This window comes from Sprattus sprattus, assembly GCF_963457725.1.
Source record: "Sprattus sprattus genome assembly, chromosome: 1".
Lineage (NCBI taxonomy): Eukaryota > Metazoa > Chordata > Actinopteri > Clupeiformes > Clupeidae > Sprattus > Sprattus sprattus.
Genome location: NC_137920.1, coordinates 31,674,091 through 31,746,179, shown reverse-complemented (window position 1 = coordinate 31,746,179; position 72,089 = coordinate 31,674,091). Strand labels below are relative to the sequence as shown.

General features: G+C 43.5%; 3 protein-coding genes across 4 annotated transcripts in view; all 3 read left to right on the top strand.

Annotated features, from left to right (window-relative positions):
• The window catches only part of scrn2 (secernin 2), a 10,566-nt gene extending 8,665 nt beyond the window's left edge, over positions 1 to 1,901 (top strand). The window contains exons 8-9 of one of the 2 annotated variants that reach the window (XM_080839886.1): positions 378 to 540; positions 1,486 to 1,901. In XM_080839886.1, coding sequence (XP_080696012.1) covers positions 378 to 530 — 153 coding nt within the window. In that variant the 3' untranslated portion in view covers positions 531 to 540; positions 1,486 to 1,901. Of the gene's footprint in view, positions 1 to 377; positions 541 to 1,457 lie in introns of both variants that reach the window. The other variant, XM_080839887.1, reaches the window with a different exon arrangement.
• A 24,702-nt stretch (positions 1,902 to 26,603) lies between these two features.
• Positions 26,604 to 33,838, top strand: LOC308369139 (cytochrome P450 4V2-like; the record flags this gene model as incomplete). The annotated part of the gene is made up of 11 exons (XM_080843484.1): positions 26,604 to 26,679; positions 26,846 to 26,958; positions 27,237 to 27,322; positions 28,370 to 28,560; positions 29,296 to 29,365; positions 29,602 to 29,728; positions 29,819 to 29,992; positions 30,330 to 30,432; positions 30,572 to 30,706; positions 31,220 to 31,399; positions 33,675 to 33,838. The coding sequence occupies 11 exons, from the start codon at positions 26,604 to 26,606 to the stop codon at positions 33,836 to 33,838; spliced, it is 1,419 nt and encodes a 472-aa protein (XP_080699610.1).
• A 32,801-nt stretch (positions 33,839 to 66,639) lies between these two features.
• On the top strand, positions 66,640 to 69,288 carry LOC308369131 (uncharacterized protein; the record flags this gene model as incomplete). The annotated part of the gene is made up of 4 exons (XM_080843474.1): positions 66,640 to 66,706; positions 68,131 to 68,319; positions 68,405 to 68,966; positions 69,245 to 69,288. Exons 2-4 carry the CDS (start codon positions 68,158 to 68,160, stop codon positions 69,286 to 69,288), a joined length of 768 nt encoding a protein of 255 aa, XP_080699600.1. The 5' UTR covers positions 66,640 to 66,706; positions 68,131 to 68,157.
• Positions 69,289 to 72,089: the final 2,801 nt, after the last annotated feature.

The window sequence follows — 72,089 nt, the reverse complement described above, 5'->3', positions numbered from 1 at the left end:
ACACACACACACACACACACACACACACACACTAATTTAGTCTAGTTTTAATCACAAAGTGAGATTACACATGGCCACTTCAAAAGAACCTTAGAGCGGTCGAGGGTCAACAATTTAAGCAGAGGTTAAAGGCTAAATGTTAAACTGCCATAAAAATTCACCCTGTTTTCCTCAGTTTTTGTTCTAGTTTTACTTCCATTGCACACACTGCCTTGGCACATGATTGACATGCTGAACTGTATTTTCTTTGTGAGGACATTTTTTGTGAACCAAGTTGACGTTTGTTTCTATACATACAGTAAAATCTGGGTCAGATAATGAATGCCTCTTTTGTCTGTGACCTCTGTGACTGACTCTGGTCTTCTGTGTTCTTCCAGCAAGCCGCAGAGAGTCTCCAGGAGACCCTTCGCTACTTGGAGTCTCAGTGTCTGATTGACATAGGCGCCATGCTCAAAGGAGAGATTCCTGGCGAAGAGCTGGGAGACCTCTTCTTCGACTGCGTGGACACAGAGCTAAAGTTTTACCAGTGAGAGAGGAGAGGTAAAAGACACCGCCTTATGTTAGGATATTATAACTACAAAAACACCTTCCTACATGGGACGGGACAGGTGAAATATACCTCAGTGTGACCCAAGAGGTAAAAGACACGCCTTATGTTAGGATATTATAACTACAAAAACACCTCCCTACAGGTGACAGGTGAAATATACCTCAGTGTGACCCAAGAGGTAAAAGACACCGCCTTATGTTAGGATATAACAACTACAAAAACACAGGACAGGTAAAATATACCTCAGTGTGATCCGAGAGGTAAACTATAAATCCTCACTTCAGGTTATGTGCAATAAGACACGTAAGAGATAACTCTTTCTGTGAGACAGCAAAGATGAAAGACACTTTGATTTGTGAGATCGGACAGGTAAAAGACACTTTGATTCGTTGGACAAAACAGGTAAAAGACTCTTTGATTCGTGAGACAGGACAGTTAAAAGACACTTTGATTCTGTGAAAGCACAGGTGAGAGACACTTTCATTTGTCAAACAGGACCGGTAAAATACAGAACATTTGGTAAGAGGAGTCAAGATACAGTTGGCAGAGAGGAACAATACATTTCAGGAGGGGTCTTATGGGCACAACATGTATGTCACACACACACACACACACACGTCGGGGGGGTCTTATGGTCATGACATGTTTGTCACACACACACACACATGTCAGGAGGGGTCTTTTAGTCATGACATGTTTGTCACACACACACACACACACAGACACACACACACACACACACACACACACACACACACACACGTCAGGAGGGGTCTTTTGGTCATAACATGTAAGACACTAATTTGTTGTCATGCCAATAGCTTAGTTGCCCTGTTACTCTGTGTGGTGCCTGTTTAAACTCCATTTCCCCATCCTCTGTAACCTGGGTTACTGTTTTGATTACCAGCTACCTGATGATGTCCCTCTTTCTCCAGCTCCATGAAGACGAGGACAAGGGAGCTTGCTGGTCGGATGAGCCCTAAGGTCCTGTGACCCCTGAGCGTGCATTCCTGTCTTCTTCACTTTCCTATCTTAATAGTCTTGCGATGCCACGCATTCATCAATGCTGACTGTCCGTAGTAATTTCAATGGGAGCACCTTGTCTGTCTGTATGATTACAATGCAAAGGGCTTAGGGGTGGTGTTTGGGGGCGGGGGGGAATACCAGTACATCAGTGCACTACATTAGTGAGTATGTGTTTGTCCTAGTCCGCCAGAGGTGTGAATGTAGATATGTGTGATGCCATTTCTAAATGACGCTGCTTGTTGTCGCTGCAAGAGAGGAGGAAGGCTCCAAGTCCCTTTTGTGAGTCCTGTTGATATGAATAATAAAGTTTTAAGTTCTAACGACAGATTGTGTTTGTGTATTTTGATTGTTTTTCCAGTGAGGGTGGCTGTACCAGGAATTTTACATGCTGACATTTTGAGTAATCCAAATGTACAGAATTATCATAGAGATGCAATGATAGGGATATTGATTTGTCTAACTGGTTACCATGTAACAATAAGTAAATTATCTAGCTGATCAATTGATAGACGGATTTTTATTTTCACAGCACTGCATCTTTCACAACATAAACAGACTGATAATATGGATAAGTTAACAAAATAACAACCTTAAACGTGGTACTGTAAACATACACTTATTTGATACCGCCCGCCCAGGTGCTCCTGCTCCGGACATGTGGATGTAGGCACCAGTACCCGCTATCTGCCGCTACTTCTCTTGTGAACAGTTCTTCCTCCATCCACTAGATGACAGTGGCAGTAAATTGGATTAACAAATTCTGCAACTTGCTCGCAATCGCAGAGACAGGATCATAACAAGATGTGGGTTAAATATTAGCCATTTCGAGCAATTGCGTGGTTGCTATATTAAACTATATTAGATCGTCATGTGGGATTGACTTTTGGTGCTGTATAATGCAACGTAGACTCCAGTAGCCTCGTCTGTTGGGATAGGGGAAAAAATGTAGCAACGCAAGGTAAACCATTCGAATGTACCTATGATACATCGATGTGCTAAGCTTTACCTAGACAGCTAGGGATAAAGCCAATGTGTATAAAGACACGCCTCACTCCATATTAATTTCAAGTCACAGGTATCACCGTTACAAGTCAGGTCTACCGTAACATTTCCTTGCCCAATGGAATCAGTGAAATATGGTTGGACTCCTGAACGAGAGCATTTATGTGAGGACAAGAAAGCAGTTCCTCACCAGCAATCCAGCAGCTCTACGCCAGCTGTTATGGCTTGGAACACTTCGTATTACAACGATGAAGAAGACGAAGAGCTTGCGAGAAAAAGGAGAGAATTGCAGTTAATTGAGGAACAAATAGCTCTCAAGAAGGCTTCCATTGCTTTAAAAAAGAATGACCTGCAACGAACGCCCCAGTACTGCGAAAATGATGATGAAAAAGAGGAGGAAGGTGAAGAATGGGACAGTGAAATCGAGGTGGAATCGGAATATGAACAATCTCCACTATTCACAAGCAATAACTTTCCACAGGGATCACCCCATCAGGAGGTTGTATGTCTCACAGAAAGACAAATGAGTATTCTGAATGAGTTGACACAGCCATTTGTACAAGTAAGTAGGCCAGTTTTGCCATCACATTATCAGATCCACACGACCTCATCTTCTGTTTGACCCTATTGTGAATGAACATTTTACGCAAATTCCGTAAACCTGGTGATGCATTCCAACCTCATACTTCAGTGTCATTGAGGTGGATGTAGCATCACACACAGTCTGTCCTCCTAATCTGTCATCCTGGTTGTTCCCATCTCACAGTCACATTCAGTCCCCTTTAAAGGTCTTCAAAATGACTCTGGTCATTAGCCTGCTCATCTTAATCTTCTCCCCTCCATAGTCACTACAGATTTACGGCTGAATGGTGAAAATTATGGTTTACTTTCAGTGCCTTCAGTCACAGTCATTATATTATAGTTAATTGTTGAATTGTTGAATTTCTTAGGCTCTTAGACTTTACATGTCATTACACATAGTCTAAGTTAAGTGCAACAAGACAGTACAATAATACAATGTTTAGATATTCTAAAGAATTCAAAAACAAATAAGTTAAAATTACTCCTTGACCATGCAATTTTTTTTTTTTTTTTTTTTACATTTACACTGATGGACCACTGCACATCAGGAGCATTTAGGGATTCAGTGTTTTGCTCAAGGACACTTTCACAGGGAATTGAACTAGCAACCTCCTGATTGCTAAATGACTGGTCACCTCTTTTTCCAAGGCTCTTGTCCCCTGATTGCTCAGTTTTGGCTGGATGGTCAGTTCTGGTTAGAGTCCTTGTTGTTCCAAACCTCTTCCATTTAAGAATTACGAAGGTCACTGTGCTCTTGGGAAAGAATCTGACTCTGAATATATATATATATATATATATATACTGTATATTATATTTATACTAAAGCAGACCTGGATAAAGTGTGGCCCCAGGGCCATTTGCGGCCCCTTGGCTGTCCCTGACCGGCCCGCGGAGGTCAATGGTAAATTAGGAATCAAACGTTAAACGATAAAAAATGATATTACTATTAATTTGTATACCTTATACTATTGAATTGCAAGCTTGCTCTTGTGTGTGTGTGTGTGTGTGTTTGTGTGTGCCATGTGTATTGGTCGTCTGTGCACACCTTTAATACTGCAAAAACATGCTCATTTGAGTTCAGCCTTTTGGTCCGGCCCTCCACAACAGTCCCACTATCTCATGTGACCCCTTGGGGAAATTAATTTCCCACCCCTTTGCTAAAGTATACATTTGAAAAGAGCTTCAACTCAATCACTAAATACCTAGGACTGGGTGACTGTGTGATCAAACTCCTTTTAGGTAGAACATATTAATAATTGACTGTGTTTTATTTCTGTCTTTAGCCCTCCAATCCTGACCCACCTTCATTTATGAAAAGTTTTCTGGAGAAAAGAAATGCAGAAATCCTTCAAAGAGATTTGGAGCAGAAACGTGAGGCCCAATCATACCTCAATGCAACCTTGACCCCAGAACACAAAGATGAAGCGTTGAGATCTCACCACCACCCAGGGCATGCACTGCCATCTCCAGTTTCCGAGGTTGGTCTGGTTGAATTGTTGAATAGGCTCATCACACATATCAGTGTTAAAGACTTTATTTTCACTAACACTAAGACTTCCTCAGAAGAGTGCAGCTGAACAGGCTGATCCATTCAGTCTGAAATCCTCCCAGGAAACCCTGAACAGAGTTGAAGCGTTGAGACCTCACCACCACTCAGAGCATGCTCTGCCAACTCCAGTTTCCAAGGTTGGTCTTGCAAACTTTGTGTTGTTAAATAGGCTCATCAAACATAAAGACTGTTAAAGACTGTATTTTCTCTAACACTAATAATACTTAATACTTCCTCAGCAGAGTCCAGCTGAACAGGCTGATCCCTTCAGTCTGAAATCCTCCCAGGGAACACTGAACAGAGTTGAAGCGTTGAGACCTCACCACCACTCAGAGCATGCTCTGCCAACTCCAGTTTCCAAGGTTGGTCTTGCAAACTTTGTGTTGTTAAATAGGCTCGTCAAACATAAAGACTGTTAAACTGTTAAAGACTGTATCTTCACTAACACTAATAATACTTAACACTTACTCAGCAGAGTCCAGCTAAACAGGCTGATCCCTTCAGTCTGAAATGCTCCCAGGAAACCCTGAACAGTGGTCCACCTTTGAAGGGCTTTGATCGTTTCCTCAGCGTCCTTAACCAAGGGGTGGATGTACAGAGGCTGTCTGACATCGTGAATGAGACTCAGGCTGAAGTTGTGAATAACAAGCCAGCTGCTCCTATTCGAGGTGAGACATGGAGGAGTGTCGATTTAGATGATAAAAATTCAAGTGACAAGTACAAAGAACCGAGAGACAACGAAAAGGGGTCCAAAAGAGAAAAGAGAAAGGACTCCAGAGATGGGAAAAATCCCTCAAGAGACAAGGACAGACAGTCGAGAGAAGAGAAGGACATGGCTTCAAGAGGCAGGAGAAGCGACTCTAGAGACCCACACAGGCATTCAGATGGCAGGAAAAGCAGAAGGGACTCAAGAGAGAGAGACAGGGAAAGAGACTCAAAAGAGAGAGACAGGGGAAGAGACTCAAGAGAGAGAGACAGGGGAAGAGACTCAAGAGAGAGAGACAGGGGAAGAGACTCAAGAGAGAGAGACAGGGGAAGAGACTCAAGAGAGAGAGACAGGGGAAGAGACTCAAGAGAGAGAGACAGGCGAAGAGACTCAAAAGAAAGAGACAGGGGAAGAGACTCAAGAGAGAGAGACAGGCGAAGAGACTCAAAAGAAAGAGACAGGCGAAGAGACTCAAGAGAGAGAGATAGGGGAAGAGACTCAAAAGAAAAAGACAGGCGAAGAGACTCAAAAGAAAGAGACAGGGGAAGAGACTCGAGAGAAAAAGACAGGCGAAGAGACTCAAAAGAAAGAGACAGGGGAAGAGACTCAAGAGAGAGAGACAGGGGAAGAGACTCAAGAGAGAGAGACAGGGGAAGAGACTCAAGAGAGAGAGACAGGGGAAGAGACTCAAGAGAGAGAGACAGGGGAAGAGACTCAAGAGAGAGAGACAGGGGAAGAGACTCAAGAGAGAGAGACAGGGGAAGAGACTCAAGAGAGAGAGACAGGGGAAGAGACTCAAAAGAAAGAGACTCAAAAGAAAGAGAAAGGGGCTGGAACCCAAGAAAGGGAGACACGACTTCAAGACACAAGAAGTTGAAGTCGAGAGACGACTGCAGAGATTCAGAAGACCACAGGCAGGATTCCCTGAGCCAGGGGAGGAGACACTCAAAAGGCAGTAGCAGCAGGAAGAGCAGGAGCAGGTCATCGACCTCAGAGGACGAGAGGAAGATGGAGGAAGAGCAACATCGCTTGAGAATCCAGACCCTCCTCCAGACAGTGGGGCTGGACTTGGGGATTGAGGAGCTGGACCGACTGAGTAGAAGGACCCAAGACAAGCTCTATGGGACGAAGACTCCAAGGGGCGGGGGGGATGGCAGGCAGCGACGACGGCACAGGGACTCCTCACGGTCAGACAGCTCGGATGATCAATCCCCAGATTCTCACCACAGGCGACATGACTCCCAGAAGCGCAGAGATTCCCATGACACTAAACGCCCTCGGAGGGTTTCTGAAGCAGACCTCACTCCATCAGTACAGGAAGTTACTGGAAGCTACCCTGTCTGCCCTGCTCCCATGATTATGCCCGTGTCCACATTCTCACAGCCTCCACCAGCAAACTATTCAAGCTATACAGCGATGTATCATACATCCTATGATGGCCAGGACCGCAGTGCCTCTGTCCAGAGCTGGACTGCTTTTGGCTGGAGTGGAGTGCCACCTCCTGGCCTTCCCTGTTCGTATGGCCCACCTCCTGGCAACATATTACCAGGGACCCCTCAGTTCCCCCCTCCGCCTTTGATGGTAGCAGGCTCCCACAATCCACCCTACCACAATCCACCACCTCAGTATCCTCTACACTTGGGACCTCCACCACCATCACCACAACCCCCATGTCATCTGCCTCCACCGCCCCACCTCCCTCCACCCCCCCACCTCCCTCCAACCCCGCATCCACCACTCCTACACCCTCCCTTTCCACCCTCACCTTCACCGATTCTCCCATCATTCCCCCCCGGGCCAACCAACCAGGTGATGGCAGAGACCAACCTCAGGGTGCTAGAAATGCAGGCGACGTGGAAGAACGATAAAATACGCGTTCTGTCGGACTTAAAAAAAGTGACTCTTCCAACACCGAGACCCATGTTGAAAAGCAGGGCGATATGGCCAGCTTCTTTTCTTTCAAAGAAAGAAAAGAAGCAAGAAATCAAGAAGCAAGAATTAAAGAAGCAAGAACTAAAGGAGCAAGAAATAAAGAGGCTAGCAATGCCGAAGTTGTCAAAGGGACAGAAAACACGAAGGGCAAGGGCTGCAAGGAAGGCTATGGAAAGAGCTAAATGGGAGACTTCTAAAGCGGCAGCTGCCGAAGCCGCAGCTGCTGCAGCTGCTAACCCTGCTGCTGCGGCTGCAGCTGCAAACCCTGCTGCTGCTGCTGCGGCTGCTAACCCTGCTGCTGCTGCTGCAGCTTCTAACCCTGCTGCTGCGGCTGAAACTGTGTTTGAAACCAAAAGACAAAAGAAAAGAAAAAAGAAAAAGATGAAGGGTCAGAATGCTGCTTCTATGACCGTGACGACAACAGCTGCTGCAACTATAATTCCTGCTGCACCTATGGGTGCTGCAACTGAAACTGCTGAGGAGGCTGATATTACTGTTGCTGCGCCCATTAAAGCTAGAGCAGCTAAACCATTGATATTACTACACCTAAAGACCAAAGTAGTGGGAGCCAAGGCACAGACACCACACACAGACTCAGACATGATTGAATGAACTCAGTAAAGACATGCTTTGAAATTAGAGAAAAACATTGACCTTGATTGGCTGACAAAGAAACTGAGGAGACATTGCAGTGCCCTATCGCTGACTTCTACCCACATGACTGGACATGTTTTCCATTCTTTTTCCGTTCTGCCATAATCTGTTGTAGTGTCTTGTTCTTTGATCTGTTTCCAGACATGACTTATGATCATAAATGTTCATAGCAGTAGCATATTAATTTAGGTGGACCGGTAGGGTATAATATGGGCAAAAAGTTTATTCAGAGTATTTGCCTACCATCAGTTTGATAGATTGTAATGATGGCAGGCTACTGGCTTTGGTTACTGTTGCCTAGCAATATGCATAGTTGCAAGAAAGGTGGCTGAAGTGAGCTGCAACATTATTTCTTAATCTGTAATGATTTCCCCACTAACATTAAAACACAACTGTTGCATAACAGCAGTGTCAAACCTGGAGTTGTGGCAACTACAGTGGTCTGCTCACTGAACATATGCAGCATTGAACATGCAACTACATCACATCAGATTTTCTATTAGCAAGGGTAACCACACAACCATAAGGCGGCCACAAACACAAACGCTTTTACTACTACTGCGATTGTCTGTGCGATTTTCTGTAGCTACATTTAAGAATATATATAAAAAATTATTTTCTTGTACTTTAAATTAGGCGTGAATATCTTCCTGTGCTATGAGAGCCGACACATAGAGTTAACTTGCCAATCCTCTCTTGACCAATCGCATCATCTCTTGACCAATCACATCATCTCTTGACCAGTCACAACAGTGGGGTATTTATGCTCTCCTGCACCAAGGAAAACAGGCACACCTGGTATTACAGGTAACAGGTAATACTGATCCCAGTGGTTAATTAGTAAGTGTGGTTCACTCATTATTTCTGTTCTGTCTTGTGCTTGCAAGATCTGCAAAGAAACAGACTTTGATTAAAGTCAACAGTTTCAGGTCAATTACATTTAGCAAGTAAAGTCATGACAAAATACAATTTTGTACATGTGCTCATTGCTTTATGTTTTTCAGTGACATCACTTCTCATAGCCCCTTTTTTAAAATAAAAGTTCAGTTTTACAATGTACATCGTCTTTTGCTGGGGTTGAGGACGACAATTATTTTTGAGTATGGCGCTGAATCAGTTGAAACTAACTGATGTCCCCCATTGTTGATGTGCCACCACCAGTTCATGATGACCTTTGACCCTATCATCATTTTTACTCACATCACTGGACCATAAGCCCTGTGGCTTGTGCTGCAAGATAAGGAAGCACTGTTTAAAAAAAATCAGACCTTACATGTGAAAACTCAACCATGTCAAATCTATTCAGGTTTTAATCTCTAGTCTTTCCACTTAAACGTCATTAAAACTTTTAAAATATCTTGCATATCATGTTGAATATACATTTAGTAAATATAAATAATAATAAGTAAAAATCTTCTTTAGAAGCCTAGATTGGACATGTAGTCAGTTCACGAAGGCTCCATGATATGGATGTTGTAGCTACTGTTTGCCATAGCCTATGCAGCTCCAATGTTAAACTGGTGAGAAGCAACATATGAGAAAGCAGAAACGGTGAGTGTTTCAGAAACTGTGTTATTGAACATGATCTATATTCATCTCTCTCCCTCACTTTCCCAGCTGTTCACATTGCTTTGGCTTTTTGCCTACTCTACATTTGCAGCACTTTGGTTTGCCTCATGACCAAATGCAGTTAGTCCATGTAAATATATCCATCTTGTGGGTAAAATAACCAAATGCAGTTAGTCCATGTAAATATATCCATCTTGTGAGTAAAATGACCAAATGCAGTTAGTCCATGTAAATATATCCATCTTGTGAGTAAAATGACCAAATGCAGTTAGTCCATGTAAATATATCCATCTTGTGAGTAAGATAACCAAATGAAGAAAGTCCATGTAAATATATCCATCTTGTGTGAGTAAAATGTATATTTGTATACGTACAGTATATGTCTCTGCTTTGGCATCTGTTTCCTTGTCAGGAACAGTGCCACTGCACTGCAACAGTGGAGTTGCATCAGGTAGGCCATGACATATAGTTTAACATCCATATCATGAAACCTACCTGTCCAACCTGGTTTGTAAAGAAAAAGAACAAAGCTGAAAAAAGCTTTTACACCTCATCAGGACACATTACAAGATGATTTATACTTTGGACACTTAAATCACTTCCTGTTAGCTGAAAGTTTACACTCAAGTTTACCTCGGACGAGTTGTGTAAGTATCTCTTTATTCAATAGGCATATTGGGCTCACACATGTCTTGGCAGACAAGAGAGAGGTAAGGGAGAATGAGAGAGAGAGAGAGAGAGTCCAGGCTCACTCCCAGACTGCAGCAGACGAGAGAGAACCAAAGTTAAACACATCATACAAGGTTTATATAGGTTGAAGTTAGGGTTAACCAGATGTCTAAGCAACGATAAACACATAGTGGGTTTCACACATCAGTGGTCATCTTTCTATGCTTTTTTCATAATGCATCAGCAAGGCAGTAAAGAAGGTGTTAAGTGAAAATTCACTGAAGTTCCCTCAGGACTGGGGTGCACTGTGGCTCAAATAGTAGCCCCGACCACATTCGAGCTCGACGCTCAAGGAGGTCATGGGTTCGAATCTGGCCCATATGCCATTTCTCCTGTCCACTCCCCACCTCTTCTCCCTCTCATTTCCTGTCACAATCTTCACTGCTCTGTCAATTAAAGGCATAAAAGCCCAAAAACAAATATATATACAGTATATAAAAAAGTTACCTCAGGACTACGGAGTTGCATATAAGTATATTTATTCAACAACAAGCCTGTCGGGCTCACCCACATCCTGGCAGGCCAGAGACAGGCACAGGCCTATTGTCAGAGAAAGAGAGAGCCTGGGTTTACTCCTAGACTGCAGCAGACAAGCGAGAAGCAAAATAAAACACATCATACAAGGTATATATAGAAAGAAGTTAGGGTTTTATGACACCAAAACACTTTGTCAGCAGGGATAACCAGGTGGTGGGTCTCCGACGTCCAAGGTCATCTTACTATGCTTTCTGCCATGCAGGGATGTCCCAAGGTCGAAAGAATCACAGTTCGACCACGCATATCACCTCTGACCAGAATATGCAGACTAAGTGGTGTCAACACCTAATAATCTAAGGTGCACACACAGAGAAACACAGAAAAGCCATGTTCCTGCTTACATATGCTTGCACATGATTCATACAAGATAATTATTAATACAAGGCACTTGATTAATACATTCTTAAGTCATTAACAGTGTTTCGAAATTCATTATTTTAGAAGGACTTCTAGCTCTTTTTATCAGCCCTCACTTACGCATTCACAGAAGGTACACTTTTAAGCAAACACATAGAGTTAGAAAACGTCAGCACTCAAGAATCAAAAATATACAGAGACAGAAACGTTTCAGCTCGGAAAGGCATATGATTAACACACATACATACTTGATTAAAGTCTGAGTTACACATTTCTCTATCACTTCCTTATGTATTTTTATATTTATTCATGTTTTTTTCAATATTTTCTTCACCTGTGTTTCTGCTGCTGTCAACACCCAAATATCCCTGCCTTGGGATTTATAAAGTGTCATCTATATTTCAAAAATGATACGGAGTCATAGAGTCAAGGTCCAGTGCAGTTTTAGTGTAAAGATATTGATTACGCCCCTCAATTTCTACCGAAATAGTTTTGACAGTTTTATTATTTGGTTTTCACATGTTAATTAGAATTTAATATGGGAACATTTGCAGTTTGTATAAAACCCAAACAGTAAAAATATTTACAGAAAACCCTGTGCATATGTGGTTTGCCTATATCCAATTTGGTAAATCAGTGCTGCCCCCCAATGGGCATTTGTTTTTATTACAGGACACTTGTTATTCAGAATTCAGGCTCCAGTGGAAATGTAATATTTTAATTTTCTTTTTTCAGAAATGCATTCATCCACATGACTAAACAAATGAATCTGTGGCTTCATGCTCAGGTAGAGCTTCCATCACACCTTTCCCAACAACAGATATTTCTCTGTATAATGCAGTTAAAAGGATAGTTTGCTTGCTACAGGCATATCGTCAGAGGCTTTTTCCGCTGCTGAAGGGTTCATTAACCCAAACTAGCCCTGATAATAGCCCCTGCTAACTTATAGTAGTATCACTAACATTAGGTGACTAAGGTAACGGCTCTGCAACCATCATCATAGAAAGTATACTAGAAATTAAAGGGTTAACCAGTTATTCATTCAATTTGATTTGGTTTAAACAATACCATTGGCTCAAGGTGCTTTACAAAGCCCATTGCCTAAACCCCCTTTGCTTCAACATTTTTTAGGCAAGTGGGTGTCATCAGCATAGCAATGGAAGTAAATGTCATGCTTTCTTATGACTCTACCTAAGGGTAGCATGTACAAGGAGAAGAGCAAGGGTCCAAGCAGAGAGCCTTGGGGAACACCATTACTAACACTGGTGTAATTGGATGGCTTATTATGGACATGAACAAAGTAAGTATTGAAGTGCACCCCTGATCAGAAATGATTAGTAGGTAATTCAGAACTTTGACTATGGCCCTTTCAGTGATTTGATGGGCTCTAAAGCCAGATTGGAGGTCTTTTTGGATACTGTTTTTATGTTGTTAGTAACCAGAGGTCTACATAATAGTAGCAAAGAGCCAAAAGGTTCTGACATACTGATAGGCCACTGTGACAAGTGATGAAGTGAAAATAGCAGGAGAGTTGGTTAAAGCGCTGAATGAATGACTTGCATCTTAGAAATCACATGTCCACTGAGGCTGCTAAAATGTATAAGTTCTCATTGATTATATCTCACATAAGCTACTGCTTACCCACCTGGTCTACTGCAAACTCCACTACTCTTAAACCAGTCATGTCTCTTTACAAACAGGCTCTCAAAATACTTGACACCTAATTCACACCATCATTGTTCAGTGCTCCATAAGTACAGACTTTTAAGTTGGGACAATCTGATCACAAATGCTGTTTAATGTTCAAAATCCGGTTTAACCTAACAGTTCGTTACAATAATACAGACGACAATAACATTTTAACTCTCAACAAGTCGTTTGCCTAAGTTCTCTACTGCCGTTGTCTAACTTACACCTTATTTTCGCCGATATTGCTAAACACCCAATCATTTTTCCATAGGATTGTTTTCTTTGGAACCAGAAAGTGTTAAAATGCCACTAAAAACTACAACTTTCGGTCAACTCTATTTCCCCTTTTGTTCCGAGTTCCGGTGCCTGCGGTGTTACAATAACATTTCGGTACCTTAATTTCACTATTTGACCTACAAAACGTTTGTGAAAGGTATGTCTATCTAATATCTTCTCAACTCCAGTCCCTTTTCGATCTTGAGCCAAAAATGAATTTGCTGCAATTTTGCAAAAAATTATTGTAAATGACTGAATCCTTGAATTTGCGTGCATTTGTAAAAACGGGTATAGTCTAGGGGTCGATAGTTGCATGAAAAACTAAATCCTTAATTTTTCTCAATCGTGATCAAGTTTTGACTTTGATTTTAAAACCGAAAATGTCATCTCTGGCTTCGCAACACCATCCTACGACACTGTTGTCCATACTACACAGGCATGCATTGTACTTAAAAGGGAAAGGAAAAAAATCCACTGTTGAGCTGGCATGGGCACAGTTTACTTATCTTCAGAAAATGAGCTCTAAGGTTACCAGGGCTTCGGTAGGTCCATAAATAGATAGGGTAGTGTAGATCTGGTTCATAAGAACAGAGAAAAAAGAGGGTGTGTGTGTGTGTGTGTGTGAAAGAAATTATTAAATATTATCAGGAAGTTTTAGACTAAAAGGGAATTCTTTGAACTGCTATTTTCCATTATGTTCTGTGTTCTGTTTCTGTGTTCTGATTTGGTTTGGAGCAGTATTTTTCCAAGGGACAAAAACTCAGCAAAGATTGTGAAACCTAATTACCTCAACAGAAAGTTCACACACACACACACACACACATACACACACACACACACACACACACACACACACACACACACAGATGTACAGACACACACACACACACACACACACACACACACACACACACACACACACACACACACACACACACACACACACACACACACACACACACACACAGAGACAGAAGCACATACACACAATAATTCACTTCCCACTGACTCTTTAGGACACCTTGTTAATGTGCACACACACATACACACCCACACACAAACACAGGGCAGACTACTGTCAGAGTTAATGAGACCTGTTTGTAAGTGAATGAGACACCATAGACTCCATTACCCACAATTCCCTTATCACATTTCAATTCTTATCAACAGTCAGTGACCTCGCAATTGGTCACATCAAAGTCATAAAAAGGGTGACGCATTTTCCCTTTAAAACAGTGATTACCTCCCAAATCTGTCTCTCTGTACGGTGGTCTCACACACGTGAAGATCCTTCAATTAAGAGATACCCTCTCTGCAGAACAAAGGACAACGCACGACAGTCGTATTGAACTTTTGGCCGAAGTTAAGAAAATACTTTGACGCGTCTAGTTGCAACCAAGTTATAGCCTACCGGTAGTATATTACTGCAGCCCAGCAGTGCTCTGAGTAGGATAAGGCGACCGGCTTCCCTTATTCGTTTCTCCAAGTCGACAGAACTTTACATCCTTCTAAAACATCGGACCTCCAGCAAGGCCTCCGCGAGTTCAGCCGACGGGCTGCAAAGAAAGGACAGACGGACATCCATTGAACCTACGTGACGCGTTGTTCCAAGGATTCCGCGAAAACACCGTTGAATGCTTAGCAAGAGCGTTCTTCACGTAAGGCTGACATCTGGGCAGAGATTAGTCTTATATGTGTGTTAATATATGTGTGAAAGTATTGTTGTTTTATTTCATTCATGATTTAAATGCTTACTTTGTAATTCACAGTGCATGGTTTGTAACCGTGCTATATCTTGCGTTCGTTTTTACTTTTGCTAACTTGTTAGAAACGTGCATACACCTTTTCTCTCTGTCTCCCTAACTCCCTCAATCACCACGTCCACATCGCTAGTTCAGTGCTGCTGAAATATATTGTATTGAGTTGAAGGCCGACTCTATCCTTGAGATAAGAATCCTTTGTCTGTTGTAACCTACTCATTTAAAGTTGTGCCCATCCTCCAATTTATAGTGGCATACCTGCGCACGCACGCACGCACACACACACACACACACACACGGATGGGCAGGCTCTCATGCCCCCTCCTCTGAAATCCCAACTCCACTTTGTGCCTTGTTTCAGTGTTATACTCAGTTGTTTATATGATTAGTATTAGCCATTAATTACTATCTGTTACCTTTAATAAATTGTTTATTTAAACTTAAACAATTGTCTTGTCTGTTGTTGTTCCAATATTCCACTGAAAGCCATTTTCCGCCAACCAAGAATTCCAAATGCCTTCACTTCTCTGGTTGTTCCATGAAGTGTTATAGACTTTGTAGTGATATTGTAGTATGATAGTATTGTGATACCATACTTAGACTGTAGCATAGTGGTACAACTAGAGCTTTCCATTATTTTAGTAATTTAATTATAAAATATTAAATACTAAATTTAATGATTATTAAATTTTATGAGACTGATTTAATTAAACTAATGTAACAACCACGGTTTTACCTACATAATATGGTGCCCCCTGTGAGGCTTGGTATTGTTGGCTTCAGTGATATTGTTACAATAACAAATAAGAATCCAACCCCCTGAGTAACTCCAGGACCTTACCAGGTCCATTGAAACTTCTAAGGCATAGATCAAATGTGGTTTTGAATAATTTTAGGTGTTGTGTACTAACTGTTTAATACATACTAATTATCTAACAGTCCCTGTTCCAGCCACACTGTAAGTATAATTAGTGGGAGTCCATACTTGTGATACCAGCAACCCATTGGACACACAAGTACCATCTGTTACCATAGCAACCTGTACAATCAGTGGTAATAGTTGTAACAAGAGAGTAACTAGCATTTTAGAACTGTAAAAACAACACGGTAGTTACCTAGCCGTGAGTGTAAGTCACAGGTTCGAGTCCCTCACCTGTGCATCTCCTTGTTTTGTTATTAAGCATAACATTGTTGTAGTTTGCGTTGTGACTACTTGCATTAGCTTGCATTAAAAGGGTTAAATTAAGCATCAGTGATCACGTCACTAGCTTGCCAGGCGTAGTTCCGTGCCCCAGACTAGGCAGACAGGATGAGCCCGAAAACCCCACACACGCCAGGAGCTGAGAACCTCCCTCCTGTGGAGTCAGCCCAACTTTTTAAATTTGTGGCAGACCTCCTTAAGACCTCCCCTGATGAAAGGGAGGCACTTGAACAGATGAACCTAGATGAGTGTCAGTCCAAGATAGGCGACTTAATCAGGCATGTTCATAATCCCTACCGTAAAGTCCCCACCCATCAAGGAGTGGTAGGTAGATTGTTCCTGTTTCATCACCAGAGCACCCGCCTGGAGATAGAGATTCTCCGCAAGGAGAACATGAAACTGTATTCTAGTTGTGACAAACTAGACACACGCAACGATGAACTGCATGAGGAGCTCCAACTCACTATGGAGACCCTTGTAAATTGCGTTAACATGCTCGACACTGAACGGTCCAGAGTAGCCGTTTATGACCAGGCCCCACAGGAAAGCCGCAAAACAAGCGCCAGGGCCCAAGCAATGCTTAAAGCATCCCTCAGAGAGACAGAGGCAGAAGTAGAGCCAGTAACTAGGAGAGGAGTAGAGTCAGAAGCAGATACCTCAGATTGCCTGCACACCTCACTCTTCCTAGACAAACCTGAGCGCCATGCTGTAGCCCCCTCTCACAACCCAGGTGGAGCCAGGTCATGCCCACCAGCACCTGAAAGGCTCATAAAGCCTCAGGCTGCTAAGAAGAGGAGAAAGAGGAAAAGGCACGCCGTAGCTAAACCTACTTACCGTGAACCCTCTTCCTCGTCCTCGTCCTTTTCCTCTGATAGCTATGATGAGAGCAGCTCTCCCCTAAGGAACTCTTCATCTGGTAGCTCAGAGAGTGACCGCCCCAGGTCAAGGAAAACACGGAGAGGTAGTTCCCCCGCTGAGACATTGGCCACCACTAGCGCCATCCAAATCAGGCAGAGAAGGACAGAACCCCCACGTGAATATCATGCGCGTTTAAGACACGCGTTCTTCCAAGGCAGTAGCGCCCCAGGCCTGGAAGAGCATAGGGCCTTCAGGTCCCTATTCATACACAACCTCCACCCTTGTGTGCGCACGCATGTTGCACTGATGTGCCAACAGGGTAAACCCAAAATGCGGCAGATTAGGAAAAAAGCACAAAGGATATGGGAAACAGTTGTGTGCCCGGTTGAACAGCCGGATGAGGAGCCTAGAGTGCTCAACGTACAATCCACAGCTGGTGATCCGTTAGATTCGGAAGGCTGTGAAGTGCCGTTGGAGTGGCCAACCCAGAGAGGTGCTACCCAAAACCGCTTTCCACAAAACCACCACCAGGGTGGGTGGAAGAGCTGGCAAGGCAATAGTAATCAGAGGTTCAATTTTCAACCTAGGAATTACTTGAACAAACGAAATGGTCAACGCCGGAGACAGCGTGACCCTCACAATTTGAACGGAGATCACTTCCCTCAAAGGCCCCATGATCGGTTCAACCATGAAACTCAGCATGGTAATAGTGATATGGAAACAGAGTCAGGACAATCTGAATCAGGGAGTCATATGTGGTCAGACACTGATTCTCTTAAAGAGGTCCTGATAGTTTAAATAGTGATCCCTCGTCCCCCGCCAAGGGTTTACCTTGTGAGAAGGGGGGATAAACCCAAAGAAGGCGTAAACACCCACCGAGGACCTGAGCCCCTCTGGTGGTTAGACCTAACACACATAGGGCGTCTTTCTCACAGTTTTTGGGTGTTGGCTCCTCTCAATGACTGCCATCACGAGCAGCTCATCCCTCCAGACCCTGTTTATCTAGCAGGAGGCCAACAGGTTAAGTGTGACAGGATCAGTTGCCACTAGGAGCAGCTTAGCCGTCCTGAGATCCATGTCCCTACCATGGCTGATATTCAACATTCATATGTTGAATCCAATGTGGATGTAATAGACCCACAGAGGTCCCTTTTACGTCAACCACATGAGACACTGCGAAACATAAAGGTCTGCAGTGCCGGCCCACCAGAAAGATATGGTTATCTATGCTCTCGCTGTCCATCCAGAAGTTCAGTTTCATCAGAAGATGACATAGACTCCTCACCATGTGAGCCATATCCTAGGTCGAAAATGAAATCCAGCGACAGCTGAAAAAGGCTGATGCCCTTACTGGATATTCACAGGAAAGCTCTGCTAGCTTTGTTACCCTTTGAGCCGTCTCCACGCCAAAGGGGGGTGGATAGACACTAACTCTCTAACTCCACTCACTAACCTTGCATGCCACGCTAACCCCATAGGCATTGCATACACGCTACACAAACAAATACAACAGCACACGTAAAACTTAACCCCACAGTAAATATTCTCAAGAGTTTTCAGCGCAGCGGTGTTCAGACCTCCCTCACACCAAAGCTGCCACTAAATTTCTCAAGGAATAGGCTTGTTAACCCTCAATGCTAACACCCCTTCCTTCCTTTCCATGAATATTCTGTCTGTTTTAAGTTTGGAGTGTTTGAATGTTGTTTGAATGTTTGTTGCTAGAACTAAAGTATAGAAATGCCATCTGCCCAGATGTTCAAAAGCCTTTATGATGCCCAGATGTCAAAAGCCTTTTTACGAACTATTTGTGTCAGCAGGAATAAGAGACATTGATGGACTATGGATTTATGGACTACACAGCTTTCTGTTGCTCTCATGGACTACGAAGCAATCCCAGCCCTGAGACCAAAAGGGGGGATGTAAGTGAATGAGACACCATAGACTCCATTACCCACAATTCCCTTATCACATTTCAATTCTTATCAACAGTCAGTGACCTCGCAATTGGTCACATCAAAGTCATAAAAAGGGTGACGCATTTTCCCTTTAAAACAGTGATTACCTCCCAAATCTGTCTCTCTGTACGGTGGTCTCACACACGTGAAGATCCTTCAATTAAGAGATACCCTCTCTGCAGAACAAAGGACAACGCACGACAGTCGTATTGAACTTTTGGCCGAAGTTAAGAAAATACTTTGACGCGTCTAGTTGCAACCAAGTTATAGCCTACCGGTAGTATATTACTGCAGCCCAGCAGTGCTCTGAGTAGGATAAGGCGACCGGCTTCCCTTATTCGTTTCTCCAAGTCGACAGAACTTTACATCCTTCTAAAACATCGGACCTCCAGCAAGGCCTCCGCGAGTTCAGCCGACGGGCTGCAAAGAAAGGACAGACGGACATCCATTGAACCTACGTGACGCGTTGTTCCAAGGATTCCGCGAAAACACCGTTGAATGCTTAGCAAGAGCGTTCTTCACGTAAGGCTGACATCTGGGCAGAGATTAGTCTTATATGTGTGTTAATATATGTGTGAAAGTATTGTTGTTTTATTTCATTCATGATTTAAATGCTTACTTTGTAATTCACAGTGCATGGTTTGTAACCGTGCTATATCTTGCGTTCGTTTTTACTTTTGCTAACTTGTTAGAAACGTGCATACACCTTTTCTCTCTGTCTCCCTAACTCCCTCAATCACCACGTCCACATCGCTAGTTCAGTGCTGCTGAAATATATTGTATTGAGTTGAAGGCCGACTCTATCCTTGAGATAAGAATCCTTTGTCTGTTGTAACCTACTCATTTAAAGTTGTGCCCATCCTCCAATTTATAGTGGCATACCTGCGCACGCACGCACGCACACACACACACACACACACACGGATGGGCAGGCTCTCATGCCCCCTCCTCTGAAATCCCAACTCCACTTTGTGCCTTGTTTCAGTGTTATACTCAGTTGTTTATATGATTAGTATTAGCCATTAATTACTATCTGTTACCTTTAATAAATTGTTTATTTAAACTTAAACAATTGTCTTGTCTGTTGTTGTTCCAATATTCCACTGAAAGCCATTTTCCGCCAACCAAGAATTCCAAATGCCTTCACTTCTCTGGTTGTTCCATGAAGTGTTATAGACTTTGTAGTGATATTGTAGTATGATAGTATTGTGATACCATACTTAGACTGTAGCATAGTGGTACAACTAGAGCTTTCCATTATTTTAGTAATTTAATTATAAAATATTAAATACTAAATTTAATGATTATTAAATTTTATGAGACTGATTTAATTAAACTAATGTAACAACCACGGTTTTACCTACATGTTGGAAAGAGAGAGTGAAGACTCCCTTTTGTGTCCCAGCGTCTCCGTGTGCTCCCCGGCTGTGGAGGCCGACCCCGCCAGTCGGCCGACCTCCCCCTCCTCTGCCAGCCCCAGCTGTGCCACGGGCCTCTCCACCGAGCACAGCTCCATTTACTCCTGGAGATATGACGTAAGGTGGAGAAATAGTCCTGGGCCGCATACAATCATTTCATGCGTGTTAGACTTAATGTACAGAATAAGAAACAGTGTTTGAGTTAAAGTTGTGATGGAAAGTAACACACACACACACACACACACACACACACACACACACACACACACACACACACACACACACACACACACACACACACACACACACACACACACACGCATACACACACACACACACACGCATACAAACATCATATACACAAACCCTACTGCAGGTTAGAAAAATAACAAAAACAACATTATACACTTACAGTAAATCTGCAACAACCCACAAGGAATTTGTAACAAACCAAACATGCAAACATTTACAGCCCAGCCTGATGACCCAGCCTGATGACAGTGACTTCGGGCTGCGCGTGTGTGTGTGTGTGTGTGTGTGTGTGTGTGTGTGTGTGTGTGTGGTGTGTGTGTGTGGCCTCGTCTCTTGCGTGGCTGCCTGCAGGAGTTTGACCGAGTGAACACATTGCGCGTGCGTCAGCTCTTCTACGCTGTGGACGAGCTGCTGTACGAGGGGAAGGTGAGCAGTCGCTCCGAGGGCCTGCAGGAGGCGCACCTCAGGTATCCACAATGCACAGCAGCCCCTCAGCACAACATTAAAACCTTTTCAGTTCAGCTCTCTTTCACTTGTGCTGCTAGTCCTAGATGATGTATTAAGTGTAATTTGGTTATTTTATACTCTGTTTGTTAACATACAATATATTACTTATGTAATGTATTACTTACTGTATTAGTTAATGTGGAGGGCACACACACACACACACACACACACACACACACACACACACACACACACACACACACACACACACACACACACACACACACACACACACACACACACACACACCACACATACAACCACCTCCCCAAACACCAGTGTTTTTCTGACCTTGTTCGCTTAGTCTGTTCATCGATTTTTGCTTTGTTTGTGTTGGGTTGTGTTTGCACTTTGTAGGGACTGCGTTGTGAACTCTGTTGAACTCACAGGAATGCCGTAGTGTGAAGTTCACGTTAGGGGACTCGGAAGGACACTTCGTGCTTTTCAACCTCTTTGAGCTCTATCGCATAAAACCATGAAACTCCATTATCTGATCTGACATGTGGTCTGTCTTGCTATGTTATCGTCGTTGTCACCTGATTTCTGAGAATGAAATAATAAATAATTGTCCTAATCTGATCTGTCTTGGAGCTTGATCAAGACCCACGAGATCACTGTCATTCAGATTGTTTTAGGGGTGATCATGTTTTGAGTCAGTAATAGCCTGGACAGATTCCTCCAATTACAGGGATGCAGTTTATTATCCAACTTATTTCTCCTGCGTCACAGAACTCAGACCCCATGTCTGTGTTCCATGAAACTCTTCCATACCTCCTCCTGGCTGGGGCGCCCACTTATTTTAAGCACAAGTTTTGGCAAAACTTCACTGACTGTCTTATCGGCTTCGTGCTTAGAAAATGACACTGAATTGATTGGCTCATCTTAATGTGATTAAGAGGGGAATGAGAGGAATTGAGAGGGGATATGTGACTCCTGACTCTCATGTAAACTGGCCAAACCATCACTGTGACCACTGTCTACCTGCTTTAAAGGCAGAGAGTATACAATTCTAATCCGATACAATGTTTGTCAAATTCTGTGAAATGCTCCTCTTGCTGTCTGTTCAATGAGCACTCTCAAACAACATATGGTGTTTGTACACATTTCTGGCTCTGTGTTCCCTAGTTCAACAGTGTCAACACTTCATTCAGGAGCACTGAAAGGAGGGGTGTTCACAGTGGGAGCTGGTATATCAGTTAAGACATGGCCAGAGTCATACTGTATCACCACAAACACTCCATACTATCTTCCATTTAGCAACCATAGTGAAAACGTGTGAGAGATATTGGTGATGGTAGGGGCAGGAACTTTAAATTCTATGCAACAGTCCATTCTTATATGGCGGCAATAACAATATCAGTGTACGTGGTTTCATGAGCCTTTCAATGAGCCTTTCAATGTTAATAAAACCACATCCAGTAGCAAATATGAATGGATTGGAGTGTTTTCATATATTACATTAGAGGAATTTCTCAAGACTTTGTCCCCTGTCCATTGTCTTGCAGTCGGACATACCAATGAAGAGTAGTTTCTGACCCGCGGATTTTGCCTGCAGCATGAAGCCAGCTGCACCCGTGACGCTCCCAGCTTAGTCTGCAGTTCACTTTTGCCAGCAGGGGGCCAAGCAAGCCTTCCAGAACAGGTGAGGAGGTTTGAAAGAACTGATTAGCCATATAGTTAGAGGAGGCTCCAGTCAACATAGCTGAAGTCTAGACTTCAATCAGGGAAAAACGGTAAGTGGAAGGCATCACTACACAAGGAGACCAGGACTAGACTCAATGCTGTTGGATGTATTACCTAACCTGATATGAAGCCACCACATCTGCCATTGCAACAGGGCTTTAAAAGTCTTACAAACTCACATTACTAGTGTGTTGTTCTCTAAGTGCGTTAAGTTAGTCTTTCAAAGCCGCTGCTGTGTGTGAATGTCGCTGCCTCTCTGACCCATGCCAGGGTTTCCTGGTGACTGGTCCCGGATGGGCGTCACAGGCTTCAGTTTGGGCATCACCTCTTCCATGACCCGCAGCTTCTCTGGGTGTGCCACGCCTCCCAGACGAAGAAGGCCATACATGTCTTCCTCAGCAGAGGTAGAAGGTGGCAATGAAGCTCTCATCATGGGTAAATACATACACACTTGTCAAGTTCTCATAGCAAGACCCTGAATGTTTTTACAGTTTTTTTTATTTTCTGTCTTTTCAGCCAGTGAAAGACAAACAGAAAGACTATTGCTTAATCGACGTATACATCATAGTAGACATAGTTTATTGGGTTGAAACGTGGTGCAGTGGTAAATGTTCCTGTAGATTTTGTCTAAGTGAACACCAAGAGAAGAGAAGCCAGATAGTATATATTAGATCAGTATATTAGAACAGAAACACTCCCCCCGGCCTCTGACCTGTGTAAGCATATAAACATCTGCAACCCTCTTCCCTCTTCAACATACGCACTGAACCACTCCACTCGAGCGCCGTTCAAGATGAACTAACACCCCTGTTAAAAAGGACCCCTTTCATGACCCTCTCTTCACCTGCCATCAATAATTTGGTGTGTGTATGGCAAGGCAGCACGGTACTGACATAACAACATGACAGCCATGGAATATATTCAGGCACTAAACCCATGTATGGTGGAGGACCAGTGTGAAATAGAGACCAACTATATAAACTAAGACATCAGAACACAGGGGGATTGATCCTACATGTTATCCCATCCCTTCTATCCATCAGGAAACATATGAGCGAGACAGGGCTTATTCCAAAAGGGATGATCGATTCTCAAGCCTAGTAAGAGAATAACTCGGCGGGAGAGGGAAGATGGGGGAGCCAGGTGTATTATGATGCGGAGTGGAGAATGGACACTACGGCAGGGAATGAAACGAGGGGTGGGCTTCATTTAGTTTTTGTGGCTTTGAAAAGCAATTAGGTTTTCCTCTGTGTCATATAACATGGCTGACCCCAGGTGTGACTCCCTTCGCAGGTGTGCAGTGTCAGCGCGAAGCGCTCGGCAGACTTTCAGGAAACGGGCGGAGGAAGTTCCAGGTGGTGATGCCGTAGCACCGACAGCTGTTTGTGTGGTTGTATGTGTGGTGTGTGTGTGTGTGTGTGTGTGTGTGTGTGTGTGTGTGTGTGTGTGTGTGTGTGGATCCTGTTTTACCACAGAACACAGACAGCCCTGACAAAACATGGGGGAAACAGTCATGCAATGAACACCAATGCAAGTAGTGGTGTGAGTGTTGACATGTTTGTATTTACTGTGAAGTCGCTGATGTAAGTGAATGGGTGGCTTTCACTGTAACTCTGACCCTGTTTACACTTGACTTCAAAATGAGCCCTAGGCGATCAGGTCACGAGTGGACAGAACTAAATACAAGTGGAAACGATCACCAACACAAATGGGATCCAATCCCTCAAAAACCACAGACATCATTTGACCACATATCTTTTGTAGTGTAAACGTTAACGTGTCCTGATGCATCCGTTACAAGGACGTAACAGATTGTCGTGGCGTAGGCAGTAACAAAGTCTGAACTCAAGTGGTCAGGTGGACACCTTGGAGACTTTGATTGTCTCAGGCGATGTGTCTCGGCCCAATAGTCATTTTAAAACCAGGTGTAAACAGGGTCAGAGAGATGTCTAAAATGTACAATCTAAAATTAAACCAAAAACACAAACTCATAATTATTAAGATTATTAAGAACAGAACAGAAGCAGAAATGCAGAAGCAGAAATGTATGCTGGTCATTTGTTTATCATCTTCCAGCATGCCCCTGTATGTGTGCTGTTTCTCATGACTGACAAGGGGGTGGAGCTGCAGGTGTATTGCTGTATAGGCAGGCATTGCTTGGTATAGAGAGCATGTTCCTGTATGTGCAGGTGCATTTATGTATAGCATTGCTTGGTATAGAGAGCATGTTCCTGTATGTGCAGGTGTATTTCTGTATAGGCAGGCATTGATTGTTATAGAGAGCATGTTCCTGTATGTGCAGGTGTATTTCTGTATAGGCAGGCATTGATTGTTATAGAGAGCATGCTCCACCTTCTGTTTACATTCTCCCCAATGGGGCACATCCTCAGGCCTGTTTACCAGTTGCCATATAGAGTAAACAAGCAACTGTGTACACAAACATAGTTTTATACGCTAAAATCATAGTGCCAAAACATGTTTGTCATATAAAAGCAATGTTGAAGGTTTACTTTATTATTATTAATTAATATATTGCTTTTGGGTATGTAAGCACCATTGTTGAAAAAATGCCAAATATGCATGTGTTCATCAATCATACCACATTGAACATGTAAAGTACTGATGCAATACATCGATTCTATTTTGATACATAATAAACTAAATATTCATATTAAGTCTATTATATAAATGTATTGTTATGGTATTTTGCATTATTTCGAAAAATACAAAGTAATGGTTAGCAATGTCTGGTGATGACATTGTGAATCAGGCTCTGTACGTAATTGGAACAACAAAGAAAAATATAAAACTGAAAGCTTATCCCTGAATGCATAGAACTTCAATAAAGAGGTCAGTTGCTTAGTTTTTCATAATTTTGCTGTGTAATGGACAATTGTTCCCAACCCTTCCTAAAGTATGAAGATTGACCATTTCCATTAACAGTTTTTGACCTTCTGAAAAGAGGACCATTTATTCTTAATTCATCCCTGAAATCCTGAGCACGGCGAGTAACACAGATCTGTGTCCAGCAGGTCTGTGGTGTGCTGCACACACAACACGCTTGTGATAGAGATGGAAAGGGTCATCCAGGAAAGCAGATACAGCCTGGAGATGGGTTATGGTCTCAAGCTGCTGGATTTCCGCCCCATTGGGGCCAGTTCCGCGCCAGCACCTTGTTTTGCTCTGTGCCTCAAACCGATCCAGAGTTCATTAGCCTCAGATTTCTGCTTTATCATCCAGCCGGGAGCCTGGCAAATGAGAGGGAGATGGAGAACGGGTAAAGGGTGCAGAGCCTGTGAGCGTCCAGCCCCGACCAAAAACAAACAATTCTTCATCCAGACTTTTCAAAAAGCCATACAGGGAATGCTACAGATGGCCCCGGCAGAATGATTTGTATTGTTGTTATTGTTGATAGAAGCCCTCATCCCACATGCATATTTATTTTTATTTTGTTATTGTTGATAGAAACCCTCATCCCATATATATTTCCCCCCCAGCTTGTTAATGACCCAATTCTGCACCCTGCCGCTCACCTACAGATAACCTACATTTGCAGCTCGTAAAGTAAATGACCCAGAAAATGCGCAGCATGCTGACTCCCTAACAGAGTGAGTGAGTTAAGACCAAAGTTCACACAAAAGCAGCTCTCGGATTATTTCAGGACGTTAGAGGCTGATCAGTCCGTCAGCGCAAAATGGCCATGTTGTTAGGGATATTTACTCTCAGCATTTTAACTCTGACTGTCTGTCTGGTTCTTCTGGTGTGGGCCACATATCAGCCACTTAAGAGATATGTGCATCAATGGAACGAAATGAAGCCGATTCCAGGCATGGCTGGAGCTTACCCTATCATTGGCAATGCTCTGCAGTTAAAAACCAATGCAGCAGGTAAGGTGCTGGGGGATTCTCCCAGAATTGTTCCAATGGCTCTGACAGGCAAAAAAGATTTACTGTAATATCCGAAACAAGTTTTTGCAGCAATAATAATGCTAAAAACATTCTATTGATTGAAGGACACTGAGGCAGAGTGCTAAAGTTAGTTTTTTTAATATAGATTTCATGATCCAGATTGTTGAGATTACCAATGAATTCCGAGACCTACCACTGGCTAAAGTATGGATTGGACCCGTGCCTCTTCTTATCCTCTATCATGCTGAGACCATCGAGGTAAGTGCTTTTGGAGCATTTTGAAGTGATACGACCATTAACTGCTTATTAGGGGTCCTTGCAGGACTTCTGCATGCATGTTTGTGACTTAAGTTCCTTTCTAAAGACTTAAGGAGTCTTAACAATTTTACACATGTATTGGCATGGGTTGTGTTAGAACATGTAAGGGGTGGGGGGGGGGGGGGCAATATTTTCTGCAGAAGAAAATAATAGCCGGAGCATCCAAAATGCCATCCAAAATAGCTCGAACGTAATGCCCCATCTTTATTTTCTCCAAGGGGGCCCTCAGCTCCTCCAGACACCTTGATAAGTCATTCATGTACACGTTTCTGGAGCCCTGGCTTGGGACCGGCCTGCTCACCAGGTAGAGACTCATGTCTTGAGTGCCAGCATGACAAACTAATCTTTTAAGCCATGTAAACATACCTCCTTAAGCCATCTAAATATACCTCCTTAAGCCATCTAAACATACCTCCTTAAGCCATCTAAACATACCTCCTTAAGCCATCTAAACAACATACCTCCTTAAGCCATCTAAACATACCTCCTTAAGCCATCTAAACATACCTCCTTAAGCCATCTAAATATACCTCCTTAAGCCATCTAAACATACCTCCTTAAGCCATCTAAACATACCTCCTTAAGCCATCTAAACATACCTCCTTAAGCCATCTAAATATACCTCATTAAGCCATCTAAACATACCTCCTTAAGCCATCTAAACATACCTCCTTAAGCCATCTAAACATACCTCCTTAAGCCATCTAAATATACCTCCTTAAGCCATCTAAACATACCTCCTTAAGCCATCTAAACATACCTCCTTAAGCCATCTAAACATACCTCCTTAAGCCATCTAAATATACCTCCTTAAGCCATCTAAATATACCTCCTTAAGCCATCTAAATATACCTCCTTAAGCCATCTAAACATACCTCCTTAAGCCATCTAAACATACCTCCTTAAGCCATCTAAACATACCTCCTTAAGCCATCTAAACATACCTCATTAAGCCATCTAAACATACCTCCTTAAGCCATCTAAACATACCTCCTTAAGCCATCTAAACATACCTCCTTAAGCCATCTAAATATACCTCCTTAAGCCATCTAAACATATCTCCTTAAGCATGGAGCAGATATGTGTTTTTATCTATATAGCAAAGTAATGGCACTTGTAGCACACATACAAGTGTTTATTATACAGCTTTAAGTAGCTGCTAAAGAAATGAACTATTGGCCCACCCAGCTCTTGGCTCGACCGTCTCCATTCCTCTCTGTTTTTAGCAGATGAGAGTGGTCTCTTGTGCCATTGTTGCGTAAATACTCACTAATTTCATGACCCCACACACAAACACACACACACACACACACACCTCCCCACGGTATTTCTCTCCCTTTTTCCACCGCAGCACGGGTGACAAGTGGCGCAGTCGGCGCAAGATGCTGACCCCGACATTCCACTTCTCCATCCTGTCCGACTTCCTGGAGGTGATGAACGAGCAGGCAGAGCTGCTCGTGGGCAAACTACAGAAGCAGGCAGGAGGCGCTGCCTTCAACTGCTTCAGCCTCATTACCCTCTGTGCTCTGGATATCATATGTGGTGGGTGTGTGTGTGCATTTGTGTGTGTATGGGTGTGGGTGGGGGTGGGGGGATGGGGGGTCAGGAGAGCCTCAGCCTTCACTAGGGGTTTACTGGGAAAGAAGTTCAGCTCCTGGACTTGTACGCTAGCACAGGCCGGATGGGCAGTAATGAGACAGACAGGGCGGCCCACTGAGATACGTCCCTGTATGCCTAAAGGCCAGTACACAGCTAGCCTTTATGTTTACATGTTTTGACCATTTCATTTAGCGAGCAAAGGCCCTGTTAATATTTATCCAGTGATTGGCTCAGCGCCACTGCCACACTACCCTGGATGACCTCCTGAGAGATCTGGGCAGTAATAAGGAGTGATAACTGCCACATGCAAGCACTTATAGTCAGCAACTTAATCGAACCAATATAACAGCTGCCCAACCATAGATCCTGCGCAGCAAGATACAACAACAATGCACAACTAGCCGGAGACACGCACCGCATGTTGTACCTGGGATCCGTAAAGGCCCTCCTTCACAGTACAACATGATGTATGTTATCCGTTAATTAAAATAAATGTTACAGTGGGTTTTCAACAGGGGTACGCCAAACACACACTCCTGAGGGCTACCCTGTACCTGCTTCTGCTGAAGTGAATTTATATTCTTGAACATGGCATAAGTATATTCTCATGTTCAATGGAGGTAATCATATTCAATGATCCAATTTACACCTAAGGAACCTGAACCTTTTTTTCCTCAGAGACGGCGATGGGAAAACAGATCTATGCACAGAGTAACTCAGACTCTGAGTATGTTCGCAGTGTTTACAAGTAGGTGATTTGGATAGGAATATTTTAGAATGTTCATATTTGTGATGTAAGGCTAAGATCAAAGTGTCAAAGCTGTAATACCTGCTGTTGCATCTGATTGATCTTATCACAGCAACTGCAATGATTGGTCACTATGGAGATACCATAATCGAGTCTCGAATCGATTAGAATAGAATTTTAGTCAGACTAAAAAAAACGTACGTTTTTTTCTGTTGCCTTATATATGACCTGTACAGGATGAGTGACATCATTTCCCGAAGACAGAGAACTCCATGGTTCTGGCCAAACTGGATCTACAATTTACTGGGAGAGGGAAAAGAACATCACCGCAGGCTCCAGATCCTCCACACCTTCACTGAAAATGTGATTCATCCATCAACAGAAGTAAAAGAAAAAGTAACTGCTGTCAGATGGTATTTATCTGTGGTGTCTAATTGTGTTGTTGAACTCCAGGTGATTAAAGAGAGAGCTGAACAGATGACGAGGGCAGAGTCAGACAGTGAGTCTGACCAGGGCAACAGGAAGAGAAGAGCTTTATTAGACATGCTGCTGAAGACCAAGGATGATGAGGGCAACAACTTAAACCATAAAGACATCCAGGAGGAGGTGGACACATTTATGTTTGAGGTAAAAGCCATTACACAGAAGGCGTCACCCAGAGCTCTCTCTAGAAACTGAGTGCTGTATAATTGGTCTTCCACACATCGATCCAGCCGAAGGAAATTCATACATGGCACACTGCAACTTCACATTTTACCAGGGATACGTAGCGAGTGTGCACTACAGGACAGTAAAAGTAGACTTTTTATCTGCGTTCATTCTCCCAGAGACAGACATAGATAGACATCCAGACAGATGTGTGTGGGCACACATGCTCTTATGTGTTTTATCAGCCGTAGGCAGCACCAGTAGGACTCAGTACTGGTGCAGAGCAAAGACACTGTGGCCTTTTGTTCCACCCCAGGGTCACGACACGACCGCAGCCTCCATGAACTGGGCTCTGCACCTGATCGGCTCCCATCCAGAGGTCCAGAAGAGAGTGCATCAGGAACTTGATGAAGTCTTCGGTACGATGGCCATCCAGCTCACTCCATGTTGAGGAAGTTGTTCTTACTGTGTGATTTGAATGATAAGTGTTTTAGTCGTTCAGTGCTGCCATGATCTTCACTGTGTGTTATTCACCCTCCACCCCAATCTGCTGCCCAGGAGTGTCAGACCGCCACGTGGACGCCGAGGACCTGAAGAAGCTGCGCTACCTGGATTGTGTCATCAAGGAGACGCTGCGCCTCTTCCCGTCTGTGCCCCTGTTTGCGCGGAGCATCTGCGAGGACTGTCACATCAGTAGGCGGCAGCAGACTGTCACTGCACCATTCAGGGCTTTCCTCTCTCACTCTTCTTGGCTCTTCTCTCTCTCTTCCTCTCTCTCTTCCTCCTTCCCATTCTCCAAATGCCCAAAAAAGAGGGAGGAGAACACGTGCCAAGATCACAAAGATCCAGCGCCGTTTGAAGTCCCTTCCATTATTTGCATCTCAGTGAAACAGCAAATGTTAGGCCTTCTATTTTTATCTGCCAATGTCAGATTATGAGTGTCTGCACACATTTCCCCACTGAGTTACAGACACATGGAAAGTGCAGACACATGGAAATACCTCACTTTTGTTGAAAAGGGGTTGGAAGCATGTGGAACAGCTATTGATGTTGCAAATCCACCTTGTTGCAACATGTTAGCTGCAAATAGCTGGCTTTTTCTGGCATTCAATTCGTTTGGTGTGTTGTTTTCCACTGTTGCAGAAGATGAGAAGGATTCCAATAACATATGTGTAATCATTTGGCTTGTGAATCTTCTCACTGCAGATGGATTCAAAGTCCCAAAAGGGGTGAACGCTCTTATTATTCCCTACACCTTGCATCGGGACCCACGGTACTTTCCGGAACCAGAAAAGTTCCGGCCTGAAAGGTTCCTGCCAGAAAACAGGGCCGGTAGACACCCGTTTGCTTTCCTCCCCTTTTCTGCTGGCCCAAGAAACTGCATCGGTGAGTTAAAAAACTTAACTTAACTTCTACTTCTTTTTACAGTTCTTATTCATTATAGTATTTTTCAACACAAAACACTAATTTAAAGATCATTGAGGAGGAGTATTGGATATCTAAACTGATTCAGACCTGACTTTTATCATGCTGTCCCCCACACATAAAATACAGAAAGGAAACCTCCACCTCTAGCTGAAGTGAACTCACACTTTGACTCAAGGAATGACTTTATGAAATGACCCAATTTGTAGGTTTCAAAGAACTTCACAAAAAGCGAGAGAGGAAGCTTGAAGTTAAATGGCAGGCCTTACCTTCAGAGTCTTATCAGAGGGGGGTCATATCACATTACTGCCACCACTTGTTATGATAAAGCAGCCCCCCCATCCCCTCCCCTCCCCTCCCCCTCTCCATTAGTTTTCCCAATTCTTCACTGCCGTCTGCTCTGCCCTCGGAATCAATCATCCATTTAGCTTTTTGGGCTGAGAGACTGGAGTGATGAGAAAAAATGTTCTCCCGCATTCGTCTCCGGAGAACGTTGGCCTGTCTCCCCGCCTACTGAATGAGACAGATTGTCTCCCTCTCCATGGTGCTGGCAGGTAGAGCTGGCACACCATACACACACACGAACACATACAGGCACGCACGCACGCATGCACGCACGTACGCACGCATGCACGCACGTACGCACGCACGCACGCACGCACGCACACACACACTTATTATTTTGCAAATATATACACACACAAATTCTTATACACACACACCAAATATATATACAAAACACATTTGCACGCGCAAATATATGGCCTCCTATGCCAAACACTTGCTGACATTTTTGTTGACTGTTTTATTTATTTATGTGTGTGTGCTGTATGTGCTGTCCCGTGCTGCCAGTCAGGCACGTGCACAGATAGACCCCTAGTGGTGCTCAAGCACCTGCACTTTTGCCCTGTATGAGAAAAGTGCCCCTTTCGGCTGGAAGTACATTTTTTCTTCATTCATCAATATTTCAGAATCACAATTACTCTCTCTTTTCATCAATTTTCCCAGAATGTGTTTTGATATCTGACGGGGCCTTTCTTTGATTTTTTGTGAAAATTTCGCTCCGACATGCTCTGTGGCGCTCACCAGCCCCCGCCGTGCCCCTCCCTTCTCCTAGTGCTCATGAAAAAAAAAACGTGATTTCATATCCTTGTCACGCTGTTTACTAACGTTTGTCATTTTTAATGAAGGGAGAGAGGGAGAGAGAAACAGGAAGGCAGACAGACAGACAGACAGACAGACAGACAGACAGACAGATAGGGAGGCAGAGAATTTAAAGGCAGTTGTACTGTTCTACAAATAAGAAGCTCACTAGTTTTGTCTAATTTAAAATCGTAATTAATGAAATGAAAGGTAGGTCTTTAGTTGAGCTACATGACAGTCTGGTGAGGTATATTGTGGTATATTATTAGCGTGATGTTGCTTATGCTTCAATTATGTCAGAAAACAGTCAAACAAATGTGTGTGTACTGTGTTGTCAGCTCTATAGAGATTATGTAAGCCATTTTTGATCATTATGCACAACATTGATTTATCTCATTGACAACATTTGCAGCATAATGCCAAGAAAAGAGAGACTCAAAAAGCAGAAGGACAGGGAACTGCAGCAAGCAGCTCAGGGTAGCAGCTTTCTTATATCTTGGATCAGGCCATCAACTAGTAAAACAAATGAGGGAGAAAATATCCTACTGTGTTTTTTACATATTTATTTTGTATTATTATTATTATTTTTAATTTTATAAATAATTTCCGCAATGGGTGCCCTTTTTGGGGGTTTGAGCACCTGCCCCCCAAAGTGTCTGTGCACGTGCCTGCCGCCAGTAGTGGTAATTTTGCACCAAACTTGATAGCAAACTACTACATACATGGCTACAGGAGTTGGCTGGGCTTGACGTGCCGGGGCAGCTTGTACACAACCTAAAACCTTTCTGGGCTCATGTGGTGTGAGCCTGTAATCCGTTACCGGGAAGACTTCAGGTTTTGGGGAGAGGACTAACAAACCAACTCCACCTTCCCCCTTCCGGGGGTTTTACACAGGGCTAGCAACCCTGCCATGTAAAAAATAGCTTGCTAAAGAAATCTTAACCAAATCTTAGTGTGTGCGTGAGCAAATATGCCTGTAGATATCAGTACATGGTTGTGAGTTTGTATCTGTGGTTATGTCATTACGTCATGTGGGTGGCTGTTCATGTGATGTCGACATCTGAATTCACTCTGAATTCACTTGTGGTTGCAGGCCAACGATTCGCCATGATGGAGGAGAAAGTGATTCTTGCGTGGGTATTGCGTCACTTCAAGGTGCAGGCCTGTCAGGATCGTGAACAGCTGCGGCCCATGCTAGATTTGGTCCTTCGACCGGAGAGCGGCATCTGGATCAAACTGCAAAGAAGAACCTTCTAGAATATGGTGATCAGACGTCCAGATTTGACCGGGACGTCCCGATTTGACTGGGACCGTCCCGATTTTGAGTTGCGTGTCCCGGGTCCCGACAAAAACCTGTCGGGATGCTAAAATGTCCCGGTTTACACCAACCACTATGAAATTGTCCCGGTTGTCAGAGATTACATAGCCGATGTGGTCTTATTATAGCCTGATCATTAACTAAACCCATGTAGCAATACTAATAAAGCATCCAGCGTATGATTTGAACAATGTGTGTGTCAGTCAATCGTAGCGGTCTGCGTCTGCATAACCTGTGCAACCAGCGTAACAATGTATTTGTTTCTGCCTAGTAATGTCTCTTCAACGACAGCCAGGATTATAGCCATGGAGTTTAGCTCAAAGTAAATGATGCAAGGAGTGAAATTTTAATACAGGTAGGCCAGTTACTGACAGAATGTTGCTGTAGTTGTTATCTGTAGTTGTTAACGATTGTTGGCTGCTCAAATTTAGGTTAACTTGAGGTAAATGAAAGGGAATATTGTAGTGGGCTATGTTAACACTTAGCTAGCTAGCTAGCTAGCTATTTTGTCGTTTTTCGACGCGCACACAAACGTAATTTTTCGACGCGCACACAGTGAATTAGGAAAAAAATATGCAACCTCCGTTTACCTTCTAGCGTAATTTTTCGACGCGCACACAGTACACCATACACTGTAGCTGTCAAGTTAGCAACAACACAGGGGGACTGAATTACGAAAATAAATATGCAACGTCCATTTACACTTTAAAAAAAAAATGACGAACAACAAGACGCAGTGAATGGGACTGAATTACGTCACTTGTTGTCGCTTGCACTGTACATCAAAACGTTTTTATGTACATATAATAATAGTAATTAAACATTACTGTTGAAACGAACGAAATATAGGTCGGCTGGGTGCTGGCCACTGGCCAGGTACCTTACGCGGTATTAATCGCCTACATTATTTGAAGCGGCTGTAAAAGTATCTGAAATAATCGATCATCTAGATGAAGTGTAATTACTAGTTCGGCTTTACTAAATGTTTGCTGTAATCCGTAGATGTATGCTATTGCAACCCTATTTACAACCCTACTTTGCAAACTGGAAGAACTATAAACATGGTGCTGATTTGTATCAAGCTGCATGGCGCCGTACATTGTAGTTTATTTTTAAAAACTTTATATTTCCTAGAAATTTAAATTGTGAATACTAAATTAAGAGTACACTGAGAGATTTAAAATGGTGGGGAATACATCTGTGTGATCAGATTTTAGATATTCAATTGTTAAAAAGGGTGAAAATTAAATTTGAACATATTTGACAGTGCCCCCACTTGTGGACTATACCCATATGGGAATAGTCACTTAGGTGAAGTCAAGAGCTCTCTATAATAGTTGGTCCCATCATATCTGTAGCTTGTTCTGTTGCTGAATGACAAGCCTTCCAACATGCACTAAGGTCAAGGTACCTTTGGATCTCAGTGTCATCAATTTTGCAACCACAGTTGATTTTCTGGGAATTGATGGCACCAGCACAGTCTTTGTGCAGCCAACCCCTACACCACTGGCACTGAACCCACTCGATGCAGTCTGCTTCAGGATGGAAGACTCTAACCAAATGAATTATATGTCATTTGGACAGGGTACTTGTTGTAGTTTAACAAGGATAAAAGAGGCTCAAGGGTAAAATCTATGATCATTTTTTTTGTTACTTTGGCTGTAATCACACACCAATAGGGGAATCATTTAACCCTTCCCTAAGTGACACTTTCATACAGATGAGTTAATCCATGTTCATCTAAACATAAAATAAATCCCACAGTGTGTTTGTGCGTGTCTGTATGTGTGTTTAGGTTATCTTTGCGTGTGTGATTAGGTTATGTATATGTATGTGTGTGGTTCTGCAAAGGAACAGAATACAAAGATACTTAGCAATCATACCTATATGCATCTCCCAATATAAAGCTAGCCACCCCACAATAATAATAATAATAGCATTACACGTTTGTCATATAACTAAAATGACACTACTACCTACATTATTCACTTACTCTATTACACTGTTAAACAGCACAGGTTACGATAAACATGTCACTAATTCGCTAACGAAGATTATATACACATTTATAACATAACCGCGACACCGTCATTAATTAAATATGCACCCACGATCATACAACGCATTTAAACCATCTGTATAACAAACACAGACTGATAGCAGAATAGACTAAACATAACAAAAGGAACATTATTGATACTTACAAGTATCTGAATGCACACAATTTAAACGCAAATCTTTAAACTGTAAACTTACGCCTTAGCAACATTTAAACTGTAAAACTGTAACTGTAAACATTTAAACTTAGCAACAATAGGCTACTCATATTCTGGTGTTCACTCATCCGCAGGACAAAGACTACAATCCGGCATCGATAGCATTACCTGGCTCGTTGTACTACAACAGTGTCGCAAAGTTTGCGCATGCGGACTCACATCAGGCAGGTCCTCACATTTGGCAGCGACACCAGCTTCACACTGCTATCGTAACATATGGGCTAACTTTAGCTGGAGACATTGGCAATTCGGAACTATAGACCTGTTACTAGCACCCTCATGCGACTATGAAGAAAGCACGCACTCTGTCTAGTCAATAGGGTAGGCTACTGGTGAGGAATTGACATGTCGAATTTTTATGCTATATTATTATAACAGTCATGGCCTGCTAGTGTCTGTGATAGGTACCTAGAAGTTTGAACTAGAGAGCTTTATAGAGATGGAGCTAATGTTTATAAAGACGCGCTTCGGTCCACGCCACTGTCTTCCATAAGAGCAGATTTGCAAGGATAAGAAAGCAGTTCCTCGCCAGCAATCTAGCAGCTCTTCACCAGCTGTTATGGCTCGGGACACTTGCGAAGAGCTTGCGAAAAAAAGGAGAGAATTGTACGTAATTGAAGAACAAATACCTCATAAAAGGACTAATATTGACCTGCAACGAACGCCCCAGTACCGCGAAAAGGATGATAAGAAAGAGGAGGAAGATGAAGAATGTGACAATGAAATCAAGGTAGAAACAGAACATAATTTTCCACAGAGGCCACCCCATCAGGCTGAACGTCTCACAGAAAGACAAATTAGTTGGCCTACTGAGTTGACACAGCGTTTCCCTATAGTTACAGATGTCAGGCTGAATGGTGAAAATTATGGTTTACCAAGTGTGTCATAAAACTGGAGGATATCAAGACCAAACTGCAAGATTAAGATTGGGGCAAAAGCTAATGCATGACTCCTTCAGTCAAAGTCATTATATTATAAAGTGTATAATATAGAGTGTAAACTTTATTATATAGTGTATAGTATCTAGTGTTTTATTTATTATATAGTGTATATTATAATTGTTGAACTTATTTGGCTTCCTCAGCTTTACCCAATCCAAATCATTAAACATAGTCTACATCTCATTTAAGTGCAACAATACGGTACAATAATACTATATTAAGACATTCTTAAGAATTATGAAGCAAAGCAGAGAAAAATACACTATGGTTAGAGGCCATCTTAAGATAGCAAACAAGGCAACGCCTCACCATACTCACAACCAGCAAAGCAAGCCTTGTGAGTGAGGTTGGACTGACTCCTGCAAATGCAGCTTTGTGAGTGAGGTAGGCTCCTCACTGATAAGAAACTGACAGAAGTGTTAAGGTTTTTTTTTTTTATCCTTGGGACGAACATACATATTTTAAGTTATTATATCTTATACATTTGAAGTGTCATATCAAAGGGTCTGAATACTTATGGCAATGTGATATCATCTTTACTTTTCAATAAATTGAATACTTTTTTTGTTTTGTCATTATGGGGTATTAAGTCTAGATGAATGAAAGAAAGATTAATTTAAATGATTTTGGCATAAGGCTGCAACATGTGAAAAAAAGTGAAACGGTCTGAATACTATATCAGTGCTCTCCATACCTGCTTTAAGTGAAGTTTAACATAATACCTCAGACTGGGTGACTATTTGACCAAACTCCTTTAAGGTAGAACGTATTAATAACCTGCATGTTTTCTTTCTCTCTTAAGGCCTCTAATCCCGCCCCACCTTCATTTATGAGAGGTTTTGTGGAGAAGAGAAATGCTGAAATCCTGCGGAGAGATTTGGTGCATAAACGTAACATCAAATCAGACCTCAACGCAACCCCAGAACACAGAGTTGAAGCGTTGAGATCTCACCACCACCCAGGGCATGCACTGCCAACTCCACCTTCCAAGGTTGGTCTGGTTGAATTGTTGAAAAGGCTCATCACACATATCAGTGTTAAAGACTTTATTTTCACTAACACTAAGACTTCCTCTGCAGAGTCCAGCTAAACAGGCTGATCCCTTCAGTGGTCCACTTTTGAAGGACTTTGATCATTTCTTCAGCGTCCTTAACCAAGGGGAGGATGTTCAGAGGCTGTCTGACATAGTGAATGAGGCTCAGGCTGAAGTTGTGAATAACAAGCCAGCTGCTCCTGTTTGTGGTGAGACATGTAGGAGTCTGGGTTTGGACGAAAAAAACTCCAAAAGAGACAAGTGCAGAGAATCAAGAGACAAGGAAAAGGAGTCCAAAAGGAAGAGAAAGGACTTCAGACATGGGAAAAATCCCTCAAGAGACAAGGACAGACAGTCTAGAGAAGAGAAGGACATGGCTTCAAGAGGCAGGAGAAGCGACTCTAAAGACCGACACAGGCATTCAGATGGCAGGAAAAGCAGAAGGAACTCAAGAGAGAGAGACAGGGGAAGAGACTCAAAAGAGAGAGACAGGGGAAGAGACTCAAAAGAGAGAGACAGGGGAAGAGACTCAAGAGAGAGAGACAGGGGAAGGAACTCAAGAGAGAGAGACAGGGGAAGAGACTCAAGAGAGAGAGACAGGGGAAGAGACTCAAGAGAGAGAGACAGGGGAAGAGACTCAAGAGAGAGAGACAGGGGAAGAGACTCAAGAGAGAGAGACAGGGGAAGAGACTCAAGAGAGAGAGACAGGGGCTGGAACTCAAGAAAGAGAGACAGGGGAAGAGACTCAAGAGAGAGAGACAGGGGAAGGAACTCAAGAGAGAGAGACAGGGGAAGAGACTCAAGAGAAAGAGACAGGGGAAGAGACTCAAGAGAGAGAGACAGGGGAAGAGACTCAAGAGAGAGAGACAGGGGAAGAGACTCAAGAGAGAGAGACAGGGGCTGGAACTCAAGAAAGAGAGACAGGGGAAGAGACTCAAGAGAGAGAGACAGGGGAAGAGACTCAAGAGAGAGAGACAGGGGAAGAGACTCAAGAGAGAGAGACAGGGGAAGAGACTCAAGAGAGAGAGACAGGGGAAGAGACTCAAGAGAGAGAGACAGGGGAAGAGACTCAAGAGAGAGAGACAGGGGAAGAGACTCAAGAGAGAGAGACAGGGGCTGGAACTCAAGAAAGAGAGACAGGGGAAGAGACTCAAGAGAGAGAGACAGGGGCTGGAACTCAAGAGAGAGAGACAGGGGTTGGGAGGAAGACATGAATTTAAGACACAGGAAGTTAGAGTCGAGAGATGATTGCAGGGATTCAGAAGACGGAGGGAGCAAATCTAAGAACAGGGACAGGGAATTGGGAAATAGAGACAGGAATGTGAGAAACAAAGACAAGGACACAAAAGACCTTAGACAGGATTCCTTGAGCCCGAGGAGAAGATGCTCAAAGGACCGGAGGAGCAGGAGCAGGTCTTCTTCATCGTCCTCAGAGGGCGAGAGGAAGATGGAGAAAAAGGAACATCTCTCGAGGGTCCAGACCCTCCTCCAGATAGTGGGGCTTGACTTGGGGATTGAGGGGCTGGACCGACTGAACAGTAGGACCCAAGAGATGCTCCATGGGACAAAACATCCAAGTAGCAGAGGGGATGGTAGGCAGCGACGACGGCACAGGGAAACAGACCTCACTCAATCAGTACAGGAAGTAACTGGAAGCTACCCTGTTGGCCATGCTCCCCAGAATATCCCCGTGTCCACATTCTCACAGCCTCCACCAACAAACTATTCAAGCTATACAGCGATGTATCATAACTCCTATGATGGCCAGGACCTCAGTGCCTCTGTCCAGAGCTGGACTGCTGTTGGCTGGAGTGGAGTGCCGCTCCCTTGCTCTCCGTGTTCGTATGGCCCACCTCTTGGCAACATCTTACCAGGGACACCTCAGTTCACCCCTCCGCCTTTGATGGTAACAGGCTCCCACAATGCACCATACCGGCTTCCACCACCTCAGTATCCTCCGCACTTGGGTCCTTCACCACTACTACCAGCATCACAAGTTCCACCATCACAACCCCAACGTCATCTGCTTCCACAACCACAATCCTCATGTCAACTGCCTCCACCGCCCCACCGCCTGTCGCCCCCGTGTCCAACACTCCTACCTCCACCACATCTGCCTCTACCACCACCACCACAACCCCCACCTAATTTTTCTCCACCGATTCTCCCATCTTTTCCACCCCCGCCACCCAAACAGGTGACTGCTGAGCCGAATATCAGGGTGGCAGAGATGCAGGGGTCATCAGAGAAGGACTTGACAGCAGCAGACCTCCCACCTTTGCCACTGGAAGGTGAACCACCATGGAAGAGCGGGGTGAAGTCCATGGATTACGCGCTGCTGTGCAGTATTTACCCGAAGGAAAAAAGAAAGACAAATAAGGATATTGCTGCTGGGGCTGCCGCCTGTACCCCTGCTGTTGTTGCGGCGGCACAAGCAGCGTGCTACGCAGCTTTGCCACAAGGAAGTGAATTAGCAGTGTGGAGCTGGGTGAAATGTCGAGAACTTATTGTTGCTGCATTTTCTGAGTCGCAAACTAAGCCCACCAAGAGGGAACTCAACTATTTGGCCTATAGGGTCACCAAGAAGGCTAAGAGGCTTGAGAATGCTTTCTGCAGATGCTACGGCTATGGTTGCAAACACTGTGGCCATGCTGTACCTGGACGTCCTGCTAAGCGTCGTAGAAAACTAAAGGGTAGGCGGAAGCTTGCAAAGGCAGGATGTAAAAGGGGAAAACTGAAGCCTCAGGAGGCTGCTCCGGCTGTGGCTGGGAATGCTACTGCGACTGCTGTGGCTTTAGCAGGTACAACTGTGACCGCTGCTACCCCTGATGGTCCTCCAACTTCCAAAGCTGATGAGCGGCAACAGCCAGGAAACATTCAATAAGCACAGGGAAGCCGAGCTAGCAGAAGCAAAAACCCAGACATGATTGGATGAACTCAGTAAAGACATTGAAGGGTAACAGAGGAAAATGTTTAGCTTAATTGGCTGATGAAGAAGGACAAAAACAGTGCCCTATCGCTGACTTCTACCCACATGACTGGATTAAGAGAACATCCTTTCTTTTACCGTTCTGCCATAATCTGTTGAAGTATCTTGTTCTTGGATCTGTTTGCAGACATGAATTTTGATCATATATGTTTGTAGACACCATGTAGGGAATCCCCACACTCCAGTTAGGCTAAAGCTCAGAGAATGTTTGTATCCATTTTTTATTGAATTAATCTCGAAAGTTTTCTACTTGAACCTACATGTGTAAGTAACATTTTACTTTTTTTTTTTTTTTTTTCCTTCTGTTGTCTGTCTGTAGGAATAAAGTTACAAACATTGCTGCTTTCAACTGCAGTGTGATGTGTGCTGTGTTTTGCATTTATATTTTGCATTTATAAATTCTTTTAACATGCTTGTTGTCACTGTAATTTGTATCTTTGTGTGAGTAGCTCTACGGATAAATTGAAATCACATCCACTTCACATTGCAAAACTTGCTCTTCACGTCTCTGTTAGATATAATCAATAAAATTCAATAATATAAAATTATAAATTATAAAACCTGAACAGTTGAAATAGGAATGAACAGTGGCAGAAAGTCTTCTTTTGAACATGTATTTTCCAATTACGGGTCAAAACGGTTTTCTGCTTTTCGGTTTACGTATCAGAAAAAGATACAGTGTATTAATATACCTCTAGTATAAGAAAATCTTAACAAACATAATTTATCAGGTCTGCATGTACAGGTGCATCTCAATAAATTAGAATATCATCAAAAAGTTGATTTATTTCAGTAATTCTTTTCAAAAAGTGAAACTCTATTTTATATAGGTTCATTACACACAGACTGATATATTTCAAGTGATTATTTGATGATTATAACTGACAGCTAATGAAAACTCAAAATTCAGTATCTCAGAAAATTAGAATATTACTGAAGACCAATAGAAAAAAGAATTTTTAACACAGAAATGTTGGGCTACTGAAAAGTATGAACATGTACAGCACTCATTACTTGGTCGGGGCTCCTTTTGCATGAATTGCTGCAGCAATGCGGCATGGCATGAAGGCAATCAGTCTGTGGCACTGCTGAGGTGTTATGGAAGACCAGGTTGCTCTGATGGTGGCCTTCAGCTCTTCTGCGTTGTTGGGTCTGTTGTCTCGCATCTTCCTTTTCACAATACCCTATAGAATGTATGTGTTTTAGGTCAGGAGAGTTTGCTGGCCAATCAAACACAGGGATAACATGGGGCCTCATTCTCGACCTTTTTCTGTAATTCTTCAGAAATGTTTCTTACACGACTTCGCAAAAACAACGTAAGAGAAACGCTTCCGCTGCATTCCCGCACGCTTGAAAATGTGTTCATAAGCAGCCGAAGTCTTCTCAGCTGGGTTCCTTCCGATTAGCTTCTTAGATTGATGCGCGTTCTCGTGAAAGTGGATTTGCATACATACACGCCCTGCCAGCTCCTTATTAGGAGACGCAATTTTAGAAACGTGTGCTGTCGCAATCTCCCGAATCCACCTCGTAACAGGTGTTCATTAATAAGGTGGAGATATTGTATAACGTTGAACGTCCGAAGTCCGTAAAACACATTTAAGTAGTCACTTTTTTTTTTTGTAATCGAAAAATAGGCACCATAGGTGTGAAGACCGGTCCCAAGTACAAGTATAAATTGTAGTCCGTCCTGTCGTTCGAAATGGCAACCATAGGGGTGAAGACTGGCCACCAGTAGTAGTATAAATTGCAATAAATTAATGCCTAAATTCTTACAGATTGAGCTTAGTGTTTATTTATTTATTCACTTACATTTGCAGTGTTCATGTCATTCACAATCAGTCTCTTAGCAGACGTGGCCTTTGTCCAAAGTGACGTACAAGGGAGAGAACAGTCGAGCCATATAGCCTAGACCTAGTGTAACAATAAACACTGCCTCGTTTAATTACGACTATAAATGTGAAACGTAATTGTTAATGATACAAATATTCTCGTATTTATTATTATCATAATTATTTTAATCCAAGGATGTCTGTAGAGCTGACGTGAACGCAATCACCAACGGGTTCTCACAAATTCAACCGTTAACCCTTTTACTGTAATACGGAGTTTTTTCAAATGTCATTCCTCAACGCGATTCCTCAAATAACCACAAGATGGCCCGTGGAATCCCATTTGAGAAGATTCCGGTAGAGTTACGACTGCTATTTCGAGTTCTGAAAGTTGTCTGAAGTTCAGAAGAAAGCACAGAAGAAAAAAATAACGAGAATGCAAATGTTTTCATAAATGTTTCCGAAGTGGAGTTCCTTCTGAAATCCTTCGGAAAGTCTTCCCAACTGCTGTCGAGAATGAGGCCCATGGTCCTTAAACCAGGTACTGGTACCTCTGGAAGTGTGTGCAGGTGCCAAGTCCTGATGGAAAATGAAATCTGCATCTCCATAGGATGGTCAGCAGAGGGAAGCAGGAAGTGCTCTAAAACTTCCTGGTAGACGGCTGTGCTGACGACCTTGGACCTGAGAAAACACAATGGACTAACACCAGTTAATGTCATGGCACCCCAAACCATCACTCACTTTGGAAACTTTTCACTGGACCTCAAGCAACTTGGATCCTGTGCCTCTCCTCTCTTCCTCCAGACTCTGGGACCTTGATTTCCAAATTAAATGCAAAATGTACTTTCATCTGAAAAGAGAACTTTGGACCACTGTGCAGTCCTTTTTGTCCATAGCCCAGGTGAGATGCCTCTGACGTTGTCTCCGGTTCAAGAGTGGCTTGACACAGGAATGCGACAGTTGAAGCCCATGTCCTGGATACGTCTATGGGCTCAGATACACATGCGCGTCTTTTTTCAGGCAGAAACGCTTCAGTAACGCCTTGGCAAAGTGCGGCGGCCAAAACAGAAGCGGTGCGCTTCCTTGCCTTGCGCTGGAAAGTTGAGAATAGTTCAACTTTTAAGCGCACCTAAAAAACGCTTCAAAGACGCAACGCGTGGTGGAGAAGGGGCGCACGCTTTAAACGCGCCGTACCATAGGAATCAATGCATTTGCTCGCGTCCCGTTTTTACAAAAACGCGTATGTATCTGAGCCCTATGTAGGCTCTTGAAGCACTGACTCCAGCTGCAGTCCACTCCTTGTGAATCTCCCTTGAATGGGCTTTGTTTCACAATCCTCTCAAGGATGTGGTTATCCCTGTTGCTTGTGCACCTTTTTTTTCTACCACATTTTTTCCTTCCATTCGACTTCCCATTAATGTGCTTGGATACAGCACTCTGTGAACAGCCAGCTTCTTTAGCAATGACATTTTGTGTCTTACCCTCCTTGTGCAGGGTGTCAATGATCATCTTCTGGACAACTGTCAAGTCAGCAGTCTTCCCCATGATTGTTTAGCCTACTGAACTACACTGAGAGACCATTTAAAGGCTCAGGAAGCCTTTGTCGGTGTTTTGAGTTAATTAGATGATTAGAGTGTAACACCATGAGTCTTTAATATTGAACTTTTTCACAATATTCTAATTCTCTGAGATACTGAATTTTGGGTTTTCATTAGCTGTCATAATAATCAAAATTAAAAGAAATAAACACTTGAAATAGATCAGTCTGTGTGTAAACAATCTATATAATATATGAGTTTCACTTTTTGAATAGAATTACTGAAATAAGTCAACTTTTTGATGATATTCTAATTTATTGAGATGCACCTGTATATTTGGGATCAATTGTTCTGCTTTGGCTTGTTGCACCAGAATGTACTAATGCTAGCTGTTTGCCACTGACACTCAATCCAATGTTAGTAACACATGCTGCTTGTAATTTACTTCTACAGTACAATCCCAACATCATCAGGATGCTGCATTATTGGAATACTGCTGTTTCTGAGAGCAATACATTTCCCCCCTTGATGGTGCTGCTATCTACTGGTGATGGAAGAAATGTCATTCCACATCCATGTGAAACTGAATCATATGGAGCCAGCATGGGAAATAGTAGGAAAGCTGGTGGCTATGCTTGGTGGCTAACAATCATTGTGTATTAAAACAACACACAGACCTGTTAGTCGTCAGCGGTTTATAACATGACAGCATGGTGGCTCAGTGGTTAGCACCGCGCCTCACAGCAAGAAGGCCCTGGGTTCGAAAACCAGTCGTTCCAGGTCCCTTCTGTGTGGAGTTTGCATGTTCTCCCTGTGCCTGTGTGGGTTTACTCTGGGAGAGAGTATTAGAAGACAAGAGAAACAGAAAACACCTCTTTTTAAAATAGAAACAGCGTCACAGCGTGGTTGAAACCAGACACAAGCAAATATCTGAATATGTGACTAGTGATAAAAAGCACACAGTGTTAAACACCAATTAAGACATTAGTTAGGAATGACGGTATATTCATAAAATGTAAAGTAAAAATGTAAAACATATGTGTAGGTGGTCACACTATAGACTACATTTCACCACAGACTTCATTACCCAGAGTTCCCTTATCTCTTCAATTCCCTTATCTACTCTTCTCATGCTCTGTATGGTCACGGCAAAGGTGATAAAAACAATGACGCGTTTTCCCCATATAAACAGCGGCAAGCCTCAAATTCATCCTCTCTCGTTTGGTCTTTCATCGAACTACCATTCAAAATAGAGATACCAAACCCTCTAAAGAATTCTTCATCAGGACAAAGGACGACACGACGAATCATAGCCTTCAGAACTTCTGATCAAAGTTCTAAACTATTTGAAATCGTTTAGTTGCAACCTGAGTTTATATCGATAGTACTATATACTGCAGCCCAGCAGTTTTGTTTGAATACGAGCGAGGCGACCGGCTCCCTTCTCATCCATTCAACGTCGACGACCATTCATCCTCCTTCTCCACTGACGACCTCAAGGCCGTCCGAGGGCTTCATCTGACGAGAAGAAGCAGAAGGCCCCGGGACATTCCACGAAGCCTGTGCTCCGCGCTGCTCAACGGAAACCCGGCAGAAAACATCTTGGTCGCTATGCAAGAGCGATCGAAGTAAGGCTAAATATCTGGGCAGAATTTAGTTTTATATGTATGTTTTAATCTATGTGAGAAGTATTGTTATTTTGTTTCATTGAGATTTAAATGCAATCTTAAATTCACAATCTACACGGTCTTTGACCGTTTATAATCTTGCTTGGTTCTATTGCTTTTAATTAGATAGTGCACGCACGTCTCTCTCTCCCTCTCTCTTTTCTAACTCCCTTTTGCATCACCACCTGAACGCACACACACGCACATCGTGATTTCAGTGTTGTGGAATATCTTGTGTTAAATTAAGGCCTAGCTTAGATTTAGTCCTTAAGACAAGAAATTCCTTTGTTAAACATTATTTACTTTGCGCCCCTTCCCCCAACGAAGTTGGCGCGTAAGAAACAAAGAGCTCAGGGCCTCGTTTCCCGATAACGATGTATCTTAACGGCCTACGTGGATTTTCGCGACATCGTACACTAAGTAGCACTTTGTATTTACGTGCGTTTCCCAACCATCAACTTAAAGTCAGGTGCACGAGCGCAACGTGCACGAGTTCTTAAGTAGCTCTTAGGAGCTGTTTACGTCAGGTTAACCTGTTTACGTTAATTGCTGTGAAATTAGCTAGCCTATGCGTGCATCGAACGTGCAATGTGCACTAAATTCGGGGCGGGGATAGTAACGCCATCTCCAGCAGAGAAGCCTATTTAAACTGTGTTCCCATTGTAAGGACATTTATTACGATCTGTCTGAGAGTGGGCTGTCAAAGCTAGCATCTTCAAAGTCATACAGTACAGTAGGCTACATACATTCAATAAAATTAACCTACATTTGAGTCCAACTGCATGACCATTCTTGCCCTACACTTACCCTTACAATAAAGAAGTGATCCTATTTCAACCATAACTTCATTTTAAATAATGTCTTTCTTTATGACATTTAGTTTATAGTTTAGACAGCAACGTTGACATCTACAGTATATTCAACTGCATCCACTACATAATCTCAAACTTTATTTGTTGGTAACTCTCCAAAAAGGCTACCATTAACACATTTCTTAATGAAAAGGAAACATGCATCACAATAATACTTCAGTGTAACCTGTACCTATGTGGAGTGCAAATATGTCTTGCCATTACACTACCCAACAGCCCTACGTCTGCTAACACTACAGAATGCATAATTCCTACGGGCAATGCACTAGTTTTGTATAGCCTAATCTTTATTTTCAAATACTCAATATTCTTTATTTCTATTTTGATGGGAATAGGCAGGTGAAACAATGACATTCTCATGATGTGCTATACACAGAAACATCGTTTGGATTTCTTCTACATAATATACAACCATCTAGCTAGAAGCTACCATATAAGCCAATGGAGTGGTGGCATAAGCGCTAAATGTGCCATCAAACTACTGTTTGAAAGCTTCAGTCAAGACCTAAATACTCTGCATTGGTCGCGTAGCACATTTCCGATCAAACCGAGTCATTATAAACATATAAAAAGTTGTGTAGATAGCTTTATTCATGTAAAATATTCCTCGCTTCAAGTAGCCATGTTTTTTTTTTTAAATTCCCCTTTCTTCCAAACGACGGTCGAACGACGCCCCTGGTGGATTAAATCGCTAAGTGTGAAGTTACTACTGGTCCTGACCACACGTAGAATTCTTCTCAGCGAAAGATACACTTAAGCTAAGTGTGGCGTTGGGAAACCCGTCTGCAACGTAGGAATCCTCTTACGAGCGATTTCAAGTGCTTTTTAGGCTAAGTGCGCGTTCGGGAAACGAGGCCCAGATTTCGGTCCCGCAGCCAAAGTTAATTTGTGTCTGCGCATCCTTCATATCACGCTCTTTAGCTGCTTATCACCTGTGCGCATGCGCATAGTCTCCCTCTCACTTCTCCCCATCTCTCCATCGAGCGCGCGACCGCGTTAACTCGCAACTGCGCATACCCACACACGCACCCGCTCACACACGCACGCACCCTCTCTCTCTCACACACACACACACGCACACATACACACACAGACAGAGACGGGAAGCTAACGCCTCCTCCTCTGCATTCCGGAGACAATCTACCTCATCCCCAATTCCACTTTGTGCCTTACTCAATTGTTTTACTCCAGTGTTTAAGTGATTATACCTGATCATTATTGACCATTAATTACCTTTTGTTACTTTTAATAAATTGTTTACTTTTACTTAAACAATTGTCTTGCCTGTTATTGTTCCAATATTCCACTGAAAGCCATTTTACGCCAACCAGATACTCTTGATTGCCTTCACTTGTCTAGTTATCCATGAAGTGTTATAGACTTGTATTTTAATTGTAATACGTTAGTGTTGTAATATTATACTAAGACTGTAGCATAGTGGTAAAGCTAGAGTTTTCATCATTATAGTAAATTAATTATTAAATATTAATTACTAAAATTAATGATTATTAAATTTTATGAGACTGATTTAATTAAACTATTGTAACAACCCCGGTTTTACCCACATAATATGGTGCCCCGTGTGAGGATTGGTATTGTTGGCTTCAGTGATATTGTTGCAATAACAGATAAGAATCCAACCCCTGAGTAACTCCAGGACCCTAACAGGTCCATTGAAACTGCTAAGGCATAAATCAAATGTGGTTTTGAATTATAACAGTGTCGTGATACTAATTGTTCTAATACAAACTAATTATCTTAACAGTCCCTGTTCCATACGGTAAGTTAATTAGTGGGAGTCCATACTTGTGTTACCAGCAACCAGTTGGAGACACAAGTACCATTTGTTACCATAGCAACCTGTACCATCAGTTGTAATAGTTGTAACTAGAGAGAAACTAGCAATTTTCAAAGAACTGTAAAAATAACACGGTAGTTGTTTAGCCGTTGGTGTAAGTCACAGGTCAGAGGCCCTCTCCTGTGCACCTCCTTGTATGTTATCAAGCATAACATTGTTGTAGTTTGCGTTGTAACTACGTGCATTAACTTGCATTAAAAGGGTTTGTTTAAGCGTCAGTGACCACGTCACTAGCTTGCCAGGTGTAGTTCCGTGCCCCAGACTAGGCAGACAGGATGAGCCAGGAAAACCTACACGCGACAGCAGCCGAGGGTTACTCCTCGTCTGTGAGCCCCAACCAACTGTTTGATGTGGTTGCGGACCTCCTCAAAGTCACCCCTGGGGATAGGACGCTATATACGCATATGGGCCTAGAGTTGTGTCAGTCTAAGATTGAAAAACTAGTCAAACACATCCAGGACCCCCAAAGGGGTGCCCTGACCATTAAAGACGCTATAGGCGAACTGTTCCTGCTCCAGAACCAAATGTTCTGCCGGGAAATAGAAACTCTCCGCTTGGAAAACCAGGCTCTGAGTTCTAGTCATGACAAACTTGCCTGCCTGAACAGCCTGAGATTGCAGGAGGAGCAAGATCTCACCAATCAGGCACTGGCGGAAGGCCTCGCCAGAATTAAGGAAGAGGAACGGGCCAGCAGAGATGCTGCTAACGACCAGGTCCTGAAGGCAACCCGCGAAATGCGCGCCATGGCCCTAAAGGGGGTGAGAGCATCCCCCAGAGAGACAGAGGTAGAAGCAGAGCCGGCAAATAGGAGAGGAAGAGAGTCAGATTCTGACACATCGCATTACTTGGCCTCACACCAAGCAGCCCTCTCAGCCAAAACTAGGCGCACTGCTGTAGCCTCCTCTCACCACCCAGGTGGAGCTAGCTCACGCCCACCGACACCTGTAGTGCTCCTAAAGCATCAGGCTGTCAAGAAGGAAAAGGGAAGAGGGAAAGGTCACAAATTAGTTAAGTCTACTCGCCGTAAACCCCCCTCCTCATCCTCATCCTCATCCTCATCCTCTGATGACTCTGACGAGAGCAGCTTCTCCTTAGGGAAGTATTCGTCAAGTAGCTCAGAGAGTGATCGGCCCAGGAAGTCAAGGAAGTCAAAGAAATCACAGAGAGAGAGGTCCCCAGGTCCCCGCATGCGTCAGCTTGACTCTCTCGCTAAAGATATCGAGCGCTTTGACCCTAGCAGCAGTAACTCTAACATAGAGGACTACCTTAGAGAGATTAAGCACTCTCTAACTGACTTACCCCATGCCACATCCCGCGAGAAGCTGAAGTTAATCTGGAAAACAACCAGCAGAACTGTTCATGCTTTTATTGAGACACAGACCTCTCGTACTCGCAACAAATATTCTAAGCTGTGCAAGGTTTTGCGTGAGGAGTACTCCTCTTATACTGACGAGACACTGGCAACAATCAGTGCGCATCAGATTAAACAGCGAAGGAATGAACCCCCACGGGAATACTACACGCGTTTAAGACACGCGTACTTCCAAGGCAGTAGCGCCCCAGGCCTAGAAGACGATAAGGGTTTCAGATCCCTTTTCATTCATAACCTCCACCCATGTGTGCGCACCCATGTTGCACTAACATTCCAACAGGGTAAGCCTAAAATGAGGGAAATCAGGAAAAAGGCACAGATGACATGGGAGACTGTCGTGCGCCCGACAGACAAGCCAGATGAGGAGTCCAGAGTGCTCAGCATTCAACCCACAGCGGTTGACACTCTAGAGCTTGAGGGTAGTAAAGTGCCATCTGAGTGGCCAAACCAAAAGGGTGCCACTCAAAACCGCCTTCCCCAAAACCACCACCAGGGTGGGGGAAAGAGCTGGCAAAATAGCCACTCCCAAAAGTTTAATGGCCAACCAAGAAACGACCCGAACTCATCGAATGGCCACTACCAACGCCAAGAACAGCCTTTCCAAGGCAAGGGTAACCGCCAACAGGGCCGTTATCCTCGTGATTCTAAACAGGGCCGTTTCCCTAAGAAATCCCATGACAGGTTCAACCATGGACCTCAGCATGGCCGCAGGGATATGGAATCAGAATCAGGAAAACTGGCAGAGGAACATATGAAGTCAGAACTCAAGTCTTTTAGAGCAGCCCTGGCAAGCATGCAAAAGCAAATAGACGTGTCTTTACCCAGAGCCACAATGGAGACTAGCCAAGCTAACAGGGCTGAAGAGAGTTCCCCATGGAAATGACTAGACCGTGATCCCTCTCCCCCGCCAGCACCGGTTTACCTAGTGGGCTGGGGAGAAAACCCAGAGAAGGCGTTGAACGCCCACCAGAGACCTGAGCCTCCTCAGGCGGTGGGGACTAACACCTATAGGCCGCCTCTCTTGCAGTTTTTGGGTGATCTGATCCGGAAAGGTAATGCCAAGCGCATTTACACTCTAGTACTTGTTGAGGGTAGTTTAAACATCCAAGCTCTACTCGACACTGGGTCTGAGATTAGCCTCATGAGTGCAGATACTTTTGCTGAAGTCACCCGAGCAATGCTTCCTCTAGGCAAACAACTTGCAACTAGAACCTGTGACCTCAACATTGTAAGCTTCACTCAGAACAAGGCTCCGACCAAAAGCCACCCCTGTCTTCCCTTTGTGCAGGAAAGCCACCACTTTCTTTCTGTCGACCAACCACAGAACACAATCAAGGCTGATGGTGTCTGCGACTTATCTTTCCATGACTTTGAATTGACCATTCCCGTGATCGGCGAACTGCCACCTTCCTTGGTTAAACCAGGAAGCTTTGAACAATCATTGTTCACATTCCCTGCCAAAATGATCCTCATAGCTCCACACGAGACACTGTGCAATGAGCAAATCTGCAGTGCCAACCCAGATACTGAAAGAGATATGATTGTCTATGCCCTTGCTGTCCCTCCTGAAAGTTCAGCGTCATCACAAGATGACATAGACTCCTCACTAGGTGAGCCATATCCTGGGTTTGAAAGTGAAGTCCAGCAACAGCTGAAAAAGGCTGATGCTCTAACTTTGGATGCACAAAGAAAACAGCTCCGCGAGCTCTTCTATGACTTCCAACACATCTGGTCCAGGAACGCCAATGACTGTGGTGTAACTCCACACTATGCGAATCCCTACAGATCCAAGTACGCCACCCACGTTTGTGTGTCAATATAAGATTCCCCTAGGAGCTTATGAGTCCATTCAGGAAACTCTGGACATCTTACTGGAGAAACAGAGCATCAGAGAATGCAACTCCACGTATAACTCACCCTTGTGGCCAGTCTTGAAGCCAAATGGCAAATGCCGCCTGACTATCGATTACAGGCAGCTAAACGAACGAGCCAGAGGATGTTAGCGTACACAGCACACCAGTATGGGTCCATATCAACCAGATCAAGCCTTTGAGCCATTCTCACTCCAAAGGGGGGTGGATAGACCGGAACCATCTAAGTCCCCATTAACCCTGCATGCCTTAGATAAACTGTCAGCAATTGTGCAATCAGATATCACCTATGTACGTGTAGTTAGAGATCTAATGCAATACCTGTTAAGAGAGGTTAGCAGCTCGGTGAATAGCTTGAGTGGTGGGAAAATCCCTCCTTACCTCATTCCCCTTGACATGGTCGAAAACATACTAAAATCCACTACCACTACTAACGTGTATATCTCACAAGTACATTTGGCATATAGTCTTGGCAGTGCTATTCCTATTTTTGTAAATCCTCAGAAGCTGGAAATAGGATTCATCCTTAACCTACCCATCATTGAAAATCAAAACATTTTCAGGCTGAAAACAGTCCTGTACATAGGTTTCTGGAAGGATAACATACACATCCACATCAAAACACCACCCATGTTAGCTTACCACGATGACAACCCCTCTTTCAACCTTATCCCTAACCTAAATATGTGCACCTCCACCAAAGACATTCACTGGGTCTGCCCAAGCAACCCATTCATTAGAGACACAACCGATCACCTTTGTGGGCTGAGAGCTAACTCGCCTGAACAAAAATGTGTAGGTAGTATGTCTGTCAAAGATGAGGGCACTGAAACTAGGATAGAAAGAGCAGGCAATCGATGGGTCGTTAACACTCCCAGCACTGAGATCCTGATGTCTTTTGATCGGCATGACACAGTCACTAGGATGAAAATCCCCAATCAAACTGTGTTCATCACTGTCCCACAGGAAGCCACTATACACATAAACGACATTGCCCTACATTATCTCAACCCCGATAGATATGACACTGAGATCGAAATGATTGATGCATTTCGAGGTCATAACTTCAGCATTGGTGACGCCCTTCAACAGCAGCTTCTGGCTGAAGGGACCAAAATGGTAAAGTTCAGTCTAGAACCAACTGGACCGAAAGCCATATTTTCTCACCATGTAGTCGGACAGTCACCTGATTTAGGACACCCCATTAGTCTGGTGGCCTTGGTACTCCTCCTCAGTGGCTGGATCATCACGGCAGGCATTGCATACATGCTACACAAACATATCCAAACACTACACGCAAAACTTGACTCCGTAGTCAACATTCCAACCAGTTTCCAGCACGGCGGGGCTCAGACCTCCCTCATACCGAAAGCCGCCACTAACTTTCCAAAGGAATAGGCTTGTTAACCCTCAAAGCTAACACCCTTCTTTCCTTTCCTTGCGTTTTTTTCCAAGTGTGTTTTAAGTTTGAAATGTTTGAATGTAGTGTTGGAAATGTCTTAGCAACCTAAGTTAGAAATGCCATCTGCCCAGATGTTAAAGCCTTTGTGCTGCCCAGATATCAAAAGCCTGTTTACGAACTGTTTATGCCTCCAGGAATAAGAGACTCTGATGAACTATGGAGTAATGGACCATGCACATTTCCGTGCTCTGATGGATTAACGGACTCTGCAGCTTTCTGTTGCTCTCATGGGCTATGAAGGAATCCCAGCCATGAGACCAAAAAGGGGGATGTAGGTGGTCACACTATAGACTACATTTCACCACAGACTTCATTACCCAGAGTTCCCTTATCTCTTCAATTCCCTTATCTACTCTTCTCATGCTCTGTATGGTCACGGCAAAGGTGATAAAAACAATGACGCGTTTTCCCCATATAAACAGCGGCAAGCCTCAAATTCATCCTCTCTCGTTTGGTCTTTCATCGAACTACCATTCAAAATAGAGATACCAAACCCTCTAAAGAATTCTTCATCAGGACAAAGGACGACACGACGAATCATAGCCTTCAGAACTTCTGATCAAAGTTCTAAACTATTTGAAATCGTTTAGTTGCAACCTGAGTTTATATCGATAGTACTATATACTGCAGCCCAGCAGTTTTGTTTGAATACGAGCGAGGCGACCGGCTCCCTTCTCATCCATTCAACGTCGACGACCATTCATCCTCCTTCTCCACTGACGACCTCAAGGCCGTCCGAGGGCTTCATCTGACGAGAAGAAGCAGAAGGCCCCGGGACATTCCACGAAGCCTGTGCTCCGCGCTGCTCAACGGAAACCCGGCAGAAAACATCTTGGTCGCTATGCAAGAGCGATCGAAGTAAGGCTAAATATCTGGGCAGAATTTAGTTTTATATGTATGTTTTAATCTATGTGAGAAGTATTGTTATTTTGTTTCATTGAGATTTAAATGCAATCTTAAATTCACAATCTACACGGTCTTTGACCGTTTATAATCTTGCTTGGTTCTATTGCTTTTAATTAGATAGTGCACGCACGTCTCTCTCTCCCTCTCTCTTTTCTAACTCCCTTTTGCATCACCACCTGAACGCACACACACGCACATCGTGATTTCAGTGTTGTGGAATATCTTGTGTTAAATTAAGGCCTAGCTTAGATTTAGTCCTTAAGACAAGAAATTCCTTTGTTAAACATTATTTACTTTGCGCCCCTTCCCCCAACGAAGTTGGCGCGTAAGAAACAAAGAGCTCAGATTTCGGTCCCGCAGCCAAAGTTAATTTGTGTCTGCGCATCCTTCATATCACGCTCTTTAGCTGCTTATCACCTGTGCGCATGCGCATAGTCTCCCTCTCACTTCTCCCCATCTCTCCATCGAGCGCGCGACCGCGTTAACTCGCAACTGCGCATACCCACACACGCACCCGCTCACACACGCACGCACCCTCTCTCTCTCACACACACACACACGCACACATACACACACAGACAGAGACGGGAAGCTAACGCCTCCTCCTCTGCATTCCGGAGACAATCTACCTCATCCCCAATTCCACTTTGTGCCTTACTCAATTGTTTTACTCCAGTGTTTAAGTGATTATACCTGATCATTATTGACCATTAATTACCTTTTGTTACTTTTAATAAATTGTTTACTTTTACTTAAACAATTGTCTTGCCTGTTATTGTTCCAATATTCCACTGAAAGCCATTTTACGCCAACCAGATACTCTTGATTGCCTTCACTTGTCTAGTTATCCATGAAGTGTTATAGACTTGTATTTTAATTGTAATACGTTAGTGTTGTAATATTATACTAAGACTGTAGCATAGTGGTAAAGCTAGAGTTTTCATCATTATAGTAAATTAATTATTAAATATTAATTACTAAAATTAATGATTATTAAATTTTATGAGACTGATTTAATTAAACTATTGTAACAACCCCGGTTTTACCCACATATGCAATCCATTTACCATTATGCTGTTTTAGTCCAAATTTAAACCATGCTTTATCAGGTCACTACATTAGTGTTTTTTTTCCATGTGCATGGTTTTATTTGATTTTACGTAAATGTAGCTTTGTGAACAAACATTGCACATGGTCAAGTCTTAAGTGTGAAGTTTCCTTTACTTGTTACTTTAGAGTGAGTGTTTAACACCCACCTCACCTCACAGGAGTGAAGAGTTCATCCTTCCAGACGTTGACTGATCTAGCCTGATCTGATAGAATTACACTGATGATAAATTGGAGAATGTGACGCAACGCTCATCTTGACTTCTGTGTAAAAACCCAGCTGTGTAAAAACCCACATCACAAAAAAAGGAAACATTTTATTAGCATTTAGTTCTATTTACATCTTTTTACAAAGTTGTCGTTTGTGAAAATGTGGCAGACTTCTTCATAAGGTATAGGTGCTTACATAATCATGTGTCATCACTTTTAAAGACAATTCTTTGTTTTATTCTGATGTTTCACTAATTGCACCATGAAATATGTTAGCATGTTTGTTTCTCCACGGATAGAAACCCATGTGGGTTTTTATACCTTTCTACTCTAAACTCTGTGCCCCGTCTGCAAATTCAACTTTGTCAATCCAGACTATTCTCATTTGTAGTTCCACGTTGGTGGAACGGACTGTAGGCTACTAGCAGAGCAGGGGCGTCCCTCTCTTCCTTCAAGAACTGTTTGAAGACCCAACCCTTCAGAGGGCACCTCCCTTCCTAACTTGCACTTCATCAGTTACATTCCTGCAGTTCTTTTATACCTGTCTAGGTCGTTTTTCTATTTCTTATATAAAATTGTATTTATTGTTACACCAGGTTTTTTATTGCTCTTAGCTTGACTGTTCTCTCCCTTGTACGTCGCTTTGGACAAAAGCGTCTACTAAATGACTAAATGTAAATGATGACTAAATCCTTGAATTTGCATGTCCTATAGGGACTGTTAGTTTGTTAAATGGACACATTTTTTTCTTCATTTTTCTCCATCGTATTCAAGTTTTGACTTTTATTTTGAAAAAGAACGTGTTGTCACTGGCCGCACGCATGCGCATGTTACAATATAGGCTAACTTTAGCCGAGACGTTAGCAATTTGGAACTATCCAGTTGTTGCTAAGACCCTCAACTACTATGAAGAAAGCACGCTATCTGTCAAGTAAATAGGATACTGGTGAGGAATTGACAAGTCAAATTTATATACTATAATCGAATAGTCCTAAACTGCTGGTGCCTGCGACAGGATCTGCGACAAGATCGAAAAAGGGAGCTACCCAATGTAAACCATTCGAATGTGCCTAAACCAGAAGTGTGACCTATCTAGATCTACCCATGAGATGGAGCAATCTAGCAGCTCCTCACCTGCTGTTATGGCTCGGGACGCTTCGTACAATAATGATCCAGAGCTTGCGAGAAAAAGGAGAGAATTGTACTTAATTGAGGAACAAATATCTCGCAAAAGGACTAACATTGCTTTGAAAAACAATGACCAGCAACGAAAGCCCCAGTGCCACGAAAAGGATGATAAAAATGAGGAGGAAAATGAAGAATGGGACAATGAAATGGAGGTAGGAACAGAATCTCCACTCACAAACAATAACTTTCCACAGAGATCAGCCCATCAGGAGGCTGCCCGTCTCACAGAAAGACAAATTAGAACTTTGAATGAGTTGACACAGCCGTGTGCCTGTGAAGTAAGTAGGCTAGTTTTGCAATCTCATTATCAGATCCACACAACCTCATGTTCTGTTGACACTTTAAAGGTCTTCAAAATGCCTCTGGTAACTAGCCTGCTCATCTTAATCTTCTTCCCTCCATAGTTACAAATGTCAGGCTGAATGAAGAAATGTACTGTTTTCCAAGTGTGTCATACAACTGGAGGATATCAAGACCAAACTGCAAGATTAAGATTTCTGCGAAAACAAATACATGACGCCTTCAGTCAAAGTCACTATATTCTATATAATATATAGTGTATTATAAAGTGTATAGTATTTATTATATATTGATAACTTCTGAAAGGAGGTCAAGATCATAAATAATAACAGAACTCCCCTCCTTTCTGATATCGTGGGGGTTAGTTGTCCAGAGAAGATTGCTGATCTATGGCGTGAGCACTACAGTAGATTTAATTTTAGTGCAACATTACAGTACAATTATACAATATTAAGACATTCTAAAGAATTATGAAGCAAACCAGAGAAAAATACACCGGAGTTAGAGGCCATCTTAAGATAGCAAACAGGGCCACGCCTCACCTGTATCTACGCACAACCAGCAAAGCTTTGTGAGTGAGGTTGGTCTGACTCCTGCAGGTGCAGCTTTGTGAGTGAGGTTGGCGTGACTCCTGCTGGTGCAGCTTTGTGAGTGAGGTTTGGCTGACTCCTGCCGGTGCAGCTTTGTGAGTGAGGTTGGTGTGACTCCTGCTGGTGCAGCTTTGTGAGTGAGGTTGGTGTGACTCCTGCAGGTGCAGCTTTGTGAGTGAGGTTGGTGTGACTCCTGCAGGTGCAGCTTTGTGAGTGAGGTTGGTGTGACTCCTGCTGGTGCAGCTTTGTGAGTGAGGTTGGTGTGACTCCTGCTGGTGCAGCTTTGTGAGTGAGGTTTGGCTGACTCCTGCATCAGGTTGTGTAGGCTCCTCACTGATAATAAGCTGACAGAAGAGTTAAGGTTTATAACATATAGGACGAACGTACATATTTTAAGTTATTAAAACGTATACATTGTAAGTGTCATATCAAAGGGTCTGAATACTTATGTCAATGTGAAATTGAATTACTTTTCAATAATTTAGATAAATTACATACTTTTTTTGTTTTGTCATTATGGTGTATTGAGTATATATTAATAAAAGAAAAATTAATTTAAATGATTTTGGCAACATGTGAAAAAGGTGAAGGGGTCTGAATACTATATCAGTGCTCTCCATACCTGCTTTAATTGAAGTTTAAAATTGAAAAGAGCAATAACTTAATACCTCAGACTGGGTGACTGTTTGACCAAACTCCTTCAAGAAAGAACGTATTAATAACCTGCATGTTTTCTTTCTCTCTTAAGGCCTATAATCCTGCCCCACCTTCAATTATGAGAGGTTTTGCGGAGACGAGAAATGCTGAAATCCTGCGGAGAGATTTGAAGCAGAAGCGTAACGCCCAATCAGACCTCAACATAACCCCAGAACACAAAGATGAAGCGTTGAGATCTCACCACCACCCAGGGCATGCACTGCCATCTCCAGTTTCCAAGGTTGTTCTTGTTTAAACTGTTGAATAGGCTCATCAAACATATCAGTGTTAAATACTTTATTTTCACTAACACCAAGACTTCCTCAGCAGAGTCCATCTGAACAGGCTGATTCATTCAGTGGTCCACTTATGAAGGACTTTGATCGTTTCCTCAGCGTCCTTAACCAAGGGGAGGAGGAACAGAGGCTGTCTGACATCGTGAATGAGGCTCAGGCTAGAGTTGTGAATAACAAGCCAGCTGCTTGGGACAATGAAATTAATTTGGAAGATAAAAAGAACAGAGAATCAAGAGACAAGGAAAAGGGCTCCAAAAGGAAGAGAAAGGACTACAGAGATGGAAATAGTCCCTCGAGAGACAAGGACAGACAGTCTAGAGACCATCGAGGAGACTCTGAAGAGAAGGACATGGCCTCAAGAGGCAGGAGAAGAGACTCTAGAGACCCACACAGGCATTCAGATGGCAGGAAAAGCAGAAGGAACTCAAGAGAGAGAGACAGGGGAAGAGACTCAAGAGAGAGAGACAGGGGAAGAGACTCAAAAGAGAGAGACAGGGGAAGAGACTCAAGAGAGAGAGACAGGGGAAGAGACTCAAGAGAGAGAGACAGGGGAAGAGACTGAAGAGAGAGAGACAGGGGAAGAGACTCAAGAGAGAGAGACAGGGGAAGAGACTCAAGAGAGAGAGACAGGGGAAGAGACTCAAGAGAGAGAGACAGGGGAAGAGACTCAAGAGAGAGAGACAGGGGAAGAGACTCAAGAGAGAGAGACAGGGGCTGGGACTCAAGAGAGAGAGACAGGGGAAGAGACTCAAGAGAGAGAGACAGGGGAAGAGACTCAAGAGAGAGAGACAGGGGAAGAGACTCAAGAGAGAGAGACAGGGGAAGAGACTCAAGAGAGAGAGACAGGGGAAGAGACTCAAGAGAGAGAGACAGGGGAAGAGACTCAAGAGAGAGAGACAGGGGAAGAGACTCAAGAGAGAGAGACAGGGGAAGAGACTCAAGAGAGAGAGACAGGGGAAGAGACTCAAGAGAGAGAGACAGGGGCTGGGACTCAAGAGAGAGAGACAGGGGCTGGGACTCAAGAGAGAGAGACAGGGGAAGAGACTCAAGAGAGAGAGACAGGGGCTGGGACTCAAGAGAGAGAGACAGGGGCTGGGACTCAAGAGAGGGTGACATGAATTCAAGACACAAGAAGTTGGAGTCGAGAGACGATTGCAGGGATTCAGAAGACAGAGGCAGCAAATCTAAGATGGGGGACTGGGACAGGGTAGGGGGAAATAGGAAAAGGAATGTAAGAGACAAAGACACAAACGACCTTAGACAGGATTCCCTGAGCCCGAGGAGAAGATGCTCAAGAGACCGGAGGAGCAGGTCTTCTAGCTCCATCTCATCGTCCTCAGAGGACGAGGGTAAGGTGGAGAAAAAGGAACATCTCTCGAGGGTCGAGACCCTCCTCCAGATTGTGGGGCTTGACTTGGGGATTGAGGGGCTGGACCGACTCAGGGGTAGGAACCAAGAGATGCTCCATGGGACAAGGCATCCAAGAGGCAGAGGGGATTGCAGGCAACGACGACGGGACTCTTCAAGGTCAGAAAGCTTGCATGATTCTTCCCCAGCTTCTCACCATAGGCGACATGACTCCCAGAAGCACAGAGGTTCCCATGGCACTGAACGCCCTAGGATGGTTTCTGAAACAAACCTCACTCAATCAGTACAGGAAGTTACTGGAAGCTACCCTGTCTGCCCTGCTCCCCAGAATATGCCTTTGTCCACATTCTCACAGCCTCCACCAGCAAACTATTCAAGCTATACAGGGATGTATCACAACTCCTATGATGGCCAGGACCTCAGTGCCTCTGTCCAGAGCTGGACAGATGTTGGGTGGAGTGGAGTGCCGTCTCCTGGCCCTCCCGGTTCGTATGGCCCACCTCTTGGTAACATCTTACCAGGGACCCCTCAGTTCACCCCACCGCCTTTGATGGTAACAGGCTCCCACAATGCACCATTGCGACTTCCACCACCTCAGTATCCTCCGCACTTGGGACCTCCACCACTACTACCACCATCACAATCCCCACGTCATCTGCTTCCAGCACCACAATCCTCATGTCAACTGCCTCAGCCTGCCCACCTCCTGCCACCCCAGCATCCACCACTCCTAGGCCCTCCTCATATGCCTCCACGGCCTTACCTCCAGCCACCCCCGCATCCAGCACTCCTACCCCCATCTCATCTACCTCCACCACTCCTACCCGCTCCTCGTCTGCCTCCACCACTCCTACCAGCTCCTCATCTGCCTCCACCAACACCACCACAACCCCCACCTCATCTTCCGCCACAGCCCCACCGCCACCCACCCCCGCGTCCACTCCTTCCAAACCCTCCTTTTCCACCTTCAGCTTACCCGCTTCTCCCATCAATCCCACCCCCGCCACCCAAACAGGTGGCAGCTGAGCCGAATCTCAGGGTGGCAGAGATGCAGGGGTCATCAGAGAAGGACTTGACAGCAGCCGACCTCCCACCTTTGCCACTGGAAAGTGAACCACCATGGAAGAGCAGGGGTATTTACCCAAAGAAAAAAAGAAGGACAAAAAAGGTTATTGCTGATGGTGCTCCTGTCTGTTCCCCTGCTATTGTTGCCGCCGCAAAAGCAGCGTGCTACGCAGCTTTGCCACCAGGAAGTAAACCAGCAGCGATGAGCGGGGTGATGGATTACGCGCTGCTGTGCAGTCTTTACCCGAAGAAAAAAAGAAAGACAAAGAAGGATATTGCTGCTGGGGCTGCCGCCTGTACCCCTGCTGTTGTTGCTGCGGCAAAAGCGGCGTGCTACGCAGCTTTGCCAACAGGAAGTAAACCAGCAGCGATGAGCGGGGTGATGGATTACAAGAAATGTCGAGAACGTGTTGTTGCTTCATTTTCTGAGTCACACACTAAGCCAAACAGGAAGGAAATAAGATATTTGGCCTGGAGGGTCACCAAGAAGGCTAAGAGGGCTGAGAAGGCTGCAACTGCACCTCCTGCTAAGCTTTGTAGAAAAGTAAAGGGGAGGCAGAGGGTGGCAAAGGCAGGACGTAAAAGGGGAAAACGGAAGGCCGTTCCGGCTGTGGCTGGGAATGCTACTGCGACTGTTGTGGCGTCAGCAGGTACAACTGGTGGTCCACTGATGGTCCTCCAACTTCCAAAGCTGATGAGCAGCAACAGCCAGGAAACATTCAATAAGCACAGGGAAGCCGAGCTAGCAGTAGCAAAAACCCAGACATGATTGGATGAACTCAGTAAAGACATTGAAGGGTAACAGAGGAAAATGTTTACCTTAATTGGCTGCTGAAGAAGTACAAATACAGTGCCCTATCGCTGACTTCTACCCACATGACTGGATTAAGAGAACATCCTTTCTTTTACCGTTCTGCCATAATCTGTTGAAGTATCTTGTTCTTTGATCTGTTTGCAGACATGACTTTTGATCATAGATGTTTGTAGACACCAAGGGCCTGATTTACTAATATGCGAGCGCTTCTTAATCTGCGTTCGCAAATTAACGCACGGTGTTTTAGCGCATTTTAGTTGGTATTTATCAAACCAGATCGCGCTGGGCAATCTGTGTTTACTCCGCCCTATATAGCGCCTGATTTACTAACATTGCGACCGCTGCTTAAACTGCGTTCGCACATTAACGCACGGTGTTTTTCCGTATTTTCCGTGGTATTTATTTAGGAAGAGAAAATGAAGCTACAGCAAGTGGAGATTGATATATTGGTTCATGTTCGCTCAATCACTGAACCTGATTCAATGTGTGCGCTGCTATAATGTTGTTCTGCCCGCCATCACCTACAGCGAGATGTTTAAAAGAACACGATTATAAAGAATATGCTATTGGTGGCATTAATGCATAAACTGTCTATTATAACAATATAGATGTGTACATGGCGAGATTAATAATTTCTACAAGGGACATGGGTTCACTACAATATATATGGATGTGGGTGCAATCAATGGTTCATATTATGTTCGGAAAGTTTGCGATTTCAAAAAAAGTCCTGTTTGATGTCTAAAATTTCGGCTGTGGCAGTGGGGAAATGTATTGACCAGTGCGCCATAGCAATGCTTCGAGTACCTGTGTGAATATTTGTGAAGGCTGAGATATATCAACTGCTGATACTATAACTGTTTGAAATGATCCGGTGCCAATATTTGCAATGTTTACCAACTGATTGAATGGAATGTGATCTCCGGTTGGAGGGTTAGATGTCATCTCTGATCTGGTTCAGTAATTTAAGTATTGCGTGGCTGGTTAACCTGTACCGTCTAATGATTTGTGGTTCATTTAACTGAAAATGTGTTATGCGAGTTGAAAAAATTATTTCTGTGCGCTGTCTCTGTCTTCTTTCTTCGCCTTTCTCTTATCACTGCTGCCATATCAACGTTTTCAGACTCAATGAAATTGCGCTTGGTTAAGACGTGCTTTTATGAGGCGGAGAATTAGCCTGCAAATTGGAGACGTGCGCTCCACAGGCAGTTTAGTAAATACCACGCATGACATCATTAGGCGCACTTACCTTGTCTCCACCCATGTAAATTGCGCCTCACGCCTACGTTACCACCCACCTCCAAGTTACCTCCCCTGTTCACACCCACAGGCGTTAATATGCGCTGCGGCCCATTAGTAAATACCGTTTTATGTTTACGACCGCTATTTTACGCCAGAAATGGGCGCAATCCTGTTAGTAAATCAGGCCCCAAGTGTTCTACTTGAACCTACATGTGTAAGTAACATTTGACTTGTATTTTCTTTCTGTTGTCTGTCTGTAGGAATAAAGTTACAAACATTGCTGCTTCCAACTACAGTGTGATGTGTGCTGTGTTTTGCATTCATAAAGTCTTTTAACATGCTTGTTGTCACTGTAATTTGTATCTTTGTGTGAGTAGCTCTACGGATTAAATGAAATCACATCCACTTCACATTGCAAAACTTGCTCTTCACGTCTCTGTTAGATACAATAAATTAAATTAAATAATATAAAATTATAAATTATAAAACCCTAACAGTCGAAATAGGAATCAACAGTGGCAGTTAGTTGGGGTTCCCTGTCTTCTTTTGAACATGTATTTTCCAATTACGGGTCAAAACGGTTTTCTGCTTTTCGGTTTACGTATCAGAAAAAAAATGCAGTGTAGTAATCTATCGCTAGCATAAGAAAATCTTAACAAACATAATTTATCAGGTCTGCATGTATATTTGGGATCAATTGTTCTGCTTTGGCTTGTTGCACCAGAATGTCCTAATGCTAGTTGTTTGCCACTGACACTCAATCCAACATTAGTAACACATGCTGCTTGTAATGTAGGCTACTTCTACAGTACAATCCCAACATCATCAGGATGCTGCATCATTGGAATACTGCTGTTTCTGAGAGCAATACATTTCCCCCCTAGATGGTGCTGCTATCTACTGGTGATGGAAGAAATGACATTCCGCATCCATGTGAAACAATCTCTATGAAGCCAGCATGGGAAATAGTAGGAAAGCTGTTGGCTATGCTTGGTGGCTAACAATCATTGTGTATTAAAACAACACACAGACCTGTTAGTCGTCAGCAGTTTATAACATGACAGCATGGTGGCTCAGTGGTTAGCACCGCGCCTCACAGCAAGAAGGCCCTGGGTTCAATACCGGTGTTCCAGGTCCCTTCTGTGTGGAGTTTGCATGTTCTCCCTGTGCCTGTGTGGGTTTACTCTGGGTACTCCGTTTCCCCCCACCATCATAAAGACATGCATCGCATCGTATGAATATGAATGCTGGTAGTGGTGGTCCGTGGTTGGCCACCACGCTTCTGTCAGTCTGCCCCAGGGCAGCTGTGGCTACTGATGTAGCTTACCATCATCATCTGAGAGGTTGTACTTGTGTAATGGTCTGAAGTGTGACAGACTATTTGGAGAGATTAGAAGACAAGAGAAACAGAAAACACCTCTTTTTAAAATAGAAACAGCGTCACAGCGTGGTTGAAACCAGACACAAGCAAATATCTGAATATGTGACTAGTGATAAAAAGCCCACAGTGTGAAACACCAATTAAGACATTAGTTAGGAATGACGGTATATTCATAAAATGTAAAGTAAAAATGTATAACATAAGGGATCCATTTACTATTTCACAGTTTCAGTCCAAATATAAACCCTGCTTCATCAGGTCACCACATTAGTGTTTTTTTTCCATGTGCGTGGTTTTATTTGATTTTACTTAAATGTAGCTTTGTGAACAAACATTGCACATGGTCAAGTCTTAAGTGTGAAGTTTCCTTTACTTGTTACTTTAGAGTGAGTGTTTAACACCCACCTCACCTCACAGGGGTGAAGAGTTCATCCTTCCAGACGTTGACTGATCTAGCCTGATCTGATAGAAATACACTGATGATAAATTGGAGAATGTGACGCAACGCTCATCTTGACTTCTGTGTAAAAACCCACATCACAAAAAAAGGAAACATTTTATTAGCATTTTGTTCTTTTTACATCTTTTTACAAAGTTATCGTTTGTGAAAATGTGGCAGACTTCTTCATAAGGTATAGGTGCTTACATAATCATGTAAAGTCATCACTTTTAGAGACAATTCTTTGTTTTATTCTGATGTTTCACTAATTGCACCATGAATTATGTCAGCATGTTTGTTTCTCCACGGATAGAAACCCATGTGGGTTTTTATACCTTTCTACTATAAACTCTGTGCCCCGTCTGTAAATTCAACTTTGTCAATCCAGACTATTATCATATGTAGTTCCACGTTGGTGGAACGAACTGTAGGCTACTAGCAGTGCAGGGGCGTCCCTCTCTTCCTTCAAGAACTGTTTGAAGACCCAACTCTTCAGAGAGCACCTCCCTTCCTAACTTGCACTTCATCAGTTACATTCCTGCACTTCTTTTACCTTTCCGTTTTTCTATTTCCTATGTAAAATAGTATTTTTTGTTACACCAGGTTTTTTATTGCTCTTAGCTTGACTGTTCTCTCCCTTGTACGTCGCTTTGGACAAAAGCGTCTACTAAATGACTAAATGTAAATGTAAATGATTACTAAATCCTTGAATTTGCATGACCTATAGGGACTGGTAGTTTGTTAAATGGACACATATTCTTCGTTTTTATAGATCGTATTCAAGTTTTGACTTTTATTTTGAAAAAGAACGTTTCGTCACTGGCTGCACGCATGCGCATGTTACAATATAGGCTAACTTTAGCCGAGTCGTTAGCAATTTGGAACTATCGAGTTGTTGCTAAGACCCTCAACTACTATGAAGTAAGCAAGCTATCTGTCAAGTCAATAGGGTACTGGTGAGGAATTGACATGTCGAATTTGTATGCTATATTATCTAATAGTCCTGGCCTGCTGGTGGCTGGAACAGGATCTGCGACAAAATCTAAAAAAGGGAGCTACCCAATGTAAACCATTCGAATGTGCCTAAACCAAAGAAAGGTACATAGAAGTGTGACCTAGGAGGAGCTACCTAGAGAGCGTTTCCTTACCTCTGTCAACGAAGTTAGGTCAACTGTAAGATTACCTTGCCCCATGGAGTCAGGTAAAGGCTGGACTCTTCCACAAGAGCAGATTTGCAAGGATAAGAAAGCAGTTCCTCGCCAGCAATCTAGCAGCTCCCCACCAGCTGTTATGGCTCGGGACGCTTCGTACTATAACGAGCCAGTGGAAGAAGAGCTTGCGAGAAGAAGGAGAGAATTGTACTTAATTGAGGAACAAATATCTCGCAAAAGAACTAACATTGCTTTGAAAAACAATGACCTGCAACGAACGCCCCAGTGCCACGAAAAGGATGAAAGAAATGAGGAGGAAAATGAAGAATGGGACAATGAAACGGAGGTAGAAACAGAATATCCACTGTTCACAAACAATAACTTTCCACAGAGATCACCCCATCAGGAGGCTGCATGTCTCACAGAGAGACAAATGAGTACTTTGAATGAGTTGACACAGTCATTTGCCTGTAAAATAAGTTGGCCAGTTTTGCAATCACATCCAGATCCACACAACCTCATGTTCTGTTGACACTTCTTCTGAATGAACATTTCACATATATTCCGTAAACCTTATGATGCATTCCAACCTCATACTTCAGTGTCATTGAGGTGAATGTAGCATTACACACAGTCTGTCCTACTCATCCTGGTTGTTCCTATCTCAGTTACATTCAGACTCCTCCTTTAAAGGTCTTCAAAATGCCTCTGGTAACTAGCCTGCTCATCTTACTCTTCTCCCCTTAGTTACAGATGTCAGGCTACATGAAGAAATGTACTGTTTACCAAGTGTGTCATACAACTGGAGGATATCAAGACCAAACTGCAAGATTAAGATTTCTGCGAAAACAAATACATGACGCCTTCAGTCAAAGTCATTATATTCTATACAATATAGTGTATTATAAAGTGTATTGTATTTATTATATATTGATAACTTCTTGAAGGAGGTCAAGATCATAAATAATAACATTACTCCCCTCCTTTCTGATATCGTGGGGGTTAGTCGTCCAGAGAAGATTGCTGATCTATGGCCTGAGCACTACAGTAGATTTATATAATTTAAGTGCAACTTTACAGTACAATAATACAATATTAAGACATTCTAAAGAATTATGAAGCAAACCAGAGAAAAATACACCGGAGTTAGAGGCCATCTTAAGATAGCAAACAGGGCCACGCCTCACCTGTATCTACGCACAACCAGCAAAGCTTTGTGAGTGAGGGTAGGCTGACTCCTGCAGGTGCAGCTTTGTGAGTGAGGTTGGTGTGACTCCTGCTGGTGCAGCTTTGTGAGTCAGGTTTGGCTGACTCCTGCATCAGGTTGTGTAGGCTCCTCACTGATAATAAGCTGACGGAAGTGTTAAGGTTTACAACATATAGGAAGAACGTACATATTTTAAGTTATTATAACTTATATATTGTAAGTGTCATATCAAAGGGTCAGAATACTTATGTCAATGTGATATTTCACTTAACTTTTTTGAGTTACTTTTCAATAATTTAAATAAATTAAATATTTTTTTTGTTTTGTCATTATGGGGTATTGAGCATAGATTAATGAAAGAAAAAATAATTTAAATGATTTTGGCAAAAGGCTGCAACGTGAAAAAAGTGAAAGGGTCTGAATACTATATCAGTGCTCTCCATACCTGCTTTAAGTAAAGTTTAAAATTGAAAAGAGCAATAACTTAATACCTCAGACTGTGTGACTAAACTCTTTCAAGAAGGAACGTATTAATAACCTGAATGTTTTCTTTCTCTCTTAAGGCCTATAATCCTACCTCACCTTCATTTATGAGAGGTTTTGCGGACAAGAGAAATGCAGAAATCCTGCGGAGAGATTTGGAGCAGAAACGTGATGCCCAATCAGACCTCAACACAATCCCAGAACACAGAATTGAAGCGTTGAGACCTCACCACCACTCAGGGCAGGCACTGCCAACTCCAGTTTCCAAGGTTGGTTTGGTTGAATTGTTGAATAGGCTCATCAAACATATCCGTGTTAAATACTTTATTTTCACTAACACTAAGACTTCCTCAGCAGAGTCCATCTGAACAGGCTGATTCATTCAGTGGTCCACTTATGAAGGACTTTGATCGTTTCCTCAGCGTCCTTAACCAAGGGGAGGAGGAACAGAGGCTGTCTGACATCGTGAATGAGGCTCAGGCTAGAGTTGTGAATAACAATCCAGCTGCTCCTATTCGTGGTGAGACATCTAGGAGTGTGGATGTGGACGATAACAAGAACAGAGAATCAAGAGACAAGGAAAAGGGCTCCAAAAGGAAGAGAAAGGACTACAGAGATGGAAATAGTCCCTCGAGAGACAAGGACAGACAGTCTAGAGACCATCGAGGAGACTCTGAAGATAAGGACATGGCCTCAAGAGGCAGGAGAAGCGACTCTAGAGACCCACACAGGCATTCAGACGGCAGGAAAAGCAGAAGATCCTCAAGAGACCGGAGGAGCAGGTCTTCTAGCTCCATCTCATCGTCCTCAGAGGACGAGGGTAAGATGGAGAAAAAGGAACATCTCTCGAGGGTCGAGACCCTCCTCCAGATTGTGGGGCTTGACTTGGGGATTGAGGGGCTGGACCGACTCAGGGGTAGGACCCAAGAGATGCTCCATGTGACAAGGCATCCAAGAGGCAGAGGGGATTGCAGGCAACGACGACGGGACTCTTCATGGTCAGAAAGCTTGCATGATTCTTCCCCAGCTTCTCACCATAGGCGACATGACTCCCAGAAGCACAGAGGTTCCCATGGCACTGAACGCCCTTGGATGGTTTCTGAAACAAACCTCACTCAATCAGTACAGGAAGTTACTGGAAGCTACCCTGTCGGCCCTGCTCCCCAGAATATCCCCGTGTCCACATTCTCACAGCCTCCACCAGCAAACTATTCAAGCTACAAAGCGATGTATCATAACTCCTATGATGGCCAGGACCTCAGTGCCTCTGTCCAGAGCTGGACAGATGTTGGGAGGAGTGGATTGCTGCCTCCTGGCCCTCCCGGTTCGTATGGCCCACCTCTTGGCAACATCTTACCAGGGACCCCTCAGTTCACCCCACCGCCTTTGATGGTAACAGGCTCCCACAATGCACCATTGCGACTTCCACCACCTCAGTATCCTCCGTACTTGGGACCTCCACCACTACTACCACCATCATCTCAACCCCCACGTCATCTGCTTCCACCACCACAATCCTCATGTCAACTGCCTCCACCTGCCCACCTCGTGCCACCCCAGCATCCACCACTCCTACGCCCTCCTCATATGCCTCCACGGCCCTACCTCCAGCCACCCCCGCATCCAGCACTCCTACCCCCATCTCATCTACCTCCACCACTCCTACCAGCTCCTCATCTACCTTCACCACTCCTACCAGCTCCTCATCTGCCTCCACCACTCCTACCAGCTCCTCATCTGCCTCCACCAACTCCACCACAACCCCCACCTCATCTTCCGCCACAGCCCCACCGCCACCCACCCCCGCGTCCACTCCTTCCAAACCCTCCTTTTCCACCTTCAGCTTACCCGCTTCTCCCATCAATCCCACCCCCGCCACCCAAACAGGTGGCAGCTGAGCCGAATCTCAGGGTGACAGAGATGCAGGGGTCATCAGAGAAGGACTTGACAGCAGCAGACCTCCCACCTTTGCCACAAGAAAGTAAACCACCATGGAAGAGCGGGGGTATTTACCCAAAGAAAAAAAGAAGGACAAAGAAGGTTATTGCTGATGGGGCTCCCGTCTGTTCCCCTGCTATTGTTGCCGCCGCAAAAGCAGCGTGCTCTGGCGCTTTGCCAGGAGGTGAACCAGCAGCGTGGAGCAGGGTGACGCATTACAAGAAATGTCAAGAACTTATTGTTGCTTCATTTTCTGAGTCGCAAACCAAGCCCACCAAGAGTGAACTAAGATATTTGGCCTGGAGGGTCACCAAGAAGGCTAAGAGGGCTGAGAAGGCAAGAATTAGAGAAGCAAAACTGAATAAATTAGAATATCATCGAAAAGTTGATTTATTTCAGTAATTCTATTCAAAAAGTGAAACTCATATATTATATAGATTGTGTACACACAGACTGATCTATTTCAAGTGTTTGTTTCTTTTAATTTTGATTATTATAACTGACAGCTAATGAAAACCCAAAATTCAGTATCTCAGAAAATTAGAATATTGTGAAAAAGCTCAATATTGAAGACTCATGGTGTCACACTCTAATCATCTAATTAACTCAAAACACCGGCAAAGACTTCCTGAGCCTTTAAATGGTCTCTCAGTCTAGTTCAGTAGGCTACACAATCATGGGGAAGACTGCTGACTTGACAGTTGTCCAGAAGACGATCATTGACAACCTGCACAAGGAGGGTAAGACACAAAAGGTAATTGCTAAAGAAGCTGGCTGTTCACAGAGTGCTGTATCCAAGAACATTAATGGGAAGTTGAATGGAAGGAAAAAATGTGGTAGAAAAAGGTGCACAAGCAACAGGGATAACCGCAGCCTTGAGAGGATTGTGAAACAAAGCCCATTCAAGGGAGATTCACAAGGAGTGGACTGCAGCTGGAGTCAGTGCTTCAAGAGCCTACACACACAGACGTATCCAGGACATGGGCTTCAACTGTCACATTCCTGTGTCAAGCCACTCTTGAACCGGAGACGTCAGAGGCGTCTCACCTGGGCTATGGACAAAAAGGACTGCACAGTTGGTCAGTGGTCCAAAGTTCTCTTTTCAGATGAAAGTACATTTTGCATTTCATTTGGAAATCAAGGTCCCAGAGTCTGGAGGAAGAGAGGAGAGGCACAGGATCCAAGTTGCTTGAGGTCCAGTGTAAAGTTTCCACAGTGAATGATGGTTTGGGGTGCCATGTCATTTGCTGGTGTTAGTCCATTGTGTTTTCTCAGGTCCAAGGTCAGCACAGCCGTCTGTTTTAGAGCACTTCATGCTTCCCTCTGCTGACTATCCTATGGAGATGCGGATTTCATTTTCCATCAGGACTTGGCGCCTGCACCCACTTCCAAAGGTCCCAGTACCTGGTTTAAGGACCATGGTATCCCTGTGCTTGATTGGCCAGCAAACTCGCCTGACCTAAAACCCATAGATTCTATAGGGTATTGTGAAAAGGAAGATGCAAGACAATAGACCCAACAACGCAGAAGAGCTGAAGGCCACTATAAGAGCAACATGGTCTTCCATAACACCTCAGTAGTGCCACAGACTGATTGCCTTCATGCGACGCCGCATTGCTTCAGTAATTCATGCAAAGGGAGCCCAGACCAAGTATTGAGTGCTGTACATGTTCATACTTTTCACTAGTCCAACATTTCTGTGTTAAAAATCCTTTTTTCTATTGGTCTTCAGTAATATTCTAATTTTCTGAGATACTGAATTTGGGGTTTTCATTAGCTGTCGGTTATAATCATCAAATTTAAAAGAAATAATCACTAAAAATATATCAGTCTGTGTGTAATGAACCTATTTAAAAAAATGAGTTTCACTTTTTGAATAGAATTACTGAAATAAATCAACTTTTTGATGATATTCTAATATATTGAGATGCACCTGTATAGGGAATCCCCACACCCCCACACAATCTCCTAGCTCAGAGAATTTCTATTTTGAAATAAATAATCTCAAATGTTTCCTACATGTACCTACCTACATGTGTATGTTACATTTGACGTGTAATTTCTTTCCGTTGTCTGTCTGTAGGAATAAAGTTATAAACAT